Here is a 72,089-nt window from a genome sequence, read left to right as displayed (position 1 = left end):
ACTGTGTAGTTTATATTTGAATATATTCCTTTTTCCACTATTACCCTCTTAGCGCTCCGAATCTCCATTGCATTTTCTACAGAAAGAGTGTTTCAGAACGGCTCAATCAAAACTAAGGTTCAACTCTTTTAGTTGAACAAACAGAACAGAAAGAAGTTTCACACAATTCTTCTGTGTAGTTTTTATTTGTAGACATTCTTTTTCCCAATATAGGCCTCTTAGCGCTCAGAATGTCCAATTGCAGTTTCTACAGAAAGAGTGTTTCAGAACGGCTCAATCAAAAGTAAGGTTCAACTCTGTTAGTTGAATGCACAGAACAGAAAGAAGTTTCATACAATGCTTCTGTGTAGTTTATATTTGAACATATTCTTTTTTCCACTATTACCCACTTAGCGCTACGAATGTCCAGTTGCATTTTCTACAGACAGAGTGTTTCAAAACTGCTCAATCAAAAGTATGGTTTAACTCTGTTAGCTGAATGCTCAGATCAGAAAGAAGTTTCACAGAATGCTTCTATGTAGTTTATATTTGAATATATTCCTTTTTCCACTACTACGCTCTTAGCGCTCCAAATGTCCAGTTGCATTTTCTACAGAAAGAGTGTTCAGATCTGCTCAATCAAAAGCATGGTTTAACTCTGTTAGCTGAATGCACAGATCAGAAAGAAGTTTCACCGAATGATTCTGTGTAGTTTATATTTGAAGACATTCCTTTTTCCACTATTACCCCCTTAGCGCTCCGAATCTCCACTTGCATTTTCTACAAAAAGAGTGTTTCATAACTGCTCAATCAAAAATATGTTTTATCTCTGTTAACTGAATTTACAGATCAGAAATAAGTTTCACAGAATGCATCTGTGTAGTTTTTATTTGAAGATATTCTTTTTCCCAATGTAGGCCTCTTAGCGCTTAGCATGTCCAATTGCAGTTTCTACAGAAAGTGTGTTTCAGAACGGCTCAATCAAAAGTAAGGTTCAACTCTGTTAGTTGAATGCACAGAACAGAAAGAATTTTCACAGAATGCTACTGTGTAGTTTATATTTGAATATATTCCTTTTTCCACTATTACCTTCTTAGCGCTCCGAATGTCCACTTGCATTTTCTACAGAAAGAGTGTTCAGAACTGCGCAATCAAAAGTATGGTTTAACTCTGTTAGCTTAATCAACATATCAGAAATAAGTTTCACACAATGATTCTGTGTAGTTTTTATTTGAAGATATTATTTTTCCCAATATAGGCCTCTTAGCGCTCAGAATGTCCAATTGCAGTTTCTACAGAAAGAGCGTTTCAGAAAGGATCAATCAAAAGTAAGGTTCAACTCTGTTAATTGAATGCACAGAACAGAAAGAAGTTTCATACAATGCTTCTGTGTAGTTTATATTTCAACATATTCTTTTTTCCACTATTACCCACTTAGCGCTACGAATGTCCAGTTGCATTTTCTACAGACAGAGTGTTTCAAAACTGCTCAATCAATAGTATGGTTTAACTCTGTTAGCTGAATGCTCAGATCAGAAAGAAGTTTCACAGAATCCTTCTGTGTAGTTTATATTTGAATATATTCCTTTTTCCACTACTACTCTCTTAGCGCTCCAAATGTCCAGTTGCATTTTCTACATAAAGAGAGTTCAGATCTGCTCAATCAAAAGTATGGTTTAACTCTGTTAGCTGAATGCACAGATCAGAAAGAAGTTTCACAGAATGATTCTGTGCAGTTTATATTTGGAGACATTCCTTTTTCCACTATTACCCTCTTACCGCTCCGAATCTCCACTTGCATTTTCTACAGAAAGAGTGTTTCAGAACGGCTCAATCAAAACTAAGGTTCAACTCTTTTAGTTGAACAAACAGAACAGAAAGAAGTTTCACACAATTCTTCTGTGTAGTTTTTATTTGTAGACATTCTTTTTCCCAATATAGGCCTCTTAGCGCTCAGAATGTCCAATTGCAGTTTCTACAGAAAGAGTGTTTCAGAACGGCTCAATCAAAAGTAAGGTTCAACTCTGTTAGTTGAATGCACAGAACAGAAAGAAGTTTCATACAATGCTTCTGTGTAGTTTATATTTGAACATATTCTTTTTTCCACTATTACCCACTTAGCGCTACGAATGTCCAGTTGCATTTTCTACAGACAGAGTCTTTCAAAACTGCTCAATCAAAAGTATGGTTTAACTCTGTTAGCTGAATTCTCAGATCAGAAAAAAGTTTCACAGAATGCTTCTGTGTAGTTTATATTTGAATATATTCCTTTTTCCACTACTACGCTCTTAGCGCTCCAAATGTCCAGTTGCATTTTCTACAGAAAGAGTGTTCAGATCTGCTCAATCAAAAGTATGGTTTAACTCTGTTAGCTGAATGCACAGATCAGAAAGAAGTTTCACCGAATGATTCTGTGTAGTTTATATTTGAAGACATTCCTTTTTCCACTATTACCCTCTTAGCGCTCCGAATCTCCACTTGCATTTTCTACAAAAAGAGTGTTTCATAACTGCTCAATCAAAAATATGTTTTATCTCTGTTAACTGAATTTACAGATCAGAAATAAGTTTCACAGAATGCATCTGTGTAGTTTTTATTTGAAGATATTCTTTTTCCCAATGTAGGGCTCTTAGCGCTTAGCATGTCCAATTGCAGTTTCTACAGAAAGAGTGTTTCAGAACGGCTCAATCAAAAGTAAGGTTCAACTCTGTTAGTTGAATGCACAGAACAGAAAGAATTTTCACAGAATGCTACTGTGTAGTTTATATTTGAATATATTCCTTTTTCCACTATACCCTCTTAGCGCTCCGAATGTCCACTTGCATTTTCTACAGAAAGAGTGTTCAGAACTGCGCAATCAAAAGTATGGTTTAACTCTGTTAGCTTAATGAACATATCAGAAATAAGTTTCACACAATGCTTCTGTGTAGTTTCTATTTGAAGATATTATTTTTCCCAATAGAGGCCTCTTAGCGCTCAGAATGTCCAATTGCAGTTTCTACAGAAAGAGTGTTTCAGAAAGGCTCAATCAAAAGTAAGGTTCAACTCTGTTAGTTGAATGCACAGAACAGAAAGATGTTTCATACAATGCTTCTCTGTAGTTTATATTTGAACATATTCTTTTTTCCACTATTACCCACTTAGCGCTACGAATGTCCAGTTGCATTTTCTACAGACAGAGTGTTTCAAAACTGCTCAATCAAAAGTATGGTTTAACTCTGTTAGCTGAATGCTCAGATCAGAAAGAAGTTTCACAGAATGCTTCTGTGTAGTTTATATTTGAATATATTCCTTTTTCCACTACTACGCTCTTAGCGCTCCAAATGTCCAGTTGCATTTTCTACAGAAAGAGTGTTCAGATCTGCTCAATCAAAAGTATGGTTTAACTCTGTTAGCTGAATGCACAGATCAGAAAGAAGTTTCACCGAATGATTCTGTGTAGTTTATATTTGAAGACATTCCTTTTTCCACTATTACCCTCTTAGCGCTCCGAATCTCCACTTGCATTTTCTACAAAAAGTGTGTTTCATAACTGCTCAATCAAAAATATGTTTTATCTCTGTTAACTGAATTTACAGATCAGAAATAAGTTTCACAGAATGCATCTGTGTAGTTTTTATTTGAAGATATTCTTTTTCCCAATGTAGGCCTCTTAGCGCTTAGCATGTCCAATTGCAGTTTCTACAGAAAGAGTGTTTCAGAACGGCTCAATCAAAAGTAAGGTTCAACTCTGTTAGTTGAATGCACAGAACAGAAAGAATTTCCACAGAATGCTACTGTGTAGTTTATATTTGAATATATTCCTTTTTCCACTATTACCCTCTTAGCGCTCCGAATCTCCATTGCATTTTCTACAGAAAGAGTGTTTCAGAACGGCTCAATCAAAACTAAGGTTCAAATCTTTTAGTTGAACAAACAGAACAGAAAGAAGTTTCACACAATTCTTCTGTGTAGTTTTTATTTGTAGACATTCTTTTTCCCAATATAGGCCTCTTAGCGCTCAGAATGTCCAATTGCAGTTTCTACAGAAAGAGTGTTTCAGAACGGCTCAATCAAAAGTAAGGTTCAACTCTGTTAGTTGAATGCACAGAACAGAAAGAAGTTTCATACAATGCTTCTGTGTAGTTTATATTTGAACATATTCTTTATTCCACTATTACCCACTTAGCGCTACGAATGTCCAGTTGCATTTTCTACAGACAGAGTGTTTCAAAACTGCTCAATCAAAAGTATGGTTTAACTCTGTTAGCTGAATGCTCAGATCAGAAAGAAGTTTCACAGAATGCTTCCGTGTAGTTTATATTTGAATATATTCCTTTTTCCACTACTACGCTCTTAGCGCTCCAAATGTCCAGTTGCATTTTCTACAGAAAGAGTGTTCAGATCTGCTCAATCAAAAGTATGGTTTAACTCTGTTAGCTGAATGCACAGATCAGAAAGAAGTTTCACCGAATGATTCTGTGTAGTTTATATTTGAAGACATTCCTTTTTCCACTATTACCCCCTTAGCGCTCCGAATCTCCACTTGCATTTTCTACAAAAAGAGTGTTTCATAACTGCTCAATCAAAAATATGGTTTAGCTCTGTTAACTGAATTTACAGATCAGAAATAAGTTTCACAGAATGCATCTGTGTAGTTTTTATTTGAAGATATTCTTTTTCCCAATGTAGGCCTCTTAGCGCTTAGCATGTCCAATTGCAGTTTCTACAGATAGAGTGTTTCAGAACGGCTCAATCAAAAGTAAGGTTCAACTCTGTTAGTTGAATGCACAGAACAGAAAGAATTTTCACAGAATGCTACTGTGTAGTTTATATTTGAATATATTCCTTTTTCCACTATTACCTTCTTAGCGCTCCGAATGTCCACTTGCATTTTCTACAGAAAGAGTGTTCAGAACTGCGCAATCAAAAGTATGGTTTAACTCTGTTAGCTTAATGAACATATCAGAAATAAGTTTCACACAATGCTTCTGTGTAGTTTTTATTTGAAGATATTATTTTTCCCAATATAGGCCTCTTAGCGCTCAGAATGTCCAATTGCAGTTTCTACAGAAAGACCGTTTCAGAAAGGCTCAATCAAAAGTAAGGTTCAACTCTGTTAGTTGAATGCACAGAACAGAAAGAAGTTTCATACAATGCTTCTGTGTAGTTTATATTTGAACATATTCTTTTTTCCACTATTACCCACTTAGCGCTACGAATGTCCAGTTGCATTTTCTACAGACAGAGTGTTTCAAAACTGCTCAATCAAAAGTATGGTTTAACTCTGTTAGCTGAATGCTCAGATCAGAAAGAAGTTTCACAGAATGCTTCTGTGTAGTTTATATTTGAATATATTCCTTTTTCCACTACTACGCTCTTAGCGCTCCAAATGTCCAGTTGCATTTTCTACAGAAAGAGTGTTCAGATCTGCTCAATCAAAGTATGGTTTAACTCTGTTAGCTGAATGCACAGATCAGAAAGAAGTTTCACCGAATGATTCTGTGTAGTTTATATTTGAAGACATTCCTTTTTCCACTATTACCCTCTTAGCGCTCCGAATCTCCACTTGCATTTTCTACAAAAAGAGTGTTTCATAACTGCTCAATCAAAAATATGTTTTATCTCTGTTAACTGAATTTACAGATCAGAAATAAGTTTCACAGAATGCATCTGTGTAGTTTTTATTTGAAGATATTCTTTTTCCTAATGTAGGCCTCCTAGCGCTTAGCATGTCCAATTGTAGTTTCTACAGAAAGAGGGTTTCAGAACGGCTCAATCAAAAGTAAGGTTCAACTCTGTTAGTTGAATGCACAGAACAGAAAGAATTTTCACAGAATGCTACTGTGTAGTTTATATTTGAATATATTCCTTTTTCCACTATTACACTCTTAGCGCTCCGAATGTCCACTTGCATTTTCTACAGAAAGAGTGTTCAGAACTGCGCAATCAAAAGTATGGTTTAACTCTGTTAGCTTAATGAACATATCAGAAATAAGTTTCACACAATGCTTCTGTGTAGTTTTTATTTGAAGATATTATATTTCCCAATATAGGCCTCTTAGCGCTCAGAATGTCCAATTGCAGTTTCTACAGAAAGAGTGTTTCAGAAAGGCTCAATCAAAAGTAAGGTTCCACTCTGTTAGTTGAATGCACAGAACAGAAAGAAGTTTCATACACTGTTTCTGTGTAGTTTATATTTGAACATATGCTTTTTTCCACAATTACCCACTTAGCGCTACGAATGTCCAGTAGCATTTTCTACAGACAGAGTGTTTCAAAACTGCTCAATCAAAAGTATGGTTTAACTCTGTTAGCTGAATGCTCAGATCAGAAAGAAGTTTCACAGAATGCTTCTGCGTAGTTTATATTTGAATATATTCCTTTTTCCACTACTACTCTCTTAGCGCTCCAAATGTCCAGTTGCATTTTCTACAGAAAGAGAGTTCAGATCTGCTCAATCAAAAGTATGATTTAACTCTGTTAGCTGAATGCACAGATCAGAAAGAAGTTTCACAGAATGATTCTGTGTAGTTTATATTTGGAGACATTCCTTTTTCCACTATTACCCACTTAGCGCTCTGAATCTCCACTTGCATTTTCTACAGAAAGAGTATTTCAGAACGGCTCAATCAAAACTAAGGTTCAACTCTTTTAGTTGAACAAACAGAACAGAAAGAAGTTTCACACAATTCTTCTGTGTAGTTTTTATTTGTAGACATTCTTTTTCCCAATATAGGCCTCTTAGCGCTCAGAATGTCCAATTGCAGTTTCTACAGAAAGAGTGTTTCAGAACGGCTCAATCAAAAGTAAGGTTCAACTCTGTTAGTTGAATGCACAGAACAGAAAGAAGTTTCATACAATGCTTCTGTGTAGTTTATATTTGAACATATTCTTTTTTCCACTATTACCCACTTAGCGCTACGAATGTCCAGTTGCATTTCTACAGAGTGTTTCAAAACTGCTCAATCAAAATTATGGTTTAACTCTGTTAGCTGAATGCTCAGATCAGAAAAAAGTTTCACAGAATGCTTCTGTGTAGTTTATATTTGAATATATTCCTTTTTCCACTACTACGCTCTTAGCGCTTCAAATGTCCAGTTGCATTTTCTACAGAAAGAGTGTTCAGATCTGTTCAATCAAAAGTATGGTTTAACTCTGTTAGCTGAATGCACAGATCAGAAAGAAGTTTCACCGAATGATTCTGTGTAGTTTATATTTGAAGACATTCCTTTTTCCACTATTACCCTCTTAGTGCTCCGAATCTCCACTTGCATTTTCTACAAAAAGAGTGTTTCATAACTGCTCAAGCAAAAATATGTTTTATCTCTGTTAACTGAATTTACAGATCAGAAATAAGTTTCACAGAATGCATCTGTGTAGTTTTTATTTGAAGATATTCTTTTTCCCAATGTAGGCCTCTTAGCGCTTAGCATGTCCAATTGCAGTTTCTACAGAAAGAGTGTTTCAGAACGGCTCAATCAAAAGTAAGGTTCCACTCTGTTAGTTGAATGCACAGAACAGAAAGAATTTTCACAGAATGCTACTGTGTAGTTTATATTTGAATATAATCCTTTTTCCACTATTACCCTCTTAGCGCTCCGAATGTCCACTTGCATTTTCTACAGAAAGAGTGTTCAGAACTGCGCAATCAAAAGTATGGTTTAACTCTGTTAGCTTAATGAACATATCAGAAATAAGTTTCACACAATGGTTCTGTGTAGTTTTAATTTGAAGATATTATTTTTCCCAATATAGGCCTCTTAGCGCTCAGAATGTCCAATTGCAGTTTCTACAGAAAGAGTGTTTCAGAAAGGCTCAATCAAAAGTAAGGTTCAACTCTGTTAGTTGAATGCACAGAACAGAAAGTAGTTTTATACACTGCTTCTGTGTAGTTTATATTTGAACATATTCTTTTTTCCACAATTACCCACTTAGCGCTACGAATCTCCAGTTGCATTTTCTACAGACAGAGTGTTTCAAAACTGCTCAATCAATAGTAAGGTTTAACTCTGTTAGCTGAATGCTCAGATCAGAAAGAAGTTTCACAGAATCCTTCTGTGTAGTTTATATTTGAATATATTCCTTTTTCCACTACTACTCTCTTAGCGCTCCAAATGTCCAGTTGCATTTTCTACAGAAAGGGAGTTCAGATCTGCTCAATCAAAAGTATGGTTTAACTCTGTTAGCTGAATGCACAGATCAGAAAGAAGTTTCACAGAATGATTCTGTGTAGTTTATATTTCGAGACATTCCTTTTTCCACTATTACCGTCTTAGCGCTCCGAATCTCCACTTGCATTTTCTACATAAAGAGTGTTTCAGAACGGCTCAATCAAAACTAAGGTTCAACTCTTTTAGTTGAACAAACAGAACAGAAAGAAGTTTCACACAATTCTTCTGTGTAGTTTTTATTTGTAGACATTCTTTTTCCCAATATAGGCCTCTTAGCGCTCAGAATGTCCAATTGCAGTTTCTACAGAAAGAGTGTTTCAGAACGGCTCAATCAAAAGTAAGGTTCAACTCTGTTAGTTGAATGCACAGAACAGAAAGAAGTTTCATACAATGCTTCTGTGTAGTTTATATTTGAACATATTCTTTTTTCCACTATTACCCACTTAGCGCTACGAATGTCCAGTTGCATTTTCTACAGACAGAGTGTTTCAAAACTGCTCAATCAAAAGTATGGTTTAACTCTGTTAGCTGAATGCTCAGATCAGAAAAAAGTTTCACAGAATGCTTCTGTGTAGTTTATATTTGAAGACATTCCTTTTTCCACTATTACCCTCTTAGTGCTCCGAATCTCCACTTGCATTTTCTACAAAAAGAGTGTTTCATAACTGCTCAATCAAAAATATGTTTTATCTCTGTTAACTGAATTTACAGATCAGAAATAAGTTTCACAGAATGCATCTGTGTAGTTTTTATTTGAAGTTATTCTTTTTCCCAATGTAGGGCTCTTAGCGCTTAGCATGTCCAATTGCAGTTTCTACAGAAAGAGTGTTTCAGAACGGCTCAATCAAAAGTAAGGTTCAACTCTGTTATTTGAATGCACAGAACAGAAAGAATTTTCACAGAATGCTACTGTGTAATTTATATTTGAATATATTCCTTTTTCCACTATACCCTCTTAGCGCTCCGAATGTCCACTTGCATTTTCTACAGAAAGAGTGTTCAGAACTGCGCAATCAAAAGTATGGTTTAACTCTGTTAGCTTAATGAACATATCAGAAATAAGTTTCACACAATGCTTCTGTGTAGTTTTTATTTGAAGATATTATTTTTCCCAATAGAGGCCTCTTAGCGCTCAGAATGTCCAATTGCAGTTTCTACAGAAAGAGTGTTTCAGAAAGGCTCAATCAAAAGTAAGGTTCAACTCTGTTAGTTGAATGCACAGAACAGAAAGATGTTTCATACAATGCTTCTGTGTAGTTTATATTTGAACATATTCTTTTTTCCACTATTACACACTTAGCGCTACGAATGTCCAGTTGCATTTTCTACAGACAGAGTGTTTCAAAACTGCTCAATCAAAAGTATGGTTTAACTCTGTTAGCTGAATGCTCAGATCAGAAAGAAGTTTCACAGAATGCTTCTGTGTAGTTTATATTTGAATATATTCCTTTTTCCACTACTACGCTCTTAGCGCTCCAAATGTCCAGTTGCATTTTCTACAGAAAGAGTGTTCAGATCTGCTCAATCAAAAGTATGGTTTAACTCTTTTAGCTGAATGCACAGATCAGAAAGAAGTTTCACCGAATGATTCTGTGTAGTTTATATTTGAAGACATTCCTTTTTCCACTATTACCCTCTTAGCGCTCCGAATCTCCACTTGCATTTTCTACAAAAAGAGTGATTCATAACTGCTCAATCAAAAATATGTTTTATCTCTGTTAACTGAATTTACAGATCAGAAATAAGTTTCACAGAATGCATCTGTGTAGTTTTTATTTGAAGATATTCTTTTTCCCAAAGTAGGCTTCTTAGCGCTTAGCATGTCCAATTGCAGTTTCTACAGAAAGAGTGTTTCAGAACGGCTCAATCAAAAGTAAGGTTCAACACTGTTAGTTGAATGCACAGAACAGAAAGAATTTTCACAGAATGCTACTGTGTAGTTTATATTTGAATATATTCCTTTTTCCACTACTACTCTCTTAGCGCTCCAAATGTCCAGTTGCATTTTCTACAGAAAGGGAGTTCAGATCTGCTCAATCAAAAGTATGGTTTAACTCTGTTAGCTGAATGCACAGATCAGAAAGAAGTTTCACAGAATGATTCTGTGTAGTTTATATTTCGAGACATTCCTTTTTCCACTATTACCCTCTTAGGGCTCCGAATCTCCACTTGCATTTTCTACAGAAAGAGTGTTTCAGAACGGCTCAATCAAAACTAAGGTTCAACTCTTTTAGTTGAACAAACAGAACAGAAAGAAGTTTCACACAATTCTTCTGTGTAGTTTTTATTTGTAGACATTCTTTTTCCCAATATAGGCCTCTTAGCGCTCAGAATGTCCAATTGCAGTTTCTACAGAAAGAGTGTTTCAGAACGGCTCAATCAAAAGTAAGGTTCAACTCTGTTAGTTGAATGCACAGAACAGAAAGAAGTTTCATACAATGCTTCTGTGTAGTTTATATTTGAACATATTCTTTTTTCCACTATTACCCACGTAGCGCTACGAATGTCCAGTTGCATTTTCTACAGACAGAGTGTTTCAAAACTGCTCAATCAAAAGTATGGTTTAACTCTGTTAGCTGAATGCTCAGATCAGAAAAAAGTTTCACAGAATGCTTCTGTGTAGTTTATATTTGAATATATTCCTTTTTCCACTACTACGCTCTTAGCGCTCCAAATGTCCAGTTGCATTTTCTACAGAAAGAGTGTTCAGATCTGCTCAATCAAAAGTATGGTTTAACTCTGTTAGCTGAATGCACAGATCAGAAAGAAGTTTCACCGAATGATTCTGTGTAGTTTATATTTGAAGACATTCCTTTTTCCACTATTACCCTCTTAGTGCTCCGAATCTCCACTTGCATTTTCTACAAAAAGAGTGTTTCATAACTGCTCAATCAAAAATATGTTTTATCTCTGTTAACTGAATTTACAGATCAGAAATAAGTTTCACAGAATGCATCTGTGTAGTTTTTATTTGAAGATATTCTTTTTCCCAATGTAGGGCTCTTAGCGCTTAGCATGTCCAATTGCAGTTTCTACAGAAAGAGTGTTTCAGAACGGCTCAATCAAAAGTAAGGTTCAACTCTGTTAGTTGAATGCACAGAACAGAAAGAATTTTCACAGAATGCTACTGTGTAGTTTATATTTGAATATATTCCTTTTTCCACTATTACCTTCTTAGCGCTCCGAATGTCCACTTGCATTTTCTACAGAAAGGGTGTTCAGAACTGCGCAATCAAAAGTATGGTTTAACTCTGTTAGCTTAATGAACATATCAGAAATAAGTTTCACACAATGCTTCTGTGTAGTTTTTATTTGAAGATATTATTTTTCCCAATAGAGGCCTCTTAGCGCTCAGAATGTCCAATTGCAGTTTCTACAGAAAGAGCGTTTCAGAAAGGCTCAATCAAAAGTAAGGTTCAACTCTGTTAGTTGAATGCACAGAACAGAAAGAAGTTTCATACAATGCTTCTGTGTAGTTTATATTTGAACATATTCTTTTTTCCACTATTACCCACTTAGCGCTACGAATGTCCAGTTGCATTTTCTACAGACAGAGTGTTTCAAAACTGCTCAATCAAAAGTATGGTTTAACTCTGTTAGCTGAATGCTCAGATCAGAAAGAAGTTTCACAGAATGCTTCTGTGTAGTTTATATTTGAATATATTCCTTTTTCCACTACTACGCTCTTAGCGCTCCAAATGTCCAGTTGCATTTTCAACAGAAAGAGTGTTCAGATCTGCTCAATCAAAGTATGGTTTAACTCTGTTAGCTGAATGCACAGATCAGAAAGAAGTTTCACCGAATGATTCTGTGTAGTTTATATTTGAAGACATTCCTTTTTCCACTATTACCCTCTTAGCGCTCCGAATCTCCACTTGCATTTTCTACAAAAAGAGTGTTTCATAACTGCTCAATCAAAAATATGTTTTATCTCTGTTAACTGAATTTACAGATCAGAAATAAGTTTCACAGAATGCATCTGTGTAGTTTTTATTTGAAGATATTCTTTTTCCCAATGTAGGCCTCTTAGCGCTTAGCATGTCCAATTGCAGTTTCTACAGAAAGAGTGTTTCAGAACGGCTCAATCAAAAGTAAGGTTCAACTCTGTTAGTTGAATGCACAGAACAGAAGGAATTTTCACAGAATGCTACTGTGTAGTTTATATTTGAATATATTCCTTTTTCCACTATTACCCTCTTAGCGCTCCGAATGTCCACTTGCATTTTCTACAGAAAGTGTGTTCAGAACTGCGCAATCAAAAGTATGGTTTAACTCTGTTAGCTTAATGAACATATCAGAAATAAGTTTCACACAATGCTTCTGTGTAGTTTTTATTTGAAGATATTATTTTTCCCAATATAGGCCTCTTAGCGCTCAGAATGTCCAATTGCAGTTTCTACAGAAAGAGTGTTTCAGAAAGGCTCAATCAAAAGTAAGGTTCAACTCTGTTAGTTGAATGCACAGAACAGAAAGGAGTTTCATACACTGCTTCTGTGTAGTTTATATTTGAACATATTCTTTTTTCCACAATTACCCACTTAGCGCTACGAATGTCCAGTAGCATTTTCTACAGACAGAGTGTTTCAAAACTGCTCAATGAAAAGTATGGTTTAACTCTGTTAGCTGAATGCTCAGATCAGAAAGAAGTTTCACAGAATGCTTCTGTGTAGTTTATATTTGAATATATTCCTTTTTCCACTACTACTCTCTTAGCGCTCCAAATGTCCAGTTGCATTTTCTACAGAAAGAGAGTTCAGATCTGCTCAATCAAAAGTATGGTTTAACTCTGTTAGCTGAATGCACAGATCAGAAAGATGTTTCACAGAATGATTCTGTGTAGTTTATATTTGGAGACATTCCTTTTTCCACTATTACCCTCTTAGCGCTCTGAATCTCCACTTGCATTTTCTACAGAAAGTGTATTTCAGAACGGCTCAATCAAAACTGAGGTTCAACTCTTTTAGTTTAACAAACAGAACAGAAAGAAATTTCACACAATTCTTCTGTGTAGTTTTTATTTGTAGACATTCTTTTTCCCAATATAGGCCTCTTAGCGCTCAGAATGTCCAATTGCAGTTTCTACAGAAAGAGTGTTTCAGAACGGCTCAATCAAAAGTAAGGTTCAACTCTGATAGTTGAATGCACAGAACAGAAAGAAGTTTCATACAATGCTTCTGTGTAGTTTATATTTGAACATATTCTTTTTTCCACTATTACCCACTTAGCGCTACGAATGTCCAGTTGCATTTTCTACAGACAGAGTGTTTCAAAACTGCTCAATCAAAAGTATGGTTTATCTCTGTTAGCTGAATGCTCAGATCAGAAAGAAGTTTCACAGAATGCTTCTGTGTAGTTTATATTTGAATATATTCCTTTTTCCACTACTACGCTCTTAGCGCTCCAAATGTCCAGTTGCATTTTCTACAGAAAGAGTGTTCAGATCTGCTCAATCAAAAGTATGGTTTAACTATGTTAGCTGAATGCACAGATCAGAAAGAAGTTTCACCGAATGATTCTGTGTAGTTTATATTTGAAGACATTCCTTTTTCCACTATTACCCCCTTAGCGCTCCGAATCTCCACTTGCATTTTCTACAAAAAGAGGGTTTCATAACTGCTCAATCAAAAATATGTTTTATCTCTGTTAACTGAATTTACAGATCAGAAATAAGTTTCACAGAATGCATCTGTGTAGATTTATTTGAAGATATTCTTTTTCCCAATGTAGGCCTCTTAGCGCTTAGCATGTCCAATTGCAGTTTCTACAGAAAGAGTGTTTCAGAACGGCTCAATCAAAAGTAAGGTTCAACTCTGTTAGTTGAATGCACAGAACAGAAAGAATTTTCACAGAATGCTACTGTGTAGTTTATATTTGAATATATTCCTTTTTCCACTATTACCTTCTTAGCGCTCCGAATGTCCACTTGCATTTTCTACAGAAAGAGTGTTCAGAACTGCGCAATCAAAAGTATGGTTTAACTCTGTTAGCTTAATGAACATATCAGAAATAAGTTTCACACAATGCTTCTGTGTAGTTTTTATTTGAAGATATTATTTTTCCCAATATAGGCCTCTTAGCGCTCAGAATGTCCAATTGCAGTTTCTACAGAAAGAGCGTTTCAGAAAGGCTCAATCAAAAGTAAGGTTCAACTCTGTTAGTTGAATGCACAGAACAGAAAGAAGTTTCATACAATGCTTCTGTGTAGTTTATATTTGAACATATTCTTTTTTCCACTATTACCCACTTAGCGCTACGAATGTCCAGTTGCATTTTCTACAGACAGAGTGTTTCAAAACTGCTCAATCAATAGTATGGTTTAACTCTGTTAGCTGAATGCTCAGATCAGAAAGAAGTTTCACAGAATCCTTCTGTGTAGTTTATATTTGAATATATTCCTTTTTCCACTACTACTCTCTTAGCGCTCCAAATGTCCAGTTGCATTTTCTACAGAGAGAGTTCAGATCTGCTCAATCAAAAGTATGGTTTAACTCTGTTAGCTGAATGCACAGATCAGAAAGAAGTTTCACAGAATGATTCTGTGTAGTTTATATTTGGAGACATTCCTTTTTCCACTATTACCCTCTTAGCGCTCCGAATCTCCACTTGCATTTTCTACAGAAAGAGTGTTTCAGAACGGCTCAATCAAAACTAAGGTTCAACTCTTTTAGTTGAACAAACAGAACAGAAAGAAGTTTCACACAATTCTTCTGTGTAGTTTTTATTTGTAGACATTCTTTTTCCCAATATAGGCCTCTTAGCGCTCAGAATGTCCAATTGCAGTTTCTACAGAAAGAGTGTTTCAGAACGGCTCAATCAAAAGTAAGGTTCAACTCTGTTAGTTGAATGCACAGAACAGAAAGAAGTTTCATACAATGCTTCTGTGTAGTTTATATTTGAACATATTCTTTTTTCCACTATTACCCACTTAGCGCTACGAATGTCCAGTTGCATTTTCTACAGACAGAGTCTTTCAAAACTGCTCAATCAAAAGTATGGTTTAACTCTGTTAGCTGAATGCTCAGATCAGAAAAAAGTTTCACAGAATGCTTCTGTGTAGTTTATATTTGAATATATTCCTTTTTCCACTACTACGCTCTTAGCGCTCCAAATGTCCAGTTGCATTTTCTACAGAAAGAGTGTTCAGATCTGCTCAATCAAAAGTATGGTTTAACTCTGTTAGCTGAATGCACAGATCAGAAAGAAGTTTCACCGAATGATTCTGTGTAGTTTATATTTGAAGACATTCCTTTTTCCACTATTACCCTATTAGCGCTCCGAATCTCCACTTGCATTTTCTACAAAAAGAGTGTTTCATAACTGCTCAATCAAAAATATGTTTTATCTCTGTTAACTGAATTTACAGATCAGAAATAAGTTTCACAGAATGAATCTGTGTAGTTTTTATTTGAAGATATTCTTTTTCCCAATGTAGGGCTCTTAGCGCTTAGCATGTCCAATTGCAGTTTCTACAGAAAGAGTGTTTCAGAACGGCTCAATCAAAAGTAAGGTTCAACTCTGTTAGTTGAATGCACAGAACAGAAAGATGTTTCATACAATGCTTCTGTGTAGTTTATATTTGAACATATTCTTTTTTCCACTATTACACACTTAGCGCTACGAATGTCCAGTTGCATTTTCTACAGACAGAGTGTTTCAAAACTGCTCAATCAAAAGTATGGTTTAACTCTGTTAGCTGAATGCTCAGATCAGAAAGAAGTTTCACAGAATGCTTCTGTGTAGTTTATATTTGAATATATTCCTTTTTCCACTACTACGCTCTTAGCGCTCCAAATGTCCAGTTGCATTTTCTACAGAAAGAGTGTTCAGATCTGCTCAATCAAAAGTATGGTTTAACTCTGTTAGCTGAATGCACAGATCAGAAAGAAGTTTCACCGAATGATTCTGTGTAGTTTATATTTGAAGACATTCCTTTTTCCACTATTACCCTCTTAGCGCTCCGAATCTCCACTTGCATTTTCTACAAAAAGAGTGTTTCATAACTGCTCAATCAAAAATATGTTTTATCTCTGTTAACTGAATTTACAGATCAGAAATATGTTTCACAGAATGCATCTGTGTAGTTTTTATTTGAAGATATTCTTTTTCCCAATGTAGGCCTCTTAGCGCTTAGCATGTCCAATTGCAGTTTCTACAGAAAGAGTGTTTCAGAACGGCTCAATCAAAAGTAAGGTTCAACTCTGTTAGTTGAATGCACAGAACAGAAAGAATTTTCACAGAATGCTACTGTGTAGTTTATATTTGAATATATTCCTTTTTCCACTATTACCCTCTTAGCGCTCCGAATCTCCATTGCATTTTCTACAGAAAGAGTGTTTCAGAACGGCTCAATCAAAACTAAGGTTCAACTCTTTTAGTTGAACAAACAGAACAGAAAGAAGTTTCACACAATTCTTCTGTGTAGTTTTTATTTGTAGACATTCTTTTTCCCAATATAGGCCTCTTAGCGCTCAGAATGTCCAATTGCAGTTTCTACAGAAAGAGTGTTTCAGAACGGCTCAATCAAAAGTAAGGTTCAACTCTGTTAGTTGAATGCACAGAACAGAAAGAAGTTTCATACAATGCTTCTGTGTAGTTTATATTTGAACATATTCTTTTTTCCACTATTACCCACTTAGCGCTACGAATGTCCAGTTGCATTTTCTACAGACAGAGTGTTTCAAAACTGCTCAATCAAAAGTATGGTTTAACTCTGTTAGCTGAATGCTCAGATCAGAAAGAAGTTTCACAGAATGCTTCTGTGTAGTTTATATTTGTATATATTCCTTTTTCCACTACTACGCTCTTAGCGCTCCAAATGTCCAGTTGCATTTTCTACAGAAAGAGTGTTCAGAACTGCTCAATCAAAAGTATGGTTTAACTCTGTTAGCTGAATGCACAGATCAGAAAGAAGTTTCACCGAATTATTCTGTGTAGTTTATATTTGAAGACATTCCTTTTTCCACTATTATCCCCTTAGCGCTCCGAATCTCCACTTGCATTTTCTACAAAAAGAGTGTTTCATAACTGCTCAATCAAAAATATGTTTTATCTCTGTTAACTGAATTTACAGATCAGAAATAAGTTTCACAGAATGCATCTGTGTAGTTTTTATTTGAAGATATTCTTTTTCCCAATGTAGGCCTCTTAGCGCTTAGCATGTCCAATTGCAGTTTCTACAGAAAGAGTGTTTCAGAACGGCTCAATCAAAAGTAAGGTTCAACTCTGTTAGTTGAATGCACAGAACAGAAAGAATTTTCACAGAATGCTACTGTGTAGTTTATATTTGAATATATTCCTTTTTCCACTATTACCTTCTTAGCGCTCCGAATGTCCACTTGCATTTTCTACAGAAAGAGTGTTCAGAACTGCGCAATCAAAAGTATGGTTTAACTCTGTTAGCTTAATGAACATATCAGAAATAAGTTTCACACAATGCTTCTGTGTAGTTTTTATTTGAAGATATTATTTTTCCCAATAGAGGCCTCTTAGCGCTCAGAATGTCCAATTGCAGTTTCTACAGAAAGAGCGTTTCAGAAAGGCTCAATCAAAAGTAAGGTTCAACTCTGTTAGTTGAATGCACAGAACAGAAAGAAGTTTCATACAATGCTTCTGTGTAGTTTATATTTGAACATATTCTTTTTTCCACTATTACCCACTTAGCGCTACGAATGTCCAGTTGCATTTTCTACAGACAGAGTGTTTCAAAACTGCTCAATCAAAAGTACGGTTTAACTCTGTTAGCTGAATGCTCAGATCAGAAAGAAGTTTCACAGAATGCTTCTGTGTAGTTTATATTTGAATATATTCCTTTTTCCACTACTACGCTCTTAGCGCTCCAAATGTCCAGTTGCATTTTCTACAGAAAGAGTGTTCAGATCTGCTCAATCAAAGTATGGTTTAACTCTGTTAGCTGAATGCACAGATCAGAAAGAAGTTTCACCGAATGATTCTGTGTAGTTTATATTTGAAGACATTCCTTTTTCCACTATTACCCTCTTAGCGCTCCGAATCTCCACTTGCATTTTCTACAAAAAGAGTGTTTCATAACTGCTCAATCAAAAATATGTTTTATCTCTGTTAACTGAATTTACAGATCAGAAATAAGTTTCACAGAATGCATCTGTGTAGTTTTTATTTGAAGATATTCTTTTTCCCAATGTAGGCCTCTTAGCGCTTAGCATGTCCAATTGCAGTTTCTACAGAAAGAGTGTTTCAGAACGGCTCAATCAAAAGTAAGGTTCAACTCTGTTAGTTGAATGCACAGAACAGAAAGAATTTTCACAGAATGCTACTGTGTAGTTTATATTTGAATATATTCCTTTTTCCACTATTACCCTCTTAGCGCTCCGAATGTCCACTTGCATTTTCTACAGAAAGAGTGTTCAGAACTGCGCAATCAAAAGTATGGTTTAACTCTGTTAGCTTAATGAACATATCAGAAATAAGTTTCACACAATGCTTCTGTGTAGTTTTTATTTGAAGATATTATTTTTCCCAATATAGGCCTCTTAGCGCTCAGAATGTCCAATTGCAATTTCTACAGAAAGAGTGTTTCAGAAAGGCTCAATCAAAAGTAAGGTTCAACTCTGTTAGTTGAATGCACAGAACAGAAAGAAGTTTCATACACTGCTTCTGTGTAGTTTATATTTGAACATATTCTTTTTTCCACAATTACCCACTTAGCGCTACGAATGTCCAGTAGCATTTTCTACAGACAGAGTGTTTCAAAACTGCTCAATCAAAAGTATGGTTTAACTCTGTTAGCTGAATGCTCAGATCAGAAAGAAGTTTCACAGAATGCTTCTGTGTAGTTTATATTTGAATATATTCCTTTTTCCACTACTACTCTCTTAGCGCTCCAAATGTCCAGTTGCATTTTCTACAGAAAGAGAGTTCAGATCTGCTCAATCAAAAGTATGGTTTAACTCTGTTAGCTGAATGCACAGATCAGAAAGAAGTTTCACAGAATGATTCTGTGTAGTTTATATTTGGAGACATTCCTTTTTCCACTATTACCCTCTTAGCGCTCTGAATCTCCACTTGCATTTTCTACAGAAAGAGTATTTCAGAACGGCTCAATCAAAACTAAGGTTCAACTCTTTTAGTTGAACAAACAGAACAGAAAGAAATTTCACACAATTCTTCTGTGTAGTTTTTATTTGTAGACATTCTTTTTCCCAATATAGGCCTCTTAGCGCTCAGAATGTCCAATTGCAGTTTCTACAGAAAGAGTGTTTCAGAACGGCTCAATCAAAAGTAAGGTTCAACTCTGTTAGTTGAATGCACAGAACAGAAAGAAGTTTCATACAATGCTTCTGTGTAGTTTATATTTGAACATATTATTTTTTCCACTATTACCCACTTAGCGCTACGAATGTCCAGTTGCATTTTCTACAGACAGAGTGTTTCAAAACTGCTCAATCAAAATTATGGTTTAACTCTGGTAGCTGAATGCTCAGATCAGAAAAAAGTTTCACAGAATGCTTCTGTGTAGTTTATATTTGAATATATTCCTTTTTCCACTACTACGCTCTTAGCGCTCCAAATGTCCAGTTGCATTTTCTACAGAAAGAGTGTTCAGATCTGCTCAATCAAAAGTATGGTTTAACTCTGTTAGCTGAATGCACAGATCAGAAAGAAGTTTCACCGAATGATTCTGTGTAGTTTATATTTGAAGACATTCCTTTTTCCACTATTACCCTCTTAGTGCTCCGAATCTCCACTTGCATTTTCTACAAAAAGAGTGTTTCATAACTGCTCAATCAAAAATATGTTTTATCTCTGTTAACTGAATTTACAGATCAGAAATAAGTTTCACAGAATGCATCTGTGTAGTTTTTATTTGAAGTTATTCTTTTTCCCAATGTAGGGCTCTTAGCGCTTAGCATGTCCAATTGCAGTTTCTACAGAAAGAGTGTTTCAGAACGGCTCAATCAAAAGTAAGGTTCAACTCTGTTAGTTGAATGCACAGAACAGAAAGAATTTTCACAGAATGCTACTGTGTAGTTTATATTTGAATATATTCCTTTTTCCACTATACCCTCTTAGCGCTCCGAATGTCCACTTGCATTTTCTACAGAAAGAGTGTTCAGAACTGCGCAATCAAAAGTATGGTTTAACTCTGTTAGCTTCATGAACATATCAGAAATAAGTTTCACACAATGCTTCTGTGTAGTTTTTATTTGAAGATATTATTTTTCCCAATAGAGGCCTCTTAGCGCTCAGAATGTCCAATTGCAGTTTCTACAGAAAGAGTGTTTCAGAAAGGCTCAATCAAAAGTAAGGTTCAACTCTGTTAGTTGAATGCACAGAACAGAAAGATGTTTCATACAATGCTTCTGTGTAGTTTATATTTGAACATATTCTTTTTTCCACCATTACCCACTTAGCGCTACGAATGTCCAGTTGCATTTTCTACAGACAGAGTGTTTCAAAACTGCTCAATCAAAAGTATGGTTTAACTCTGTTAGCTGAATGCTCAGATCAGAAAGAAGTTTCACAGAATGCTTCTGTGTAGTTTATATTTGAATATATTCCTTTTTCCACTACTACGCTCTTAGCGCTCCAAATATCCAGTTGCATTTTCTACAGAAAGAGTGTTCAGATCTGCTCAATCAAAAGTATGGTTTAACTCTGTTAGCTGAATGCACAGATCCGAAAGAAGTTTCACCGAATGATTCTGTGTAGTTTATATTTGAAGACATTCCTTTTTCCACTATTACCCACTTAGCGCTCCGAATCTCCACTTGCATTTTCTACAAAAAGAGTGTTTCATAACTGCTCAATCAAAAATATGTTTTATCTCTGTTAACTGAATTTACAGATTAGAAATAAGTTTCACAGAATGCATCTGTGTAGTTTTTATTTGAAGATATTCTTTTTCCCAATGTAGGCCTCTTAGCGCTTAGCATGTCCAATTGCAGTTTCTACAGAAAGAGTGTTTCAGAACGGCTCAATCAAAAGTAAGGTTCAACTCTGTTAGTTGAATGCACAGAACAGGAAGAATTTTCACAGAATGCTACTGTGTAGTTTATATTTGAATATATTCCTTTTTCCACTATTACCCTCTTAGCGCTCCGAATCTCCATTGCATTTTCTACAGAAAGAGTGTTTCAGAACGGCTCAATCAAAACTAAGGTTCAACTCTTTTAGTTGAACAAACAGAACAGAAAGGAGTTTCACACAATTCTTCTGTGTAGTTTTTATTTGTAGACATTCTTTTTCCCAATATAGGCCTCTTAGCGCTCTGAATGTCCAATTGCAGTTTCTACAGAAAGAGTGTTTCAGAACGGCTCAATCAAAAGTAAGGTTCAACTCTGTTAGTTGAATGCACAGAACAGAAAGAAGTTTCATACAATGCTTCTGTGTAGTTTATATTTGAACATATTCTTTTTTCCACTATTACCCACTTAGCGCTACGAATGTCCAGTTGCATTTTCTACAGACAGAGTGTTTCAAAACTGCTCAATCAAAAGTATGGTTTAACTCTGTTAGCTGAATGCTCAGATCAGAAAGAAGTTTCACAGAATGCTTCTGTGTAGTTTATATTTGAATATATTCCTTTTTCCACTACTACGCTCTTAGCGCTCCAAATGTCCAGTTGCATTTTCTACAGAAAGAGTGTTCAGATCTGCTCAATCAAAAGTATGGTTTAACTCTGTTAGCTGAATGCACAGATCAGAAAGAAGTTTCACCGAATGATTCTGTGTAGTTTATATTTGAAGACATTCCTTTTTCCACTATTACCCCCTTAGCGCTCCGAATCTCCACTTGCATTTTCTACAAAAAGAGTGTTTCATAACTGCTCAATCAAAAATATGTTTTATCTCTGTTAACTGAATTTACAGATCAGAAATAAGTTTCACAGAATGCATCTGTGTAGTTTTTATTTGAAGATATTCTTTTTCCCAATGTAGGCCTCTTAGCGCTTAGCATGTCCAATTGCAGTTTCTACAGAAAGAGTGTTTCAGAACGGCTCAATCAAAAGTAAGGTTCAACTCTGTTAGTTGAATGCACAGAACAGAAAGAATTTTCACAGAATGCTACTGTGTAGTTTATATTTGAATATATTCCTTTTTCCACTATTACCCTCTTAGCGCTCCGAATCTCCATTGCATTTTCTACAGAAAGAGTGTTTCAGAACGGCTCAATCAAAACTAAGGTTCAACTCTTTTAGTTGAACAAACAGAACAGAAAGAAGTTTCACACAATTCTTCTGTGTAGTTTTTATTTGTGGACATTCTTTTTCCCAATATAGGCCTCTTAGCGCTCAGAATGTCCAATTGCAGTTTCTACAGAAAGAGTGTTTCAGAACGGCTCAATCAAAAGTAAGGTTCAACTCTGTTAGTTGAATGCACAGAACAGAAAGAAGTTTCATACAATGCTTCTGTGTAGTTTATATTTGAACATATTTTTTTTTCCACTATTACCCACTTAGCGCTACGAATGTCCAGTTGCATTTTCTACAGACAGAGTGTTTCAAAACTGCTCAATCAAAAGTATGGTTTAACTCTGTTAGCTGAATGCTCAGATCAGAAATAAGTTTCACAGAATGCTTCTGTGTAGTTTATATTTGAATATATTCTTTTTCCACTACTACGCTCTTAGCGCTCCAAATGTCCAGTTGCATTTTCTACAGAAAGAGTGTTCAGATCTGCTCAATCAAAAGTATGGTTTAACTCTGTTAGCTGAATGCACAGATCAGAAAGAAGTTTCACCGAATGATTCTGTGTAGTTTATATTTGAAGACATTCCTTTTTCCACTATTACCCCCTTAGCGCTCCGAATCTCCACTTGCATTTTCTACAAAAAGAGTGTTTCATAACTGCTCAAACAAAAATATGTTTTATCTCTGTTAACTGAATTTACAGATCAGAAATAAGTTTCACAGAATGCATCTGTGTAGTTTTCATTTGAAGATATTCTTTTTCCCAATGTAGGCCTCTTAGCGCTTAGCATGTCCAATTGCAGTTTCTACAGAAAGAGTGTTTCAGAACGGCTCAATCAAAAGTAAGGTTCAACTCTGTTAGTTGAATGCACAGAACAGAAAGAATTTTCACAGAATGCTACTGTGTAGTTTATATTTGAATATATTCCTATTTCCACTATTACCTTCTTAGCGATCCGAATGTCCACTTGCATTTTCTACAGAAAGAGTGTTCAGAACTGCGCAATCAAAAGTATGGTTTAACTCTGTTAGCTTAATGAACATATCAGAAATAAGTTTCACAAAATGCTTCTGTGTAGTTTTTATTTGAAGATATTTTTTTTCCCAATATAGGCCTCTTAGCGCTCAGAATGTCCAATTGCATTTTCTACAGAAAGAGCGTTTCAGAAAGGCTCAATCAAAAGTAAGGTTCAACTCTGTTAGTTGAATGCACAGAACAGAAAGAAGTTTCATACAATGCTTCTGTGTAGTTTATATTTGAACATATTCTTTTTTCCACTATTACCCACTTAGCGCTACGAATGTCCAGTTGCATTTTCTACAGACAGAGTGTTTCAACACTGCTCAATCTATAGTATGGTTTAACTCTGTTAGCTGAATGCTCAGATCAGAAAGAAGTTTCACAGAATCCTTCTGTGTAGTTTATATTTGAATATATTCCTTTTTCCACTACTACTCTCTTAGCGCTCCAAATGTCCAGTTGCATTTTCTACAGAAAGAGAGTTCAGATCTGCTCAATCAAAAGTATGGTTTAACTCTGTTAGCTGAATGCACAGATCAGAAAGAAGTTTCACAGAATGATTCTGTGTAGTTTATATTTGGAGACATTCCTTTTTCCACTATTACCCTCTTAGCGCTCCGAATCTCCACTTGCATTTTCTACAGAAAGAGTGTTTCAGAACGGCTCAATCAAAACTAATGTTCAACTCTTTTAGTTGAACAAACAGAACAGAAAGAAGTTTCACACAATTCTTCTGTGTAGTTTTTATTTGTAGACATTTTTTTCCCAATATAGGCCTCTTAGCGCTCAGAATGTCCAATTGCAGTTTCTACAGAAAGAGTGTTTCAGAACGGCTCAATCAAAAGTAAGGTTCAACTCTGTTAGTTGAATGCACAGAACAGAAAGAAGTTTCATACAATGCTTCTGTGTAGTTTATATTTGAACATATTCTTTTTTCCACTATTACCCACTTAGCGCTACGAATGTCCAGTTGCATTTTCTACAGACAGAGTGTTTCAAAACTGCTCAATCAAAAGTATGGTTTAACTCTGTTAGCTGAATGCTCAGATCAGAAAGAAGTTTCACAGAATGCTTCTGTGTAGTTTATATTTGTATATATTCCTTTTTCCACTACTACGCTCTTAGCGCTCCAAATGTCCAGTTGCATTTTCTACAGAAAGAGTGTTCAGAACTGCTCAATCAAAAGTATGGTTTAACTCTGTTAGCTGAATGCACAGATCAGAAAGAAGTTTCACCGAATTATTCTGTGTAGTTTATATTTGAAGACATTCCTTTTTCCACTATTATCCCCTTAGCGCTCCGAATCTCCACTTGCATTTTCTACAAAAAGAGTGTTTCATAACTGCTCAATCAAAAATATGTTTTATCTCTGTTAACTGAATTTACAGATCAGAAATAAGTTTCACAGAATGCATCTGTGTAGTTTTTATTTGAAGATATTCTTTTTCCCAATGTAGGCCTCTTAGCGCTTAGCATGTCCAATTGCAGTTTCTACAGAAAGAGTGTTTCAGAACGGCTCAATCAAAAGTAAGGTTCAACTCTGTTAGTTGAATGCACAGAACAGAAAGAATTTTCACAGAATGCTACTGTGTAGTTTATATTTGAATATATTCCTTTTTCCACTATTACCTTCTTAGCGCTCCGAATGTCCACTTGCATTTTCTACAGAAAGAGTGTTCAGAACTGCGCAATCAAAAGTATGGTTTAACTCTGTTAGCTTAATGAACATATCAGAAATAAGTTTCACACAATGCTTCTGTGTAGTTTTTATTTGAAGATATTATTTTTCCCAATAGAGGCCTCTTAGCGCTCAGAATGTCCAATTGCAGTTTCTACAGAAAGAGCGTTTCAGAAAGGCTCAATCAAAAGTAAGGTTCAACTCTGTTAGTTGAATGCACAGAACAGAAAGAAGTTTCATACAATGCTTCTGTGTAGTTTATATTTGAACATATTCTTTTTTCCACTATTACCCACTTAGCGCTACGAATGTCCAGTTGCATTTTCTACAGACAGAGTGTTTCAAAACTGCTCAATCAAAAGTACGGTTTAACTCTGTTAGCTGAATGCTCAGATCAGAAAGAAGTTTCACAGAATGCTTCTGTGTAGTTTATATTTGAATATATTCCTTTTTCCACTACTACGCTCTTAGCGCTCCAAATGTCCAGTTGCATTTTCTACAGAAAGAGTGTTCAGATCTGCTCAATCAAAGTATGGTTTAACTCTGTTAGCTGAATGCACAGATCAGAAAGAAGTTTCACCGAATGATTCTGTGTAGTTTATATTTGAAGACATTCCTTTTTCCACTATTACCCTCTTAGCGCTCCGAATCTCCACTTGCATTTTCTACAAAAAGAGTGTTTCATAACTGCTCAATCAAAAATATGTTTTATCTCTGTTAACTGAATTTACAGATCAGAAATAAGTTTCACAGAATGCATCTGTGTAGTTTTTATTTGAAGATATTCTTTTTCCCAATGTAGGCCTCTTAGCGCTTAGCATGTCCAATTGCAGTTTCTACAGAAAGAGTGTTTCAGAACGGCTCAATCAAAAGTAAGGTTCAACTCTGTTAGTTGAATGCACAGAACAGAAAGAATTTTCACAGAATGCTACTGTGTAGTTTATATTTGAATATATTCCTTTTTCCACTATTACCCTCTTAGCGCTCCGAATGTCCACTTGCATTTTCTACAGAAAGAGTGTTCAGAACTGCGCAATCAAAAGTATGGTTTAACTCTGTTAGCTTAATGAACATATCAGAAATAAGTTTCACACAATGCTTCTGTGTAGTTTTTATTTGAAGATATTATTTTTCCCAATATAGGCCTCTTAGCGCTCAGAATGTCCAATTGCAATTTCTACAGAAAGAGTGTTTCAGAAAGGCTCAATCAAAAGTAAGGTTCAACTCTGTTAGTTGAATGCACAGAACAGAAAGAAGTTTCATACACTGCTTCTGTGTAGTTTATATTTGAACATATTCTTTTTTCCACAATTACCCACTTAGCGCTACGAATGTCCAGTAGCATTTTCTACAGACAGAGTGTTTCAAAACTGCTCAATCAAAAGTATGGTTTAACTCTGTTAGCTGAATGCTCAGATCAGAAAGAAGTTTCACAGAAGGCTTCTGTGTAGTTTATATTTGAATATATTCCTTTTTCCACTACTACTCTCTTAGCGCTCCAAATGTCCAGTTGCATTTTCTACAGAAAGAGAGTTCAGATCTGCTCAATCAAAAGTATGGTTTAACTCTGTTAGCTGAATGCACAGATCAGAAAGAAGTTTCACAGAATGATTCTGTGTAGTTTATATTTGGAGACATTCCTTTTTCCACTATTACCCTCTTAGCGCTCTGAATCTCCACTTGCATTTTCTACAGAAAGAGTATTTCAGAACGGCTCAATCAAAACTAAGGTTCAACTCTTTTAGTTGAACAAACAGAACAGAAAGAAATTTCACACAATTCTTCTGTGTAGTTTTTATTTGTAGACATTCTTTTTCCCAATATAGGCCTCTTAGCGCTCAGAATGTCCAATTGCAGTTTCTACAGAAAGAGTGTTTCAGAACGGCTCAATCAAAAGTAAGGTTCAACTCTGTTAGTTGAATGCACAGAACAGAAAGAAGTTTCATACAATGCTTCTGTGTAGTTTATATTTGAACATATTATTTTTTCCACTATTACCCACTTAGCGCTACGAATGTCCAGTTGCATTTTCTACAGACAGAGTGTTTCAAAACTGCTCAATCAAAATTATGGTTTAACTCTGGTAGCTGAATGCTCAGATCAGAAAAAAGTTTCACAGAATGCTTCTGTGTAGTTTATATTTGAATATATTCCTTTTTCCACTACTACGCTCTTAGCGCTCCAAATGTCCAGTTGCATTTTCTACAGAAAGAGTGTTCAGATCTGCTCAATCAAAAGTATGGTTTAACTCTGTTAGCTGAATGCACAGATCAGAAAGAAGTTTCACCGAATGATTCTGTGTAGTTTATATTTGAAGACATTCCTTTTTCCACTATTACCCTCTTAGTGCTCCGAATCTCCACTTGCATTTTCTACAAAAAGAGTGTTTCATAACTGCTCAATCAAAAATATGTTTTATCTCTGTTAACTGAATTTACAGATCAGAAATAAGTTTCACAGAATGCATCTGTGTAGTTTTTATTTGAAGTTATTCTTTTTCCCAATGTAGGGCTCTTAGCGCTTAGCATGTCCAATTGCAGTTTCTACAGAAAGAGTGTTTCAGAACGGCTCAATCAAAAGTAAGGTTCAACTCTGTTAGTTGAATGCACAGAACAGAAAGAATTTTCACAGAATGCTACTGTGTAGTTTATATTTGAATATATTCCTTTTTCCACTATACCCTCTTAGCGCTCCGAATGTCCACTTGCATTTTCTACAGAAAGAGTGTTCAGAACTGCGCAATCAAAAGTATGGTTTAACTCTGTTAGCTTCATGAACATATCAGAAATAAGTTTCACACAATGCTTCTGTGTAGTTTTTATTTGAAGATATTATTTTTCCCAATAGAGGCCTCTTAGCGCTCAGAATGTCCAATTGCAGTTTCTACAGAAAGAGTGTTTCAGAAAGGCTCAATCAAAAGTAAGGTTCAACTCTGTTAGTTGAATGCACAGAACAGAAAGATGTTTCATACAATGCTTCTGTGTAGTTTATATTTGAACATATTCTTTTTTCCACCATTACCCACTTAGCGCTACGAATGTCCAGTTGCATTTTCTACAGACAGAGTGTTTCAAAACTGCTCAATCAAAAGTATGGTTTAACTCTGTTAGCTGAATGCTCAGATCAGAAAGAAGTTTCACAGAATGCTTCTGTGTAGTTTATATTTGAATATATTCCTTTTTCCACTACTACGCTCTTAGCGCTCCAAATATCCAGTTGCATTTTCTACAGAAAGAGTGTTCAGATCTGCTCAATCAAAAGTATGGTTTAACTCTGTTAGCTGAATGCACAGATCCGAAAGAAGTTTCACCGAATGATTCTGTGTAGTTTATATTTGAAGACATTCCTTTTTCCACTATTACCCACTTAGCGCTCCGAATCTCCACTTGCATTTTCTACAAAAAGAGTGTTTCATAACTGCTCAATCAAAAATATGTTTTATCTCTGTTAACTGAATTTACAGATTAGAAATAAGTTTCACAGAATGCATCTGTGTAGTTTTTATTTGAAGATATTCTTTTTCCCAATGTAGGCCTCTTAGCGCTTAGCATGTCCAATTGCAGTTTCTACAGAAAGAGTGTTTCAGAACGGCTCAATCAAAAGTAAGGTTCAACTCTGTTAGTTGAATGCACAGAACAGGAAGAATTTTCACAGAATGCTACTGTGTAGTTTATATTTGAATATATTCCTTTTTCCACTATTACCCTCTTAGCGCTCCGAATCTCCATTGCATTTTCTACAGAAAGAGTGTTTCAGAACGGCTCAATCAAAACTAAGGTTCAACTCTTTTAGTTGAACAAACAGAACAGAAAGGAGTTTCACACAATTCTTCTGTGTAGTTTTTATTTGTAGACATTCTTTTTCCCAATATAGGCCTCTTAGCGCTCTGAATGTCCAATTGCAGTTTCTACAGAAAGAGTGTTTCAGAACGGCTCAATCAAAAGTAAGGTTCAACTCTGTTAGTTGAATGCACAGAACAGAAAGAAGTTTCATACAATGCTTCTGTGTAGTTTATATTTGAACATATTCTTTTTTCCACTATTACCCACTTAGCGCTACGAATGTCCAGTTGCATTTTCTACAGACAGAGTGTTTCAAAACTGCTCAATCAAAAGTATGGTTTAACTCTGTTAGCTGAATGCTCAGATCAGAAAGAAGTTTCACAGAATGCTTCTGTGTAGTTTATATTTGAATATATTCCTTTTTCCACTACTACGCTCTTAGCGCTCCAAATGTCCAGTTGCATTTTCTACAGAAAGAGTGTTCAGATCTGCTCAATCAAAAGTATGGTTTAACTCTGTTAGCTGAATGCACAGATCAGAAAGAAGTTTCACCGAATGATTCTGTGTAGTTTATATTTGAAGACATTCCTTTTTCCACTATTACCCCCTTAGCGCTCCGATTCTCCACTTGCATTTTCTACAAAAAGAGTGTTTCATAACTGCTCAATCAAAAATATGTTTTATCTCTGTTAACTGAATTTACAGATCAGAAATAAGTTTCACAGAATGCATCTGTGTAGTTTTTATTTGAAGATATTCTTTTTCCCAATGTAGGCCTCTTAGCGCTTAGCATGTCCAATTGCAGTTTCTACAGAAAGAGTGTTTCAGAACGGCTCAATCAAAAGTAAGGTTCAACTCTGTTAGTTGAATGCACAGAACAGAAAGAATTTTCACAGAATGCTACTGTGTAGTTTATATTTGAATATATTCCTTTTTCCACTATTACCCTCTTAGCGCTCCGAATCTCCATTGCATTTTCTACAGAAAGAGTGTTTCAGAACGGCTCAATCAAAACTAAGGTTCAACTCTTTTAGTTGAACAAACAGAACAGAAAGAAGTTTCACACAATTCTTCTGTGTAGTTTTTATTTGTGGACATTCTTTTTCCCAATATAGGCCTCTTAGCGCTCAGAATGTCCAATTGCAGTTTCTACAGAAAGAGTGTTTCAGAACGGCTCAATCAAAAGTAAGGTTCAACTCTGTTAGTTGAATGCACAGAACAGAAAGAAGTTTCATACAATGCTTCTGTGTAGTTTATATTTGAACATATTTTTTTTTCCACTATTACCCACTTAGCGCTACGAATGTCCAGTTGCATTTTCTACAGACAGAGTGTTTCAAAACTGCTCAATCAAAAGTATGGTTTAACTCTGTTAGCTGAATGCTCAGATCAGAAATAAGTTTCACAGAATGCTTCTGTGTAGTTTATATTTGAATATATTCTTTTTCCACTACTACGCTCTTAGCGCTCCAAATGTCCAGTTGCATTTTCTACAGAAAGAGTGTTCAGATCTGCTCAATCAAAAGTATGGTTTAACTCTGTTAGCTGAATGCACAGATCAGAAAGAAGTTTCACCGAATGATTCTGTGTAGTTTATATTTGAAGACATTCCTTTTTCCACTATTACCCCCTTAGCGCTCCGAATCTCCACTTGCATTTTCTACAAAAAGAGTGTTTCATAACTGCTCAAACAAAAATATGTTTTATCTCTGTTAACTGAATTTACAGATCAGAAATAAGTTTCACAGAATGCATCTGTGTAGTTTTCATTTGAAGATATTCTTTTTCCCAATGTAGGCCTCTTAGCGCTTAGCATGTCCAATTGCAGTTTCTACAGAAAGAGTGTTTCAGAACGGCTCAATCAAAAGTAAGGTTCAACTCTGTTAGTTGAATGCACAGAACAGAAAGAATTTTCACAGAATGCTACTGTGTAGTTTATATTTGAATATATTCCTATTTCCACTATTACCTTCTTAGCGATCCGAATGTCCACTTGCATTTTCTACAGAAAGAGTGTTCAGAACTGCGCAATCAAAAGTATGGTTTAACTCTGTTAGCTTAATGAACATATCAGAAATAAGTTTCACAAAATGCTTCTGTGTAGTTTTTATTTGAAGATATTTTTTTTCCCAATATAGGCCTCTTAGCGCTCAGAATGTCCAATTGCATTTTCTACAGAAAGAGCGTTTCAGAAAGGCTCAATCAAAAGTAAGGTTCAACTCTGTTAGTTGAATGCACAGAACAGAAAGAAGTTTCATACAATGCTTCTGTGTAGTTTATATTTGAACATATTCTTTTTTCCACTATTACCCACTTAGCGCTACGAATGTCCAGTTGCATTTTCTACAGACAGAGTGTTTCAACACTGCTCAATCTATAGTATGGTTTAACTCTGTTAGCTGAATGCTCAGATCAGAAAGAAGTTTCACAGAATCCTTCTGTGTAGTTTATATTTGAATATATTCCTTTTTCCACTACTACTCTCTTAGCGCTCCAAATGTCCAGTTGCATTTTCTACAGAAAGAGAGTTCAGATCTGCTCAATCAAAAGTATGGTTTAACTCTGTTAGCTGAATGCACAGATCAGAAAGAAGTTTCACAGAATGATTCTGTGTAGTTTATATTTGGAGACATTCCTTTTTCCACTATTACCCTCTTAGCGCTCCGAATCTCCACTTGCATTTTCTACAGAAAGAGTGTTTCAGAACGGCTCAATCAAAACTAATGTTCAACTCTTTTAGTTGAACAAACAGAACAGAAAGAAGTTTCACACAATTCTTCTGTGTAGTTTTTATTTGTAGACATTTTTTTCCCAATATAGGCCTCTTAGCGCTCAGAATGTCCAATTGCAGTTTCTACAGAAAGAGTGTTTCAGAACGGCTCAATCAAAAGTAAGGTTCAACTCTGTTAGTTGAATGCACAGAACAGAAAGAAGTTTCATACAATGCTTCTGTGTAGTTTATATTTGAACATATTCTTTTTTCCACTATTACCCACTTAGCGCTACGAATGTCCAGTTGCATTTTCTACAGACAGAGTCTTTCAAAACTGCTCAATCAAAAGTATGGTTTAACTCTGTTAGCTGAATGCTCAGATCAGAAAAAAGTTTAACAGAATGCTTCTGTGTAGTTTATATTTGAATATATTCCTTTTTCCACTACTACGCTCTTAGCGCTCCAAATGTCCAGTTGCATTTTCTACAGAAACAGTGTTCAGATCTGCTCAATCAAAAGTATGGTTTAACTCTGTTAGCTGAATGCACAGATCAGAAAGAAGTTTCACCGAATGATTCTGTGTAGTTTATATTTGAAGACATTCCTTTTTCCACTATTACCCTCTTAGCGCTCCGAATCTCCACTTGCATTTTCTACAAAAAGAGTGTTTCATAACTGCTCAATCAAAAATATGTTTTATCTCTGTTAACTGAATTTACAGATCAGAAATAAGTTTCACAGAATGCATCTGTGTAGTTTTTATTTGAAGATATTCTTTTTCCCAATGTAGGGCTCTTAGCGCTTAGCATGTCCAATTGCAGTTTCTACAGAAAGAGTGTTTCAGAACGGCTCAATCAAAAGTAAGGTTCAACTCTGTTAGTTGAATGCACAGAACAGAAATAATTTTCACAGAATGTTACTGTGTAGTTTATATTTGAATATATTCCTTTTTCCACTATACCCTCTTAGCGCTCCGAATGTCCACTTGCATTTTCTACAGAAAGAGTGTTCAGAACTGCGCAATCAAAAGTATGGTTTAACTCTGTTAGCTTAATGAACATATCAGAAATAAGTTTCACACAATGCTTCTGTGTAGTTTTTATTTGAAGATATTATTTTTCCCAATAGAGGCCTCTTAGCGCTCAGAATGTCCAATTGCAATTTCTACAGAAAGAGTGTTTCAGAAAGGCTCAATCAAAAGTAAGGTTCAACTCTGTTAGTTGAATGCACAGAACAGAAAGATGTTTCATACAATGCTTCTGTGTAGTTTATATTTGAACATATTCTTTTTTCCACTATTACCCACTTAGCGCTACGAATGTCCAGTTGCATTTTATACAGACAGAGTGTTTCAAAACTGCTCAATCAAAAGTATGGTTTAACTCTGTTAGCTGAATGCTCAGATCAGAAAGAAGTTTCACAGAATGCTTCTGTGTAGTTTATATTTGAATATATTCCTTTTTCCACTACTACGCTCTTAGCGCTCCGAATGTCCAGTTGCATTTTCTACAGAAAGAGTGTTCAGATCTGCTCAATCAAAAGTATGGTTTAACTCTGTTAGCTGAATGCACAGATCAGAAAAAAGTTTCACCGAATGATTCTGTGTAGTTTATATTTGAAGACATTCCTTTTTCCACTATTACCCCCTTAGCGCTCCGAATCTCCACTTGCATTTTCTACAAAAAGAGTGTTTCATAACTGCTCAATCAAAAATATGTTTTATCTCTGTTAACTGAATTTACAGATCAGAAATAAGTTTCACAGAATGCATCTGTGTAGTTTTTATTTGAAGATATTCTTTTTCCCAATGTAGGCCTCTTAGCGCTTAGCATGTCCAATTGCAGTTTCTACAGAAAGAGTGTTTCAGAACGGCTCAATCAAAAGTAAGGTTCAACTCTGTTAGTTGAATGCACAGAACAGAAAGAATTTTCACAGAATGCTACTGTGTAGTTTATATTTGAATATATTCCTTTTTCCACTATTACCCTCTTAGCGCTCCGAATCTCCATTGCATTTTCTACAGAAAGAGTGTTTCAGAACGGCTCAATCAAAACTAAGGTTCAACTCTTTTAGTTGAACAAACAGAACAGAAAGAAGTTTCACACAATTCTTCTGTGTAGTTTTTATTTGTGGACATTCTTTTTCCCAATATAGGCCTCTTAGCGCTCAGAATGTCCAATTGCAGTTTCTACAGAAAGAGTGTTTCAGAACGGCTCAATCAAAAGTAAGGTTCAACTCTGTTAGTTGAATGCACAGAACAGAAAGAAGTTTCATACAATGCTTCTGTGTAGTTTATATTTGAACATATTCTTTTTTCCACTATTACCCACTTAGCGCTACGAATGTCCAGTTGCATTTTCTACAGACAGAGTGTTTCAAAACTGCTCAATCAAAAGTATGGTTTAACTCTGTTAGCTGAATGCTCAGATCGGAAAGAAGTTTCACAGAATGCTTCTGTGTAGTTTATATTTGAATATATTCTTTTTCCACTACTACGCTCTTAGCGCTCCAAATGTCCAGTTGCATTTTCTACAGAAAGAGTGTTCAGATCTGCTCAATCAAAAGTATGGTTTAACTCTGTTAGCTGAATGCACAGATCAGAAAGAAGTTTCACCGAATTATTCTGTGTAGTTTATATTTGAAGACATTCCTTTTTCCACTATTATCCCCTTAGCGCTCCGAATCTCCACTTGCATTTTCTACAAAAAGAGTGTTTCATAACTGCTCAATCAAAAATATGTTTTATCTCTGTTAACTGAATTTACAGATCAGAAATAAGTTTCACAGAATGCATCTGTGTAGTTTTTATTTGAAGATATTCTTTTTCCCAATGTAGGCCTCTTAGCGCTTAGCATGTCCAATTGCAGTTTCTACAGAAAGAGTGTTTCAGAACGGCTCAATCAAAAGTAAGGTTCAACTCTGTTAGTTGAATGCACAGAACAGAAAGAATTTTCACAGAATGCTACTGTGTAGTTTATATTTGAATATATTCCTTTTTCCACTATTACCTTCTTAGCGCTCCGAATGTCCACTTGCATTTTCTACAGAAAGAGTGTTCAGAACTGCGCAATCAAAAGTATGGTTTAACTCTGTTAGCTTAATGAACATATCAGAAATAAGTTTCACACAATGCTTCTGTGTAGTTTTTATTTGAAGATATTATTTTTCCCAATAGAGGCCTCTTAGCGCTCAGAATGTCCAATTGCAGTTTCTACAGAAAGAGCGTTTCAGAAAGGCTCAATCAAAAGTAAGGTTCAACTCTGTTAGTTGAATGCACAGAACAGAAAGAAGTTTCATACAATGCTTCTGTGTAGTTTATATTTGAACATATTCTTTTTTCCACTATTACCCACTTAGCGCTACGAATGTCCAGTTGCATTTTCTACAGACAGAGTGTTTCAAAACTGCTCAATCAAAAGTACGGTTTAACTCTGTTAGCTGAATGCTCAGATCAGAAAGAAGTTTCACAGAATGCTTCTGTGTAGTTTATATTTGAATATATTCCTTTTTCCACTACTACGCTCTTAGCGCTCCAAATGTCCAGTTGCATTTTCTACAGAAAGAGTGTTCAGATCTGCTCAATCAAAGTATGGTTTAACTCTGTTAGCTGAATGCACAGATCAGAAAGAAGTTTCACCGAATGATTCTGTGTAGTTTATATTTGAAGACATTCCTTTTTCCACTATTACCCTCTTAGCGCTCCGAATCTCCACTTGCATTTTCTACAAAAAGAGTGTTTCATAACTGCTCAATCAAAAATATGTTTTATCTCTGTTAACTGAATTTACAGATCAGAAATAAGTTTCACAGAATGCATCTGTGTAGTTTTTATTTGAAGATATTCTTTTTCCCAATGTAGGCCTCTTAGCGCTTAGCATGTCCAATTGCAGTTTCTACAGAAAGAGTGTTTCAGAACGGCTCAATCAAAAGTAAGGTTCAACTCTGTTAGTTGAATGCACAGAACAGAAAGAATTTTCACAGAATGCTACTGTGTAGTTTATATTTGAATATATTCCTTTTTCCACTATTACCCTCTTAGCGCTCCGAATGTCCACTTGCATTTTCTACAGAAAGAGTGTTCAGAACTGCGCAATCAAAAGTATGGTTTAACTCTGTTAGCTTAATGAACATATCAGAAATAAGTTTCACACAATGCTTCTGTGTAGTTTTTATTTGAAGATATTATTTTTCCCAATATAGGCCTCTTAGCGCTCAGAATGTCCAATTGCAGTTTCTACAGAAAGAGTGTTTCAGAAAGGCTCAATCAAAAGTAAGGTTCAACTCTGTTAGTTGAATGCACAGAACAGAAAGAAGTTTCATACACTGCTTCTGTGTAGTTTATATTTGAACATATTCTTTTTTCCACAATTACCCACTTAGCGCTACGAATGTCCAGTAGCATTTTCTACAGACAGAGTGTTTCAAAACTGCTCAATCAAAAGTATGGTTTAACTCTGTTAGCTGAATGCTCAGATCAGAAAGAAGTTTCACAGAATGCTTCTGTGTAGTTTATATTTGAATATATTCCTTTTTCCACTACTACTCTCTTAGCGCTCCAAATGTCCAGTTGCATTTTCTACAGAAAGAGAGTTCAGATCTGCTCAATCAAAAGTATGGTTTAACTCTGTTAGCTGAATGCACAGATCAGAAAGAAGTTTCACAGAATGATTCTGTGTAGTTTATATTTGGAGACATTCCTTTTTCCACTATTACCCTCTTAGCGCTCTGAATCTCCACTTGCATTTTCTACAGAAAGAGTATTTCAGAACGGCTCAATCAAAACTAAGGTTCAACTCTTTTAGTTGAACAAACAGAACAGAAAGAAATTTCACACAATTCTTCTGTGTAGTTTTTATTTGTAGACATTCTTTTTCCCAATATAGGCCTCTTAGCGCTCAGAATGTCCAATTGCAGTTTCTACAGAAAGAGTGTTTCAGAACGGCTCAATCAAAAGTAAGGTTCAACTCTGTTAGTTGAATGCACAGAACAGAAAGAAGTTTCATACAATGCTTCTGTGTAGTTTATATTTGAACATATTATTTTTTCCACTATTACCCACTTAGCGCTACGAATGTCCAGTTGCATTTTCTACAGACAGAGTGTTTCAAAACTGCTCAATCAAAATTATGGTTTAACTCTGGTAGCTGAATGCTCAGATCAGAAAAAAGTTTCACAGAATGCTTCTGTGTAGTTTATATTTGAATATATTCCTTTTTCCACTACTACGCTCTTAGCGCTCCAAATGTCCAGTTGCATTTTCTACAGAAAGAGTGTTCAGATCTGCTCAATCAAAAGTATGGTTTAACTCTGTTAGCTGAATGCACAGATCAGAAAGAAGTTTCACCGAATGATTCTGTGTAGTTTATATTTGAAGACATTCCTTTTTCCACTATTACCCTCTTAGTGCTCCGAATCTCCACTTGCATTTTCTACAAAAAGAGTGTTTCATAACTGCTCAATCAAAAATATGTTTTATCTCTGTTAACTGAATTTACAGATCAGAAATAAGTTTCACAGAATGCATCTGTGTAGTTTTTATTTGAAGTTATTCTTTTTCCCAATGTAGGGCTCTTAGCGCTTAGCATGTCCAATTGCAGTTTCTACAGAAAGAGTGTTTCAGAACGGCTCAATCAAAAGTAAGGTTCAACTCTGTTAGTTGAATGCACAGAACAGAAAGAATTTTCACAGAATGCTACTGTGTAGTTTATATTTGAATATATTCCTTTTTCCACTATACCCTCTTAGCGCTCCGAATGTCCACTTGCATTTTCTACAGAAAGAGTGTTCAGAACTGCGCAATCAAAAGTATGGTTTAACTCTGTTAGCTTCATGAACATATCAGAAATAAGTTTCACACAATGCTTCTGTGTAGTTTTTATTTGAAGATATTATTTTTCCCAATAGAGGCCTCTTAGCGCTCAGAATGTCCAATTGCAGTTTCTACAGAAAGAGTGTTTCAGAAAGGCTCAATCAAAAGTAAGGTTCAACTCTGTTAGTTGAATGCACAGAACAGAAAGATGTTTCATACAATGCTTCTGTGTAGTTTATATTTGAACATATTCTTTTTTCCACCATTACCCACTTAGCGCTACGAATGTCCAGTTGCATTTTCTACAGACAGAGTGTTTCAAAACTGCTCAATCAAAAGTATGGTTTAATTCTGTTAGCTGAATGCTCAGATCAGAAAGAAGTTTCACAGAATGCTTCTGTGTAGTTTATATTTGAATATATTCCTTTTTCCACTACTACGCTCTTAGCGCTCCAAATATCCAGTTGCATTTTCTACAGAAAGAGTGTTCAGATCTGCTCAATCAAAAGTATGGTTTAACTCTGTTAGCTGAATGCACAGATCCGAAAGAAGTTTCACCGAATGATTCTGTGTAGTTTATATTTGAAGACATTCCTTTTTCCACTATTACCCACTTAGCGCTCCGAATCTCCACTTGCATTTTCTACAAAAAGAGTGTTTCATAACTGCTCAATCAAAAATATGTTTTATCTCTGTTAACTGAATTTACAGATTAGAAATAAGTTTCACAGAATGCATCTGTGTAGTTTTTATTTGAAGATATTCTTTTTCCCAATGTAGGCCTCTTAGCGCTTAGCATGTCCAATTGCAGTTTCTACAGAAAGAGTGTTTCAGAACGGCTCAATCAAAAGTAAGGTTCAACTCTGTTAGTTGAATGCACAGAACAGAAAGAATTTTCACAGAATGCTACTGTGTAGTTTATATTTGAATATATTCCTTTTTCCACTATTACCCTCTTAGCGCTCCGAATCTCCATTGCATTTTCTACAGAAAGAGTGTTTCAGAACGGCTCAATCAAAACTAAGGTTCAACTCTTTTAGTTGAACAAACAGAACAGAAAGAAGTTTCACACAATTCTTCTGTGTAGTTTTTATTTGTAGACATTCTTTTTCCCAATATAGGCCTCTTAGCGCTCTGAATGTCCAATTGCAGTTTCTACAGAAAGAGTGTTTCAGAACGGCTCAATCAAAAGTAAGGTTCAACTCTGTTAGTTGAATGCACAGAACAGAAAGAAGTTTCATACAATGCTTCTGTGTAGTTTATATTTGAACATATTCTTTTTTCCACTATTACCCACTTAGCGCTACGAATGTCCAGTTGCATTTTCTACAGACAGAGTGTTTCAAAACTGCTCAATCAAAAGTACGGTTTAACTCTGTTAGCTGAATGCTCAGATCAGAAAGAAGTTTCACAGAATGCTTCTGTGTAGTTTATATTTGAATATATTCCTTTTTCCACTACTACGCTCTTAGCGCTCCAAATGTCCAGTTGCATTTTCTACAGAAAGAGTGTTCAGATCTGCTCAATCAAAAGTATGGTTTAACTCTGTTACCTGAATGCACAGATCAGAAAGAAGTTTCACCGAATGATTCTGTGTAGTTTATATTTGAAGACATTCCTTTTTCCACTATTACCCCCTTAGCGCTCCGAATCTCCACTTGCATTTTCTACAAAAAGAGTGTTTCATAACTGCTCAATCAAAAATATGTTTTATCTCTGTTAACTGAATTTACAGATCAGAAATAAGTTTCACAGAATGCATCTGTGTAGTTTTTATTTGAAGATATTCTTTTTCCCAATGTAGGCCTCTTAGCGCTTAGCATGTCCAATTGCAGTTTCTACAGAAAGAGTGTTTCAGAACGGCTCAATCAAAAGTAAGGTTCAACTCTGTTAGTTGAATGCACAGAACAGAAAGAATTTTCACAGAATGCTACTGTGTAGTTTATATTTGAATATATTCCTTTTTCCACTATTACCCTCTTAGCGCTCCGAATCTCCATTGCATTTTCTACAGAAAGAGTGTTTCAGAACGGCTCAATCAAAACTAAGGTTCAACTCTTTTAGTTGAACAAACAGAACAGAAAGAAGTTTCACACAATTCTTCTGTGTAGTTTTTATTTGTGGACATTCTTTTTCCCAATATAGGCCTCTTAGCGCTCAGAATGTCCAATTGCAGTTTCTACAGAAAGAGTGTTTCAGAACGGCTCAATCAAAAGTAAGGTTCAACTCTGTTAGTTGAATGCACAGAACAGAAAGAAGTTTCATACAATGCTTCTGTGTAGTTTATATTTGAACATATTTTTTTTTTCCACTATTACCCACTTAGCGCTACGAATGTCCAGTTGCATTTTCTACAGACAGAGTGTTTCAAAACTGCTCAATCAAAAGTATGGTTTAACTCTGTTAGCTGAATGCTCAGATCAGAAAGAAGTTTCACAGAATGCTTCTGTGTAGTTTATATTTGAATATATTCTTTTTCCACTACTACGCTCTTAGCGCTCCAAATGTCCAGTTGCATTTTCTACAGAAAGAGTGTTCAGATTTGCTCAATCAAAAGTATGGTTTAACTCTGTTAGCTGAATGCACAGATCAGAAAGAAGTTTCACCGAATGATTCTGTGTAGTTTATATTTGAAGACATTCCTTTTTCCACTATTACCCCCTTAGCGCTCCGAATCTCCACTTGCATTTTCTACAAAAAGAGTGTTTCATAACTGCTCAAACAAAAATATGTTTTATCTCTGTTAACTGAATTTACAGATCAGAAATAAGTTTCAAAGAATGCATCTGTGTAGTTTTCATTTGAAGATATTCTTTTTCCCAATGTAGGCCTCTTAGCGCTTAGCATGTCCAATTGCAGTTTCTACAGAAAGAGTGTTTCAGAACGGCTCAATCAAAAGTAAGGTTCAACTCTGTTAGTTGAATGCACAGAACAGAAAGAATTTTCACAGAATGCTACTGTGTAGTTTATATTTGAATATATTCCTATTTCCACTATTACCTTCTTAGCGATCCGAATGTCCACTTGCATTTTCTACAGAAAGAGTGTTCAGAACTGCGCAATCAAAAGTATGGTTTAACTCTGTTAGCTTAATGAACATATCAGAAATAAGTTTCACAAAATGCTTCTGTGTAGTTTTTATTTGAAGATATTTTTTTTCCCAATATAGGCCTCTTAGCGCTCAGAATGTCCAATTGCATTTTCTACAGAAAGAGCGTTTCAGAAAGGCTCAATCAAAAGTAAGGTTCAACTCTGTTAGTTGAATGCACAGAACAGAAAGAAGTTTCATACAATGCTTCTGTGTAGTTTATATTTGAACATATTCTTTTTTCCACTATTACCCACTTAGCGCTACGAATGTCCAGTTGCATTTTCTACAGACAGAGTGTTTCAACACTGCTCAATCTATAGTATGGTTTAACTCTGTTAGCTAAATGCTCAGATCAGAAAGAAGTTTCACAGAATCCTTCTGTGTAGTTTATATTTGAATATATTCCTTTTTCCACTACTACTCTCTTAGCGCTCCAAATGTCCAGTTGCATTTTCTACAGAAAGAGAGTTCAGATCTGCTCAATCAAAAGTATGGTTTAACTCTGTTAGCTGAATGCACAGATCAGAAAGAAGTTTCACAGAATGATTCTGTGTAGTTTATATTTGGAGACATTCCTTTTTCCACTATTACCCTCTTAGCGCTCCGAATCTCCACTTGCATTTTCTACAGAAAGAGTGTTTCAGAACGGCTCAATCAAAACTAATGTTCAACTCTTTTAGTTGAACAAACAGAACAGAAAGAAGTTTCACACAATTCTTCTGTGTAGTTTTTATTTGTAGACATTTTTTTCCCAATATAGGCCTCTTAGCGCTCAGAATGTCCAATTGCAGTTTCTACAGAAAGAGTGTTTCAGAACGGCTCAATCAAAAGTAAGGTTCAACTCTGTTAGTTGAATGCACAGAACAGAAAGAAGTTTCATACAATGCTTCTGTGTAGTTTATATTTGAACATATTCTTTTTTCCACTATTACCCACTTAGCGCTACGAATGTCCAGTTGCATTTTCTACAGACAGAGTCTTTCAAAACTGCTCAATCAAAAGTATGGTTTAACTCTGTTAGCTGAATGCTCAGATCAGAAAAAAGTTTCACAGAATGCTTCTGTGTAGTTTATATTTGAATATATTCCTTTTTCCACTACTACGCTCTTAGCGCTCCAAATGTCCAGTTGCATTTTCTACAGAAACAGTGTTCAGATCTGCTCAATCAAAAGTATGGTTTAACTCTGTTAGCTGAATGCACAGATCAGAAAGAAGTTTCACCGAATGATTCTGTGTAGTTTGTATTTGAAGACATTCCTTTTTCCACTATTACCCTCTTAGCGCTCCGAATCTCCACTTGCATTTTCTACAAAAAGAGTGTTTCATAACTGCTCAATCAAAAATATGTTTTATCTCTGTTAACTGAATTTACAGATCAGAAATAAGTTTCACAGAATGCATCTGTGTAGTTTTTATTTGAAGATATTCTTTTTCCCAATGTAGGGCTCTTAGCGCTTAGCATGTCCAATTGCAGTTTCTACAGAAAGAGTGTTTCAGAACGGCTCAATCAAAAGTAAGGTTCAACTCTGTTAGTTGAATGCACAGAACAGAAATAATTTTCACAGAATGTTACTGTGTAGTTTATATTTGAATATATTCCTTTTTCCACTATACCCTCTTAGCGCTCCGAATGTCCACTTGCATTTTCTACAGAAAGAGTGTTCAGAACTGCGCAATCAAAAGTATGGTTTAACTCTGTTAGCTTAATGAACATATCAGAAATAAGTTTCACACAATGCTTCTGTGTAGTTTTTATTTGAAGATATTATTTTTCCCAATAGAGGCCTCTTAGCGCTCAGAATGTCCAATTGCAATTTCTACAGAAAGAGTGTTTCAGAAAGGCTCAATCAAAAGTAAGGTTCAACTCTGTTAGTTGAATGCACAGAACAGAAAGATGTTTCATACAATGCTTCTGTGTAGTTTATATTTGAACATATTCTTTTTTCCACTATTACCCACTTAGCGCTACGAATGTCCAGTTGCATTTTGTACAGACAGAGTGTTTCAAAACTGCTCAATCAAAAGTATGGTTTAACTCTGTTAGCTGAATGCTCAGATCAGAAAGAAGTTTCACAGAATGCTTCTGTGTAGTTTATATTTGAATATATTCCTTTTTCCACTACTACGCTCTTAGCGCTCCGAATGTCCAGTTGCATTTTCTACAGAAAGAGTGTTCAGATCTGCTCAATCAAAAGTATGGTTTAACTCTGTTAGCTGAATGCACAGATCAGAAAAAAGTTTCACCGAATGATTCTGTGTAGTTTATATTTGAAGACATTCCTTTTTCCACTATTACCCCCTTAGCGCTCCGAATCTCCACTTGCATTTTCTACAAAAAGAGTGTTTCATAACTGCTCAATCAAAAATATGTTTTATCTCTGTTAACTGAATTTACAGATCAGAAATAAGTTTCACAGAATGCATCTGTGTAGTTTTTATTTGAAGATATTCTTTTTCCCAATGTAGGCCTCTTAGCGCTTAGCATGTCCAATTGCAGTTTCTACAGAAAGAGTGTTTCAGATCGGCTCAATCAAAAGTAAGGTTCAACTCTGTTAGTTGAATGCACAGAACAGAAAGAATTTTCACAGAATGCTACTGTGTAGTTTATATTTGAATATATTCCTTTTTCCACTATTACCCTCTTAGCGCTCCGAATCTCCATTGCATTTTCTACAGAAAGAGTGTTTCAGAACGGCTCAATCAAAACTAAGGTTCAACTCTTTTAGTTGAACAAACAGAACAGAAAGAAGTTTCACACAATTCTTCTGTGTAGTTTTTATTTGTGGACATTCTTTTTCCCAATATAGGCCTCTTAGCGCTCAGAATGTCCAATTGCAGTTTCTACAGAAAGAGTGTTTCAGAACGGCTCAATCAAAAGTAAGGTTCAACTCTGTTAGTTGAATGCACAGAACAGAAAGAAGTTTCATACAATGCTTCTGTGTAGTTTATATTTGAACATATTCTTTTTTCCACTATTACCCACTTAGCGCTACGAATGTCCAGTTGCATTTTCTACAGACAGAGTGTTTCAAAACTGCTCAATCAAAAGTATGGTTTAACTCTGTTAGCTGAATGCTCAGATCAGAAAGAAGTTTCACAGAATGCTTCTGTGTAGTTTATATTTGAATATATTCTTTTTCCACTACTACGCTCTTAGCGCTCCAAATGTCCAGTTGCATTTTCTACAGAAAGAGTGTTCAGATCTGCTCAATCAAAAGTATGGTTTAACTCTGTTAGCTGAATGCACAGATCAGAAAGAAGTTTCACCGAATGATTCTGTGTAGTTTATATTTGAAGACATTCCTTTTTCCACTATTACCCCCTTAGCGCTCCGAATCTCCACTTGCATTTTCTACAAAAAGAGTGTTTCATAACTGCTCAAACAAAAATATGTTTTATCTCTGTTAACTGAATTTACAGATCAGAAATAAGTTTCACAGAATGCATCTGTGTAGTTTTCATTTGAAGATATTCTTTTTCCCAATGTAGGCCTCTTAGCGCTTAGCATGTCCAATTGCAGTTTCTACAGAAAGAGTGTTTCAGAACGGCTCAATCAAAAGTAAGGTTCAACTCTGTTAGTTGAATGCACAGAACAGAAAGAATTTTCACAGAATGCTACTGTGTAGTTTATATTTGAATATATTCCTATTTCCACTATTACCTTCTTAGCGATCCGAATGTCCACTTGCATTTTCTACAGAAAGAGTGTTCAGAACTGCGCAATCAAAAGTATGGTTTAACTCTGTTAGCTTAATGAACATATCAGAAATAAGTTTCACACAATGCTTCTGTGTAGTTTTTATTTGAAGATATTTTTTTTCCCAATATAGGCCTCTTAGCGCTCAGAGTGTCCAATTGCATTTTCTACAGAAAGAGCGTTTCAGAAAGGCTGAATCAAAAGTAAGGTTCAACTCTGTTAGTTGAATGCACAGAACAGAAAGAAGTTTCATACAATGCTTCTGTGTAGTTTATATTTGAACATATTCTTTTTTCCACTATTACCCACTTAGCGCTACGAATGTCCAGTTGCATTTTCTACAGACAGAGTGTTTCAAAACTGCTCAATCAATAGTATGGTTTAACTCTGTTAGCTGAATGCTCAGATCAGAAAGAAGTTTCACAGAATCCTTCTGTGTAGTTTATATTTGAATATATTCCTTTTTCCACTACTACTCTCTTAGTGCTCCAAATGTCCAGTTGCATTTTCTACAGAAAGAGAGTTCAGATCTGCTCAATCAAAAGTATGGTTTAACTCTGTTAGCTGAATGCACAGATCAGAAAGAAGTTTCACCGAATGATTCTGTGTAGTTTATATTTGAAGACATTCCTTTTTCCACTATTACCCCCTTAGCGCTCCGAATCTCCACTTGCATTTTCTACAAAAAGAGTGTTTCATAACTGCTCAATCAAAAATATGTTTTATCTCTGTTAACTGAATTTACAGATCAGAAATAAGTTTCACAGAATGCATCTGTGTAGTTTTTATTTGAAGATATTCTTTTTCCCAATGTAGGCCTCTTAGCGCTTAGCATGTCCAATTGCAGTTTCTACAGAAAGAGTGTTTCAGAACGGCTCAATCAAAAGTAAGGTTCAACTCTGTTAGTTGAATGCACAGAACAGAAAGAATTTTCACAGAATGCTACTGTGTAGTTTATATTTGAATATATTCCTTTTTCCACTATTACCTTCTTAGCGCTCCGAATGTCCACTTGCATTTTCTACAGAAAGAGTGTTAAGAACTGCGCAATCAAAAGTATGGTTTAACTCTGTTAGCTTAATGAACATATCAGAAATAAGTTTCACACAATGCTTCTGTGTAGTTTTTATTTGAAGATATTATTTTTCCCAATATAGGCCTCTTAGCGCTCAGAATGTCCAATTGCAGTTTCTACAGAAAGAGCATTTCAGAAAGGCTCAATCAAAAGTAAGGTTCAACTCTGTTAGTTGAATGCACAGAACAGAAAGAAGTTTCATACAATGCTTCTGTGTAGTTTATATTTGAACATATTCTTTTTTCCACTATTACCCACTTAGCGCTACGAATGTCCAGTTGCATTTTCTACAGACAGAGTGTTTCAAAACTGCTCAATCAAAAGTATGGTTTAACTCTGTTAGCTGAATGCTCAGATCAGAAAGAAGTTTCACAGAATGCTTCTGTGTAGTTTATATTTGAATATATTCCTTTTTCCACTACTACGCTCTTAGCGCTCCAAATGTCCAGTTGCATTTTCTACAGAAAGAGTGTTCAGATCTGCTCAATCAAAGTATGGTTTAACTCTGTTAGCTGAATGCACAGATCAGAAAGAAGTTTCACCGAATGATTCTGTGTAGTTTATATTTGAAGACATTCCTTTTTCCACTATTACCCTCTTAGCGCTCCGAATCTCCACTTGCATTTTCTACAAAAAGAGTGTTAAATAACTGCTCAATCAAAAATATGTTTTATCTCTGTTAACTGAATTTACAGATCAGAAATAAGTTTCACAGAATGCATCTGTGTAGTTTTTATTTGAAGATATTCTTTTTCCCAATGTAGGCCTCTTAGCGCTTAGCATGTCCAATTGCAGTTTCTACAGAAAGAGTGTTTCAGAACGGCTCAATCAAAAGTAAGGTTCAACTCTGTTAGTTGAATGCACAGAACAGAAAGAATTTTCACAGAATGCTACTGTGTAGTTTATATTTGAATATATTCCTTTTTCCACTATTACCCTCTTAGCGCTCCGAATGTCCACTTGCATTTTCTACAGAAAGAGTGTTCAGAACTGCGCAATCAAAAGTATGGTTTAACTCTGTTAGCTTAATGAACATATCAGAAATAAGTTTCACACAATGCTTCTGTGTAGTTTTTATTTGAAGATATTATTTTTCCCAATATAGGCCTCTTAGCGCTCAGAATGTCCAATTGCAGTTTCTACAGAAAGAGTGTTTCAGAAAGGCTCAATCAAAAGTAAGGTTCAACTCTGTTAGTTGAATGCACAGAACAGAAAGAAGTTTCATACACTGCTTCTGTGTAGTTTATATTTGAACATATTCTTTTTTCCACTATTACCCACTTAGCGCTACGAATGTCCAGTAGCATTTTCTACAGACAGAGTGTTTCAAAACTGCTCAATCAAAAGTATGGTTTAACTCTGTTAGCTGAATGCTCAGATCAGAAAGAATTTTCACAGAATGCTACTGTGTAGTTTATATTTGAATATATTCCTTTTTCCACTATTAACCTCTTAGCGCTCCGAATGTCCACTTGCATTTTCTACAGAAAGAGTGTTCAGAACTGCGCAATCAAAAGTATGGTTTAACTCTGTTAGCTTAATGAACATATCAGAAATAAGTTTCACACAATGCTTCTGTGTAGTTTTTATTTGAAGATATTTTTTTTCCCAATATAGGCCTCTTAGCGCTCAGAATGTCCAATTGCAGTTTCTACAGAAAGAGCGTTTCAGAAAGGCTCAATCAAAAGTAAGGTTCAACTCTGTTAGTTGAATGCACAGAACAGAAAGAAGTTTCATACAATGCTTCTGTGTAGTTTATATTTGAACATATTCTTTTTTCCACTATTACCCACTTAGCGCTACGAATGTCCAGTTGCATTTTCTACAGACAGAGTGTTTCAAAACTGCTCAATCAATAGTATGGTTTAACTCTGTTAGCTGAATGCTCAGATCAGAAAGAAGTTTCACAGAATCCTTCTGTGTAGTTTATATTTGAAAATATTCCTTTTTCCACTACTACTCTCTTAGCGCTCCAAATGTCCAGTTGCATTTTCTACAGAAAGAGAGTTCAGATCTGCTCAATCAAAAGTATGGTTTAACTCTGTTAGCTGAATGCACAGATCAGAAAGAAGTTTCACAGAATGATTCTGTGTAGTTTATATTTGGAGACATTCCTTTTTCCACTATTACCCTCTTAGCGCTCCGAATCTCCACTTGCATTTTCTACAGAAAGAGTGTTTCAGAACGGCTCAATCAAAACTAATGTTCAACTCTTTTAGTTGAACAAACAGAACAGAAAGAAGTTTCACACAATTCTTCTGTGTAGTTTTTATTTGTAGACATTTTTTTCCCAATATAGGCCTCTTAGCGCTCAGAATGTCCAATTGCAGTTTCTACAGAAAGAGTGTTTCAGAACGGCTCAATCAAAAGTAAGGTTCAACTCTGTTAGTTGAATGCACAGAACAGAAAGAAGTTTCATACAATGCTTCTGTGTAGTTTATATTTGAACATATTCTTTTTTCCACTATTACCCACTTAGCGCTACGAATGTCCAGTTGCATTTTCTACAGACAGAGTCTTTCAAAACTGCTCAATCAAAAGTATGGTTTAACTCTGTTAGCTGAATGCTCAGATCAGAAAAAAGTTTCACAGAATGCTTCTGTGTAGTTTATATTTGAATATATTCCTTTTTCCACTACTACGCTCTTAGCGCTCCAAATGTCCAGTTGCATTTTCTACAGAAACAGTGTTCAGATCTGCTCAATCAAAAGTATGGTTTAACTCTGTTAGCTGAATGCCCAGATCAGAAAGAAGTTTCACCGAATGATTCTGTGTAGTTTATATTTGAAGACATTCCTTTTTCCACTATTACCCTCTTAGCGCTCCGAATCTCCACTTGCATTTTCTACAAAAAGAGTGTTTCATAACTGCTCAATCAAAAATATGTTTTATCTCTGTTAACTGAATTTACAGATCAGAAATAAGTTTCACAGAATGCATCTGTGTAGTTTTTATTTGAAGATATTCTTTTTCCCAATGTAGGGCTCTTAGCGCTTAGCATGTCCAATTACAGTTTCTACAGAAAGAGTGTTTCAGAACGGCTCAATCAAAAGTAAGGTTCAACTCTGTTAGTTGAATGCACAGAACAGAAAGAATTTTCACAGAATGCTACTGTGTAGTTTATATTTGAATATATTCCTTTTTCCACTATACCCTCTTAGCGCTCCGAATGTCCACTTGCATTTTCTACAGAAAGAGTGTTCAGAACTGCGCAATCAAAAGTATGGTTTAACTCTGTTAGCTTAATGAACATATCAGAAATAAGTTTCACACAATGCTTCTGTGTAGTTTTTATTTGAAGATATTATTTTTCCCCATAGAGGCCTCTTAGCGCTCAGAATGTCCAATTGCAATTTCTCCAGAAAGAGTGTTTCAGAAAGGCTCAATCAAAAGTAAGGTTCAACTCTGTTAGTTGAATGCACAGAACAGAAAGATGTTTCATACAATGCTTCTGTGTAGTTTATATTTGAACATATTCTTTTTTCCACTATTACCCACTTAGCGCTACGAATGTCCAGTTGCATTTTCTACAGACAGAGTGTTTCAAAACTGCTCAATCAAAAGTATGGTTTAACTCTGTTAGCTGAATGCTCAGATCAGAAAGAAGTTTCACAGAATGCTTCTGTGTAGTTTATATTTGAATATATTCCTTTTTCCACTACTACGCTCTTAGCGCTCCAAATGTCCAGTTGCATTTTCTACAGAAAGAGTGTTCAGATCTGCTCAATCAAAAGTATGGTTTAACTCTGTTAGCTGAATGCACAGATAAGAAAGAAGTTTCACCGAATGATTCTGTGTAGTTTATATTTGAAGACATTCCTTTTTCCACTATTACCCTCTTAGCGCTCCGAATCTCCACTTGCATTTTCTACAAAAAGAGTGTTTCATAACTGCTCAATCAAAAATATGTTTTATCTCTGTTAACTGAATTTACAGATCAGAAATAAGTTTCACAGAATGCATCTGTGTAGTTTTTATTTGAAGATATTCTTTTTCCCAATGTAGGCCTCTTAGCGCTTAGCATGTCCAATTGCAGTTTCTACAGAAAGAGTGTTTCAGAACGGCTCAATCAAAAGTAAGGTTCAACTCTGTTAGTTGAATGCACAGAACAGAAAGAATTTTCACAGAATGCTACTGTGTAGTTTATATTTGAATATGTTCCTTTTTCCACTATTACCCTCTTAGCGCTCCGAATCTCCATTGCATTTTCTACAGAAAGAGTGTTTCAGAACGGCTCAATCAAAACTAAGGTTCAAATCTTTTAGTTGAACATACAGAACAGAAAGAAGTTTCACACAATTCTTCTGTGTAGTTTTTATTTGTAGATATTCTTTTTCCCAATATAGGCCTCTTAGCACTCAGAATGTCCAATTGCAGTTTCTACAGAAAGAGTGTTTCAGAACGGCTCAATCAAAAGTAAGGTTCAACTCTGTTAGTTGAATGCACAGAACAGAAAGAAGTTTCATACAATGCTTCTGTGTAGTTTATATTTGAACATATTCTTTTTTCCACTATTACCCACTTAGCGCTACGAATGTCCAGTTGCATTTTCTACAGACAGAGTGTTTCAAACTGCTCAATCAAAAGTATGGTTTAACTCTGTTAGCTGAATGCTCAGATCAGAAAGAAGTTTCACAGAATGCTTCTGTGTAGTTTATATTTGAATATATTCCTTTTTCCACTACTACGCTCTTAGCGCTCCAAATGTCCAGTTGCATTTTCTACAGAAAGAGTGTTCAGATCTGCTCAATCAAAAGTATGGTTTAACTCTGTTAGCTGAATGCACAGATCAGAAAGAAGTTTCACCGAATGATTCTGTGTAGTTTATATTTGAAGACATTCCTTTTTCCACTATTACCCCCTTAGCGCTCCGAATCTCCACTTGCATTTTCTACAAAAAGAGTGTTTCATAACTGCTCAATCAAAAATATGTTTTATCTCTGTTAACTGAATTTACAGATCAGAAATAAGTTTCACAGAATGCATCTGTGTAGTTTTTATTTGAAGATATTCTTTTTCCCAATGTAGGCCTCTTAGCGCTTAGCATGTCCAATTGCAGTTTCTACAGAAAGAGTGTTACAGAACGGCTCAATCAAAAGTAAGGTTCAACTCTGTTAGTTGAATGCACAGAACAGAAAGAATTTTCACAGAATGCTACTGTGTAGTTTATATTTGAATATATTCCTTTTTCCACTATTACCTTCTTAGCGCTCCGAATGTCCACTTGCATTTTCTACAGAAAGAGTGTTCAGAACTGCGCAATCAAAAGTATGGTTTAACTCTGTTAGCTTAATGAACATATCAGAAATAAGTTTCACACAATGCTTCTGTGTAGTTTTTATTTGAAGATATTATTTTTCCCAATATAGGCCTCTTAGCGCTCAGAATGTCCAATTGCAGTTTCTACAGAAAGAGCGTTTCAGAAAGGCTCAATCAAAAGTAAGGTTCAACTCTGTTAGTTGAATGCACAGAACAGAAAGAAGTTTCATACAATGCTTCTGTGTAGTTTATATTTGAACATATTCTTTTTTCCACTATTACCCACTTAGCGCTACGAATGTCCAGTTGCATTTTCTACAGACAGAGTGTTTCAAAACTGCTCAATCAAAAGTATGGTTTAACTCTGTTAGCTGAATGCTCAGATCAGAAAGAAGTTTCACAGAATGCTTCTGTGTAGTTTATATTTGAATATATTCCTTTTTCCACTACTACGCTCTTAGCGCTCCAAATGTCCAGTTGCATTTTCTACAGAAAGAGTGTTCAGATCTGCTCAATCAAAGTATGGTTTAACTCTGTTAGCTGAATGCACAGATCAGAAAGAAGTTTCACCGAATGATTCTGTGTAGTTTATACTTGAAGACATTCCTTTTTCCACTATTACCCTCTTAGCGCTCCGAATCTCCACTTGCATTTTCTACAAAAAGAGTGTTTCATAACTGCTCAATCAAAAATATGTTTTATCTCTGTTAACTGAATTTACAGATCAGAAATAAGTTTCACAGAATGCATCTGTGTAGTTTTTATTTGAAGATATTCTTTTTCCCAATGTAGGCCTCTTAGCGCTTAGCATGTCCAATTGCAGTTTCTACAGAAAGAGTGTTTCAGAACGGCTCAATCAAAAGTAAGGTTCAACTCTGTTAGTTGAATGCACAGAACAGAAAGAATTTTCACAGAATGCTACTGTGTAGTTTATATTTGAATATATTCCTTTTTCCACTATTACCCTCTTAGCGCTCCGAATGTCCACTTGCATTTTCTACAGAAAGAGTGTTCAGAACTGCGCAATCAAAAGTATGGTTTAACTCTGTTAGCTTAATGAATATATCAGAAATAAGTTTCACACAATGCTTCTGTGTAGTTTTTATTTGAAGATATTATTTTTCCCAATATAGGCCTCTTAGCGCTCAGAATGTCCAATTGCAGTTTCTACAGAAAGAGTGTTTCAGAAAGGCTCAATCAAAAGTAAGGTTCAACTCTGTTAGTTGAATGCACAGAACAGAAAGAAGTTTCATACACTGCTTCTGTGTAGTTTATATTTGAACATATTCTTTTTTCCACTATTACCCACTTAGCGCTACGAATGTCCAGTAGCATTTTCTACAGACAGAGTGTTTCAAAACTGCTCAATCAAAAGTATGGTTTAACTCTGTTAGCTGAATGCTCAGATCAGAAAGAAGTTTCACAGAATGCTTCTGTGTAGTTTATATTTGAATATATTCCTTTTTCCACTACTACTCTCTTAGCGCTCCAAATGTCCAGTTGCATTTTCTACAGAAAGAGAGTTCAGATCTGCTCAATCAAAAGTATGGTTTAACTCTGTTAGCTGAATGCACAGATCAGAAAGAAGTTTCACAGAATGATTCTGTGTAGTTTATATTTGGAGACATTCCTTTTTCCACTATTACCCTCTTAGCGCTCTGAATCTCCACTTGCATTTTCTACAGAAAGAGTATTTCAGAACGGCTCAATCAAAACTAAGGTTCAACTCTTTTAGTTGAACAAACAGAACAGAAAGAAGTTTCAAAAAATTCTTCTGTGTAGTTTTTATTTGTAGACATTCTTTTTCCCAATATAGGCCTCTTAGCGCTCAGAATGTCCAATTGCAGTTTCTACAGAAAGAGTGTTTCAGAACGGCTCAATCAAAAGTAAGGTTCAACTCTGTTAGTTGAATGCACAGAACAGAAAGAAGTTTCATACAATGATTCTGTGTAGTTTATATTTGAACATATTCTTTTTTCCACTATTACCCACTTAGCGCTACGAGTGTCCAGTTGCATTTTCTACAGACAGAGTGTTTCAAAACTGCTCAAACAAAATTATGGTTTAACTCTGTTAGCTGAATGCTCAGATCAGAAAAAAGTTTCACAGAATGCTTCTGTGTAGTTTATATTTGAATATATTCCTTTTTCCACTACTACGCTCTTAGCGCTCCAAATGTCCAGTTGCATTTTCTACAGAAAGAGTGTTCAGATCTGCTCAATCAAAAGTATGGTTTAACTCTGTTAGCTGAATGCACAGATCAGAAAGAAGTTTCCCCGAATGATTCTGTGTAGTTTATATTTGAAGACATTCCTTTTTCCACTATTACCCTCTTAGCGCTCCGAATCTCCACTTGCATTTTCTACAAAAAGAGTGTTTCATAACTGCTCAATCAAAAATATGTTTTATCTCTGTTAACTGAATTTACAGATCAGAAATAAGTTTCACAGAATGCATCTGTGTAGTTTTTATTTGAAGATATTCTTTTTCCCAATGTAGGCCTCTTAGCGCTTAGAATGTCCAATTGCAGTTTCTACAGAAAGAGTGTTTCAGAACGGCTCAATCAACAGTTACGTTCAACTCTGTTAGTTGAATGCACAGAACAGAAAGGAGTTTCACAGAATGCTACTGTGTAGTTTATATTTGAATATATTACTTTTTCCACTATTACCCTCTTAGCGCTCCTAATGTCCACTTGCATTTTCTACAGAAAGAGTGTTCGGAACTGCACAATCAAAGGTATGGTTTAACTCTGTTAGCTGAATGCACATATCAGAAATAAGTTTCACACCATGCTTCTGTGTAGTTTTTATTTGAAGATATTATTTTTCCCAATATAGGCCTCTTAGCACTCAGAATGTCCAACTGCAGTTTCTACAGAAAGAGTGTTTCAGAACGGCTCAATCAAAAGTAAGGTTCAACTCTGTTAGTTGAATGCACAGAACAGAAAGAAGTTTCATACAATGCTTCTGTGTAGTTTATATTTGAACATATTCTTTTTTCCACTATTACCCACTTAGCGCTACGAATGTCCAGTTGCATTTTCTACAGACAGAGTGTTTCAAAACTGCTCAATCAAAAGTATGGTTTAACTCTGTTAGCTGAATGCTCAGATCAGAAAGAAGTTTCACAGAATGCTTCTGTGTAGTTTATATTTGAATATATTCATTTTTCCACTACTACCCTCTTAGCGCTCCAAATGTCCAGTTGCATTTTCTACAGAAAGAGTGTTCAGATCTGCTCAATCAAAAGTATGCTTTAACCCTGTTAGCTGAATGCACAGATCAGAAAGAAGTTTCACAGAATGATTCTGTGTAGTTTATATTTGGAGACATCCCTTTTTCCACTATTACCCTCTTAGCGCTCCGAATCTCCACTTGCATTTTCTACAGAAAGAGTGTTTCAGAACGGCTCAATCAAAACTAAGGTTCAACTCTTTTAGTTGAACAAACAGAACAGAAAGAAGTTTCACAAAATTCTTCTGTGTAGTTTTTATTTGTAGACATTCTTTTTCCCAATATAGGCCTCTTAGCTCTCAGAATGTCCAATTGCAGTTTCTACAGAAAGAGTGTTTCAGAACGGCTCAATCAAAAGTAAGGTTCAACTCTGTTAGTTGAATGCACAGAACAGAAAGATGTTTCATACAATGCTTCTGTGTAGTTTATATTTGAACATATTCTTTTTTCCACTATTACCCACTTAGCGCTACGAATGTCCAGTTGCATTTTCTACAGACAGAGTGTTTCAAAACTGCTCAATCAAAAGTATGGTTTAACTCTGTTAGCTGAATGCTCAGATCAGAAAGAAGTTTCACAGAATGCTTCTGTGTAGTTTATATTTGAATATATTCCTTTTTCCACTACTACGCTCTTAGCGCTCCAAATGTCCAGTTGCATTTTCTACAGAAAGAGGGTTCAGATCTGCTCAATCAAAGTATGGTTTAACTCTGTTAGCTGAATGCACAGATCAGAAAGAAGTTTCACCGAATGATTCTGTGTAGTTTATACTTGAAGACATTCCTTTTTCCACTATTACCCTCTTAGCGCTCCGAATCTCCACTTGCATTTTCTACAAAAAGAGTGTTTCATAACTGCTCAATCAAAAATATGTTTTATCTCTGTTAACTGAATTTACAGATCAGAAATAAGTTTCACAGAATGCATCTGTGTAGTTTTTATTTGAAGATATTCTTTTTCCCAATGTAGGCCTCTTAGCGCTTAGCATGTCCAATTGCAGTTTCTACAGAAAGAGTGTTTCAGAACGGCTCAATCAAAAGTAAGGTTCAACTCTGTTAGTTGAATGCACAGAACAGAAAGAATTTTCACAGAATGCTACTGTGTAGTTTATATTTGAATATATTCCTTTTTCCACTATTACCCTCTTAGCGCTCCGAATGTCCACTTGCATTTTCTACAGAAAGAGTGTTCAGAACTGCGCAATCAAATGTATGGTTTAACTCTGTTAGCTTAATGAATATATCAGAAATAAGTTTCACACAATGCTTCTGTGTAGTTTTTATTTGAAGATATTATTTTTCCCAATATAGGCCTCTTAGCGCTCAGAATGTCCAATTGCAGTTTCTACAGAAAGAGTGTTTCAGAAAGGCTCAATCAAAAGTAAGGTTCAACTCTGTTAGTTGAATGCACAGAACAGAAAGAAGTTTCATACACTGCTTCTGTGTAGTTTATATTTGAACATATTCTTTTTTCCACTATTACCCACTTAGCGCTACGAATGTCCAGTAGCATTTTCTACAGACAGAGTGTTTCAAAACTTCTCAATCAAAAGTATGGTTTAACTCTGTTAGCTGAATGCTCAGATCAGAAAGAAGTTTCACAGAATGCTTCTGTGTAGTTTATATTTGAATATATTCCTTTTTCCACTACTACTCTCTTAGCGCTCCAAATGTCCAGTTGCATTTTCTACAGAAAGAGAGTTCAGATCTGCCCAATAAAAAGTATGGTTTAACTCTGTTAGCTGAATGCACAGATCAGAAAGAAGTTTCACAGAATGATTCTGTGTAGTTTATATTTGGAGACATTCCTTTTTCCACTATTACCCTCTTAGCGCTCTGAATCTCCACTTGCATTTTCTACAGAAAGAGTATTTCAGAACGGCTCAATCAAAACTAAGGTTCAACTCTTTTAGTTGAACAAACAGAACAGAAAGAAGTTTCAAAAAATTCTTCTGTGTAGTTTTTATTTGTAGACATTCTTTTTCCCAATATAGGCCTCTTAGCGCTCAGAATGTCCAATTGCAGTTTCTACAGAAAGAGTGTTTCAGAACGGCTCAATCAAAAGTAAGGTTCAACTCTGTTAGTTGAATGCACAGAACAGAAAGAAGTTTCATACAATGATTCTGTGTAGTTTATATTTGAACATATTCTTTTTTCCACTATTACCCACTTAGCGCTACGAGTGTCCAGTTGCATTTTCTACAGACAGAGTGTTTCAAAACTGCTCAAACAAAATTATGGTTTAACTCTGTTAGCTGAATGCTCAGATCAGAAAAAAGTTTCACAGAATGCTTCTGTGTAGTTTATATTTGAATATATTCCTTTTTCCACTACTACGCTCTTAGCGCTCCAAATGTCCAGTTGCATTTTCTACAGAAAGAGTGTTCAGATCTGCTCAATCAAAAGTATGGTTTAACTCTGTTAGCTGAATGCACAGATCAGAAAGAAGTTTCCCCGAATGATTCTGTGTAGTTTATATTTGAAGACATTCCTTTTTCCACTATTACCCTCTTAGCGCTCCGAATCTCCACTTGCATTTTCTACAAAAAGAGTGTTTCATAACTGCTCAATCAAAAATATGTTTTATCTCTGTTAACTGAATTTACAGATCAGAAATAAGTTTCACAGAATGCATCTGTGTAGTTTTTATTTGAAGATATTCTTTTTCCCAATGTAGGCCTCTTAGCGCTTAGAATGTCCAATTGCAGTTTCTACAGAAAGAGTGTTTCAGAACGGCTCAATCAACAGTTACGTTCAACTCTGTTAGTTGAATGCACAGAACAGAAAGGAGTTTCACAGAATGCTACTGTGTAGTTTATATTTGAATATATTACTTTTTCCACTATTACCCTCTTAGCGCTCCTAATGTCCACTTGCATTTTCTACAGAAAGAGTGTTCGGAACTGCACAATCAAAGGTATGGTTTAACTCTGTTAGCTGAATGCACATATCAGAAATAAGTTTCACACCATGCTTCTGTGTAGTTTTTATTTGAAGATATTATTTTTCCCAATATAGGCCTCTTAGCACTCAGAATGTCCAACTGCAGTTTCTACAGAAAGAGTGTTTCAGAACGGCTCAATCAAAAGTAAGGTTCAACTCTGTTAGTTGAATGCACAGAACAGAAAGAAGTTTCATACAATGCTTCTGTGTAGTTTATATTTGAACATATTCTTTTTTCCACTATTACCCACTTAGCGCTACGAATGTCCAGTTGCATTTTCTACAGACAGAGTGTTTCAAAACTGCTCAATCAAAAGTATGGTTTAACTCTGTTAGCTGAATGCTCAGATCAGAAAGAAGTTTCACAGAATGCTTCTGTGTAGTTTATATTTGAATATATTCCTTTTTCCACTACTACCCTCTTAGCGCTCCAAATGTCCAGTTGCATTTTCTACAGAAAGAGTGTTCAGATCTGCTCAATCAAAAGTATGCTTTAACTCTGTTAGCTGAATGCACAGATCAGAAAGAAGTTTCACAGAATGATTCTGTGTAGTTTATATTTGGAGACATCCCTTTTTCCACTATTACCCTCTTAGCGCTCCGAATCTCCACTTGCATTTTCTACAGAAAGAGTGTTTCAGAACGGCTCAATCAAAACTAAGGTTCAACTCTTTTAGTTGAACAAACAGAACAGAAAGAAGTTTCACAAAATTCTTCTGTGTAGTTTTTATTTGTAGACATTCTTTTTCCCAATATAGGCCTCTTAGCTCTCAGAATGTCCAATTGCAGTTTCTACAGAAAGAGTGTTTCAGAACGGCTCAATAAAAAGTAAGGTTCAACTCTGTTAGTTGAATGCACAGAACAGAAAGATGTTTCATACAATGCTTCTGTGTAGTTTATATTTGAACATATTCTTTTTTCCACTATTACCCACTTAGCGCTACGAATGTCCAGTTGCATTTTCTACAGACAGAGTGTTTCAAAACTGCTCAATCAAAAGTATGGTTTAACTCTGTTAGCTGAATGCTCAGATCAGAAAAAAGTTTCACAGAATGCTTCTGTGTAGTTTATATTTGAATATATTCCTTTTTCCACTACTACGCTCTTAGCGCTCCAAATGTCCAGTTGCATTTTCTACAGAAAGAGTGTTCAGATCTGCTCAATCAAAAGTATGGTTTAACTCTGTTAGCTGAATGCACAGATCAGAAAGAAGTTTCACCGAATGGTTCTGTGTAGTTTATATTTGAAGACATTCCTTTTTCCACTATTACCCTCTTAGCGCTCCGAATCTCCACTTGCATTTTCTACAAAAAGAGTGTTTCATAACTGCTCAATCAAAAATATGTTTTATCTCTGTTAACTGAATTTACAGATCAGAAATAAGTTTCACAGAATGCATCTGTGTAGTTTTTATTTGAAGATATTCTTTTTCCCAATGTAGGCCTCTTAGCGCTTAGCATGTCCAATTGCAGTTTCTACAGAAAGAGTGTTTCAGAACGGCTCAATCAAAAGTAAGGTTCAACTCTGTTAGTTGAATGCACAGAACAGAAAGAATTTTCACAGAATGCTACTGTGTAGTTTATATTTGAATATATTCCTTTTTCCACTATTACCCTCTTAGCGCTCCGAATGTCCACTTGCATTTTCTACAGAAAGATTGTTCAGAACTGCGCAATCAAAAGTATGGTTTAACTCTGTTAGCTTAATGAACATATCAGAAATAATTTTCACACAATGCTTCTGTGTAGTTTTTATTTGAAGATATTATTTTTCCCAATAGAGGCCTCTTAGCGCTCAGAATGTCCAATTGCAGTTTCTACAGAAAGAGTGTTTCAGAAAGGCTCAATCAAAAGTAAGGTTCAACTCTGTTAGTTGAATGCACAGAACAGAAAGAAGTTTCATACAATGCTTCTGTGTAGTTTATATTTGAACATATTCTTTTTTCCACTATTACCCACTTAGCGCTGCGAATGTCCAGTTGCATTTTCTACAGACAGAGTGTTTCAAAACTGCTCAATCAAAAGTATGGTTTAACTCTGTTAGCTGAATGCTCAGATCAGAAAGTAGTTTCACAGAATGCTTCTGTGTAGTTTATATTTGAATATATTCCTTTTTCCACTACTACTCTCTTAGCGCTCCAAATGTCCAGTTGCATTTTCTACAGAAAGAGTGTTCAGATCTGCTCAATCAAAAGTATGGATTCACTCTGTTAGCTGAATGCACAGATCAGAAAGAAGTTTCACAGAATGATTCTGTGTAGTTTATATTTGGAGACATTCCTTTTTCCACTATTACCCTCTTAGCGCTCCGAATCTCCACTTGCATTTTCTGCAGAAAGAGTGTTTCAGAACGGCTCAATCAAAACTAAGGTTCAACTCTTTTAGTTGAACAAACAGAACAGAAAGAAGTTTCACAAAATTCTTCTGTGTAGTTTTTATTTGTAGACATTCTTTTTCCCAATATAGGCCTCTTAGCGCTCAGAATGTCCAATTGCAGTTTCTACAGAAAGAGTGTTTCAGAACGGCTCAATCAAAAGTAAGGTTCAACTCTGTTAGTTGAATGCACAGAACAGAAAGAAGTTTCATACACTGCTTCTGTGTAGTTTATATTTGAACATATTCTTTTTTCCACAATTACCCACTTAGCGCTACGAATGTCCAGTTGCATTTTCTACAGACAGAGTGTTTCAAAACTGCTCAATCAAAAGTATGGTTTAAATCTGTTAGCTGAATGCTCAGATCAGAAAGAAGTTTCACAGATTCCTTCTGTGTAGTTTATATTTGAATATATTCCTTTTTCCACTACTACTCTCTTAGCGCTCCAAATGTCCAGTTGCATTTTCTACAGAAAGAGAGTTGAGATCTGCTCAATCAAAAGTATGGTTTAACTCTGTTAGCTGAATGCACAGATCAGAAAGAAGTTTCACAGAATGATTCTGTGTAGTTTATATTTGGAGACATTCCTTTTTCCACTATTACCCTCTTAGCGCTCCGAATCTCCACTTGCATTTTCAACAGAAAGAGTGTTTCAGAACGGCTCGATCAAAACTAAGGTTCAACTCTTTTAGTTGAACAAACAGAACAGAAAGGAGTTTCATACAATGCTTCTGTGTAGTTTATATTTGAACATATTTTTTTTCCACTATTACCCACTTAGCGCTACGAATGTCCAGTTGCATTTTCTACAGACAGAGTGTTTCAAAACTGCTCAATCAAAAGTATGGTTTAACTCTGTTAGCTGAATGCTCAGATCAGAAAGAAGTTTCACAGAATGCTTCTGTGTAGTTTATATTTGAATATATTCCTTTTTCCACTACTACGCTCTTAGCGCTCCAAATGTCCAGTTGCATTTTCTACAGAAAGAGTGTTCAGATCTGCTCAATCAAAAGTATGGTTTAACTCTGTTAGCTGAATGCACAGATCAGAAAGAAGTTTCACCGAATGATTCTGTGTAGTTTATATTTGAAGACATTCCTTTTTCCACTATTACCCCCTTAGCGCTCCGAATCTCCACTTGCATTTTCTACAAAAAGAGTGTTTCATAACTGCTCAATCAAAAATATGTTTTATCTCTGTTAACTGAATTTACAGATCAGAAATAAGTTTCACAGAATGCATCTGTGTAGTTTTTATTTGAAGATATTCTTTTTCCCAATGTAGGCCTCTTAGCGCTTAGCATGTCCAATTGCAGTTTCTACAGAAAGAGTGTTTCAGAACGGCTCAATCAAAAGTAAGGTTCAACTCTGTTAGTTGAATGCACAGAACAGAAAGAATTTTCACAGAATGGTACTGTGTAGTTTATATTTGAATATATTCCTTTTTCCACTATTACCTTCTTAGCGCTCCGAATGTCCACTTGCATTTTCTACAGAAAGAGTGTTCAGAACTGCGCAATCAAAAGTATGGTTTAATTCTGTTAGCTTAATGAACATATCAGAAATAAGTTTCACACAATGCTTCTGTGTAGTTTTTATTTGAAGATATTATTTTTCCCAATATAGGCCTCTTAGCGCTCAGAATGTCCAATTGCAGTTTCTACAGAAAGAGCGTTTCAGAAAGGCTCAATCAAAAGCAAGGTTCAACTCTGTTAGTTGAATGCACAGAACAGAAAGAAGTTTCATACAATGCTTCTGTGTAGTTTATATTTGAAGATATTCTTTTTTCCACGATTACCCACTTAGCGCTACGAATGTCCAGTTGCATTTTCTACAGACAGAGTGTTTCAAAACTGCTCAATCAAAAGTATGGTTTAACTCTGTTAGCTGAATGCTCAGATCAGAAAGAAGTTTCACAGAATGCTTCTGTGTAGTTTATATTTGAATATATTCCTTTTTCCACTACTACGCTCTTAGCGCTCCAAATGTCCGGTTGCATTTTCTACAGAAAGAGTGTTCAGATCTGCTCAATCAAAGTATGGTTTAACTCTGTTAGCTGAATGCACAGATCAGAAAGAAGTTTCACCGAATGATTCTGTGTAGTTTATATTTGAACACATTCCTTTTTCCACTATTACCCTCTTAGCGCTCCGAATCTCCACTTGCATTTTCTACAAAAAGTGTGTTTCATAACTGCTCAATCAAAAATATGTTTTATCTCTGTTAACTGAATTTACAGATCAGAAATAAGTTTCACAGAATGCATCTGTGTAGTTTTTATTTGAAGATATTCTTTTTCCCAATGTAGGCCTCTTAGCGCTTAGCATGTCCAATTGCAGTTTCTACAGAAAGAGTGTTTCAGAACGGCTCAATCAAAAGTAAGGTTCAACTCTGTTAGTTGAATGCACAGAACAGAAAGAATTTTCACAGAATGCTACTGTGTAGTTTATATTTGAATATATTCCTTTTTCCACTATTACCCTCTTAGCGCTCCGAATGTCCACTTGCATTTTCTACAGAAAGAATGTTCAGAACTGCGCAATCAAAAGTATGGTTTAACTCTGTTAGCTTAATGAACATATCAGAAATAAGTTTCACACAATGCTTCTGTGTAGTTTTTATTTGAAGATATTATTTTTCCCAATATAGGCCTCTTAGCGCTCAGAATGTCCAATTGCAGTTTCTACAGATAGAGTGTTTCAGAAAGGCTCAATCAAAAGTAAGGTTCAACTCTGTTAGTTGAATGCACAGAACAGAAAGAAGTTTCATACACTGCTTCTGTGTAGTTTATATTTGAACATATTCTTTTTTCCACAATTACCCACTTAGCGCTACGAATGTCCAGTAGCATTTTCTACAGACAGAGTGTTTCAAAACTGCTCAATCAAAAGTATGGTTTAACTCTGTTAGCTGAATGCTCAGATCAGAAAGCAGTTTCACAGAATGCTTCTGTGTAGTTTATATTTGAATATATTCCTTTTTCCACTACTACTCTCTTAGCGCTCCAAATGTCCAGTTGCATTTTCTACAGAAAGAGAGTTAAGATCTGCTCAATCAAAAGTATGGTTTAACTCTGTTAGCTGAATGCACAGATTAGAAAGAAGTTTCACAGAATGATTCTGTGTAGTTTATATTTGGAGACATTCCTTTTTCCACTATTACCCTCTTAGCGCTCTGAATCTCCACTTGCATTTTCTACAGAAAGAGTATTTCAGAACGGCTCAATCAAAACTAAGGTTCAACTCTTTTAGTTGAACAAACAGAACAGAAAGAAGTTTCACACAATTCTTCTGTGTAGTTTTTATTTGTAGACATTCTTTTTCCCAATATAGGCCTCTTAGCGCTCAGAATGTCCAATTGCAGTTTCTACAGAAAGAGTGTTTCAGAACGGCTCAATCAAAAGTAAGGTTCAACTCTGTTAGTTGAATGCACAGAACAGAAAGAAGTTTCATACAATGCTTCTGTGTAGTTTATATTTGAACATATTCTTTTTTCCACTATTACCCACTTAGCGCTACGAATGTCTAGTTGCATTTTCTACAGACAGAGTGTTTCAAAACTGCTCAATCAAAATTATGGTTTAACTCTGTTAGCTGAATGCTCAGATCAGAAAAAAGTTTCACAGAATGCTTCTGTGTAGTTTATATTTGAATATATTCCTTTTTCCACTACTACGCTCTTAGCGCTCCAAATGTCCAGTTGCATTTTCTACAGAAAGAGTGTTCAGATCTGCTCAATCAAAAGTATGGTTTAACTCTGTTAGCTGAATGCACAGAACAGAAAGAATTTTCACAGAATGCTACTGTGTAGTTTATATTTGAATATATTCCTTTTTCCACTATTACCCTCTTAGCGCTCCGAATGTCCACTTGCATTTTCTACAGAAAGAGTGTTCAGAACTGCGCAATCAAAAGTATGGTTTAACTCTGTTAGCTTAATGAACATATCAGAAATAAGTTTCACACAATGCTTCTGTGTAGTTTTTATTTGAAGATATTGTTTTTCCCAATATAGGCCTCTTAGCGCTCAGAATGTCCAATTGCAGTTTCTACAGAAAGAGTGTTTCAGAAAGGCTCAATCAAAAGTAAGGTTCAACTCTGTTAGTTGAATGCACAGAACAGAAAGAAGTTTCATACAATGCTTCTGTGTAGTTTATATTTGAACATATTCTTTTTTCCACTATTTCCCACTTAGCGCTACGAATGTCCAGTTGCATTTTCTACAGACAGAGTGTTTCAAAACTGCTCAATCAAAAGTATGGTTTAACTCTGTTAGCTGAATGCTCAGATGAGAAAGAAGTTTCACAGAATGCTTCTGTGTAGTTTACATTTGAATATATTCCTTTTTCCACTACTACTCTCTTAGCGCTCCAAATGTCCAGTTGCATTTTCTACAGAAAGAGAGTTCAGATCTGCTCAATCAAAAGTATGGTTTCACTCTGTTAGCTGAATGCACAGATCAGAAAGAAGTTTCACCGAATGGTTCTGTGTAGTTTATATTTGAAGACATTCCTTTTTCCACTATTACCCTCTTAGCGCTCCGAATCTCCACTTGCATTTTCTACAAAAAGAGTGTTTCATAACTGCTCAATCAAAAATATGTTTTATCTCTGTTAATTGAATTTACAGATCAGAAATAAGTTTCACAGAATGCATCTGTGTAGTTTTTATTTGAAGATATTCTTTTTCCCAATGTAGGCCTCTTAGCGCTTAGCATGTCCAATTGCAGTTTCTACAGAAAGAGTGTTTCAGAACGGCTCAATCAAAAGTAAGGTTCAACTCTGTTAGTTGAATGCACAGAACAGAAAGAATTTTCACAGAATGCTACTGTGTAGTTTATATTTGAATATATTCCTTTTTCCACTATTACCCTCTTAGCGCTCCGAATGTCCACTTGCATTATCTACAGAAAGAGTGTTCAGAACTGAGCAATCAAAAGTATGGTTTAACTCTGTTAGCTTAATGAACATATCAGAAATAAGTTTCACACAATGCTTCTGTGTAGTTTTTATTTGAAGATATTGTTTTTCCCAATATAGGCCTCTTAGCGCTCAGAATGTCCAATTGCAGTTTCTACAGAAAGAGTGTTTCAGAAAGGCTCAATCAAAAGTAAGGTTCAACTCTGTTAGTTGAATGCACAGAACAGAAAGAAGTTTCATACAATGCTTCTGTGTAGTTTATATTTGAACATATTCTTTTTTCCACTATTACCCACTTAGTGCTACGAATGTCCAGTTGCGTTTTCTACAGACAGAGTGTTTCAAAACTGCTCAATCAAAAGTATGGTTTAACTCTGTTAGCTGAATGCTCAGATGAGAAAGAAGTTTCACAGAATGCTTCTGTGTAGTTTACATTTGAATATATTCCTTTTTCCACTACTACTCTCTTAGCGCTCCAAATGTCCAGTTGCATTTTCTACAGAAAGAGAGTTCAGATCTGCTCAATCAAAAGTATGGTTTCACTCTGTTAGCTGAATGCACAGATCAGAAAGAAGTTTCACAGAATGATTCTGTGTAGTTTATATTTGGAGACATTCCTTTTTCCACTATTACCCTCTTAGCGCTCCGAATCTCCACTTGCATTTTCTACAGAAAGAGTGTTTCAGAACTGCTCAATCAAAACTAAGGTTCAACTCTTTTAGTTGAACAAACAGAACAGAAAGAAGTTTCACACAATTCTTCTGTGTAGTTTTTATTTGTAGACATTCTTTTTCCCAATATAGGCCTCTTAGCGCTCAGAATGTCCAATTGCAGTTTCTACAGAAAGAGTGTTTCAGAACGGCTCAATCAAAAGTAAGGTTCAACTCTGTTAGTTGAATGCACAGAACAGAAAGATGTTTCATACAATGATTCTGTGTAGTTTATATTTGAACATATTCTTTTTTCCACTATTACCCACTTAGCGCTACGAATGTCCAGTTGCATTTTCTACAGACAGAGTGTTTCAAAACTGCTCAATCAAAAGTATGGTTTAACTCTGTTAGCTGAATGCTCAGATCAGAAAAAAGTTTCACAGAATGCTTCTGTGTAGTTTATATTTGAATATATTCCTTTTTCCACTACTACGCTCTTAGCACTCCAAATGTCCAGTTGCATTTTCTACAGAAAGAGTGTTCAGATCTGCTCAATCAAAAGTATGTTTTAATTCTGTTAGCTGAATGCACAGATCAGAAAGAAGTTTCACCGAATGGTTCTGTGTAGTTTATATTTGAAGACATTCCTTTTTCCACTATTACACTCTTAGCGCTCCGAATCTCCACTTGCATTTTCTACAAAAGGGTGTTTCATAACTGCTCAATCAAAAATATGTTTTATCTCTGTTAACTGAATTTACAGATCAGAAATAAGTTTCACAGAATGCATCTGTGTAGTTTTTATTTGAAGATATTCTTTTTCCCAATGTAGGCCTCTTAGCGCTTAGCATGTCCAATTACAGTTTCTACAGAAAGAGTGTTTCAGAACGGCTCAATCAAAAGTAAGGTTCAACTCTGTTAGTTGAATGCACAGAACAGAAAGAATTTTCACAGAATGCTACTGTGTAGTTTATATTTGAATATATTCCTTTTTCCACTATTACCCTCTTAGCGCTCCGAATGTCCACTTGCATTTTCTACAGAAAGAGTGTTCAGAACAGCGCAATCAAAAGTATGGTTTAACTCTGTTAGCTTAATGAACATATCAGAAATAAGTTTCACACAATGCTTCTGTGTAGTTTTTATTTGAAGATATTATTTTTCCCAATAGAGGCCTCTTAGCGCTCAGAATGTCCAATTGCAGTTTCTACAGAAAGAGTGTTTCAGAAAGGCTCAATCAAAAGTAAGGTTCAACTCTGTTAGTTGAATGCACAGAACAGAAAGAAGTTTCATACAATGCTTCTGTGTAGTTTATATTTGAACATATTCTTTTTTCCACTATTACCCACTTAGCGCTACGAATGTCCAGTTGCATTTTCTACAGACAGAGTGTTTCAAAACTGCTCAATCAAAAGTATGGTTTAACTCTGTTAGCTGAATGCTCAGATCAGAAAGAAGTTTCACAGAATGCTTCTGTGTAGTTTATATTTGAATATATTCCTTTTTCCACTACTACTCTCTTAGCGCTCCAAATGTCCAGTTGCATTTTCTACAGAAAGAGAGTTCAGATCTGCTCAATCAAAAGTATGGTTTCACTCTGTTAGCTGAATGCACAGATCAGAAAGAAGTTTCACAGAATGATTCTGTGTAGTTTATATTTGGAGACATTCCTTTTTCCACTATTACCCTCTTAGCGCTCCGAATCTCCACTTGCATTTTCTACAGAAAGAGTGTTTCAGAACGGCTCAATCAAAACTAAGGTTCAACTCTTTTAGTTGAACAAACAGAACAGAAAGAAGTTTCACAAAATTCTTCTGTGTAGTTTTTATTTGTAGACATTCTTTTTCCCAATATAGGCCTCTTAGCGCTCAGAATGTCCAATTGCAGTTTCTACAGAAAGAGTGTTTCAGAACGGCTCAATCAAAAGTAAGGTTCAACTCTGTTAGTTGAATGCACAGAACAGAAAGATGTTTCATACAATGCTTCTGTGTAGTTTATATTTGAACATATTCTTTTTTCCACTATTACCCACTTAGCGCTACGAATGTCCAGTTGCATTTTCTACAGACAGAGTGTTTCAAAACTGCTCAATCAAAAGTATGGTTTAACTCTGTTAGCTGAATGCTCAGATCAGAAAAAAGTTTCACAGAATGCTTCTGTGTAGTTTATATTTGAATATATTCCTTTTTCCACTACTACGCTCTTAGCGCTCCAAATGTCCGGTTGCATTTTCTACAGAAAGAGTGTTCAGATCTGCTCAATCAAAAGTATGGTTTAATTCTGTTAGCTGAATGCACAGATAAGAAAGAAGTTTCACCGAATGGTTCTGTGTAGTTTATATTTGAAGACATTCCTTTTTCCACTATTACCCTCTTAGCGCTCCGAATCTCCACTTGCATTTTCTACAAAAAGAGTGTTTCATAACTGCTCAATCAAAAATATGTTTTATCTCTGTTAACTGAATTTACAGATCAGAAATAAGTTTCACAGAATGCATCTGTGTAGTTTTTATTTGAAGATATACTTTTTCCCAATGTAGGCCTCTTAGCGCTTAGCATGTCCAATTGCAGTTTCTACAGAAAGAGTGTTTCAGAACGGCTCAATCAAAAGTAAGGTTCAACTCTGTTAGTTGAATGCACAGAACAGAAAGAATTTTCACAGAATGCTACTGTGTAGTTTATATTTGAATATATTCCTTTTTCCACTATTACCCTCTTAGCGCTCCGAATGTCCACTTGCATTTTCTACAGAAAGAGTGTTCAGAACTGCGCAATCAAAAGTATGGTTTAACTCTGTTAGCTTAATGAACATATCAGAAATAAGTTTCACACAATGCTTCTGTGTAGTTTTTATTTGAAGATATTATTTTTCCCAATATATGCCTCTTAGCGCTCAGAATGTCCAATTGCAGTTTCTACAGAAAGAGTGTTTCAGAAAGGCTCAATCAAAAGTAAGGTTCAACTCTGTTAGTTGAATGCACAGAACAGAAAGAAGTTTCATACACTGCTTCTGTGTAGTTTATATTTGAACATATTCTTTTTTCACAATTACCCACTTAGCGCTACGAATGTCCAGTAGCATTTTCTACAGACAGAGTGTTTCAAAACTGCTCAATCAAAGTATGGTTTAACTCTGTTAGCTGAATGCTCAGATCAGAAAGAAGTTTCACAGAATGCTTCTGTGTAGTTTATATTTGAATATATTCCTTTTTCCACTACTACTCTCTTAGCGCTCCAAATGTAAAGTTGCATTTTCTACAGAAAGAGAGTTCAGATTTGCTCAATCAAAAGTATGGTTTAACTCTGTTAGCTGAATGCACAGATCAAAAAGAAGTTTCACAGAATGATTCTGTGTAGTTTATATTTGGAGACATTCCTATTTCCACTATTACCCTCTTAGCGCTCTGAATCTCCACTTGCATTTTCTACAGAAAGAGTATTTCAGAACGGCTCAATCAAAACTAAGGTTCAACTCTTTTAGTTGAACAAACAGAACAGAAAGAAGTTTCACACAATTCTTCTGTGTAGTTTTTATTTGTAGACATTCTTTTTGCCAATATAGGCCTCTTAGCGCTCAGAATGTCCAATTGCAGTTTCTACAGAAAGAGTGTTTCAGAACGGCTCAATCAAAAGTAAGGTTCAACTCTGTTAGTTGAATGCACAGAACAGAAAGAAGTTTCATACAATGCTTCTGTGTAGTTTATATTTGAACATATTCTTTTTTCCACTATTACCCACTTAGCGCTACGAATGTCCAGTTGCATTTTCTACAGACAGAGTGTTTCAAAACTGCTCAATCAAAATTATGGTTTAACTCTGTTAGCTGAATACTCAGATCAGAAAAAAGTTTCACAGAATGCTTCTGTGTAGTTTATATTTGAATATATTCCTTTTTCCACTACTACGCTCTTAGCGCTCCAAATGTCCAGTTGCATTTTCTACAGAAAGAGTGTTCAGATCTGCTCAATCAAAAGTATTGTTTAACTCTGTTAGCTGAATGCACAGATCAGAAAGAAGTTTCACCGAATGATTCTGTGTAGTTTATATTTGAAGACATTCCTTTTTCCACTATTACCCCCTTAGCGCTCTGAATCTCCACTTGCATTTTCTACAAAAAGAGTGTTTCATAACTGCTCAATCAAAAATATGTTTTATCTCTGTTAACTGAATTTACAGATCAGAAATAAGTTTCACAGAATGCATCTGTGTAGTTTTTATTTGAAGATATTCTTTTTCCCAATGTAGGCCTCTTAGCGCTTAGCATGTCCAATTGCAGTTTCTACAGAAAGAGTGTTTCAGAACGGCTCAATCAAAAGTAAGGTTCAACTCTGTTAGTTGAATGCACAGAACAGAAAGAATTTTCACAGAATGCTACTGTGTAGTTTATATTTGAATATATTCCTTTTTCCACTATTACCCTCTTAGCAATCCGAATGTCCACTTGCATTTTCTACAGAAAGAGTGTTCAGAACTGAGCAATCAAAAGTATGGTTTAACTCTGTTAGCTTAATGAACATATCAGAAATAAGTTTCACACAATGCTTCTGTGTAGTTTTTATTTGAAGATATTGTTTTTCCCAATATAGGCCTCTTAGCGCTCAGAATGTCCAATTGCAGTTTCTACAGAAAGAGTGTTTCAGAAAGGCTCAATCAAAAGTAAGGTTCAACTCTGTTAGTTGAATGCACAGAACAGAAAGAAGTTTCATACAATGCTTCTGTGTAGTTTATATTTGAACATATTCTTTTTTCCACTATTACCCACTTAGTGCTACGAATGTCCAGTTGCGTTTTCTACAGACAGAGTGTTTCAAAACTGCTCAATCAAAAGTATGGTTTAACTCTGTTAGCTGAATGCTCAGATGAGAAAGAAGTTTCACAGAATGCTTCTGTGTAGTTTACATTTGAATATATTCCTTTTTCCACTACTACTCTCTTAGCGCTCCAAATGTCCAGTTGCATTTTCTACAGAAAGAGAGTTCAGATCTGCTCAATCAAAAGTATGGTTTCACTCTGTTAGCTGAATGCACAGATCAGAAAGAAGTTTCACAGAATGATTCTGTGTAGTTTATATTTGGAGACATTCCTTTTTCCACTATTACCCTCTTAGCGCTCCGAATCTCCACTTGCATTTTCTACAGAAAGAGTGTTTCAGAACGGCTCAATCAAAACTAAGGTTCAACTCTTTTAGTTGAACAAACAGAACAGAAAGAAGTTTCACAAAATTCTTCTGTGTAGTTTTTATTTGTAGACATTCTTTTTCCCAATATAGGCCTCTTAGCGCTCAGAATGTCCAATTGCAGTTTCTACAGAAAGAGTGTTTCAGAACGGCTCAATCAAAAGTAAGGTTCAACTCTGTTAGTTGAATGCACAGAACAGAAAGATGTTTCATACAATGATTCTGTGTAGTTTATATTTGAACATATTCTTTTTTCCACTATTACCCACTTAGCGCTACGAATGTACAGTTGCATTTTCTACAGACAGAGTGTTTCAAAACTGCTCAATCAAAAGTATGGTTTAACTCTGTTAGCTGAATGCTCAGATCAGAAAAAAGTTTCACAGAATGCTTCTGTGTAGTTTATATTTGAATATATTCCTTTTTCCACTACTACGCTCTTAGCACTCCAAATGTCCAGTTGCATTTTCTACAGAAAGAGTGTTCAGATCTGCTCAATCAAAAGTATGTTTTAATTCTGTTAGCTGAATGCACAGATCAGAAAGAAGTTTCACCGAATGGTTCTGTGTAGTTTATATTTGAAGACATTCCTTTTTCCACTATTACACTCTTAGCGCTCCGAATCTCCACTTGCATTTTCTACAAAAGGGTGTTTCATAACTGCTCAATCAAAAATATGTTTTATCTCTGTTAACTGAATTTACAGATCAGAAATAAGTTTCACAGAATGCATCTGTGTAGTTTTTATTTGAAGATATTCTTTTTCCCAATGTAGGCCTCTTAGCGCTTAGCATGTCCAATTACAGTTTCTACAGAAAGAGTGTTTCAGAACGGCTCAATCAAAAGTAAGGTTCAACTCTGTTAGTTGAATGCACAGAACAGAAAGAATTTTCACAGAATGCTACTGTGTAGTTTATATTTGAATATATTCCTTTTTCCACTATTACCCTCTTAGCGCTCCGAATGTCCACTTGCATTTTCTACAGAAAGAGTGTTCAGAACAGCGCAATCAAAAGTATGGTTTAACTCTGTTAGCTTAATGAACATATCAGAAATAAGTTTCACACAATGCTTCTGTGTAGTTTTTATTTGAAGATATTATTTTTCCCAATAGAGGCCTCTTAGCGCTCAGAATGTCCAATTGCAGTTTCTACAGAAAGAGTGTTTCAGAAAGGCTCAATCAAAAGTAAGGTTCAACTCTGTTAGTTGAATGCAGAGAACAGAAAGAAGTTTCATACAATGCTTCTGTGTAGTTTATATTTGAACATATTCTTTTTTCCACTATTACCCACTTAGCGCTACGAATGTCCAGTTGCATTTTCTACAGACAGAGTGTTTCAAAACTGCTCAATCAAAAGAATGGTTTAACTCTGTTAGCTGAATGCTCAGATCAGAAAGAAGTTTCACAGAATGCTTCTGTGTAGTTTATATTTGAATATATTCCTTTTTCCACTACTACTCTCTTAGCGCTCCAAATGTCCAGTTGCATTTTCTACAGAAAGAGAGTTCAGATCTGCTCAATCAAAAGTATGGTTTCACTCTGTTAGCTGAATGCACAGATCAGAAAGAAGTTTCACAGAATGTTTCTGTGTAGTTTATATTTGGAGACATTCCTTTTTCCACTATTACCCTCTTAGCGCTCCGAATCTCCACTTGCATTTTCTACAGAAAGAGTGTTTCAGAACGGCTCAATCAAAACTAAGGTTCAACTCTTTTAGTTGAACAAACAGAACAGAAAGAAGTTTCACAAAATTCTTCTGTGTAGTTTTTATTTGTAGACATTCTTTTTCCCAATATAGGCCTCTTAGCGCTCAGAATGTCCAATTGCAGTTTCTACAGAAAGAGTGTTTCAGAACGGCTCAATCAAAAGTAAGGTTCAACTCTGTTAGTTGAATGCACAGAACAGAAAGATGTTTCATACAATGCTTCTGTGTAGTTTATATTTGAACATATTCTTTTTTCCACTATTACCCACTTAGCGCTACGAATGTCCAGTTGCATTTTCTACAGACAGAGTGTTTCAAAACTGCTCAATCAAAAGTATGGTTTAACTCTGTTAGCTGAATGCTCAGATCAGAAAAAAGTTTCACAGAATGCTTCTGTGTAGTTTATATTTGAATATATTCCTTTTTCCACTACTACGCTCTTAGCGCTCCAAATGTCCGGTTGCATTTTCTACAGAAAGAGTGTTCAGATCTGCTCAATCAAAAGTATGGTTTAATTCTGTTAGCTGAATGCACAGATAAGAAAGAAGTTTCATCGAATGGTTCTGTGTAGTTTATATTTGAAGACATTCCTTTTTCCACTATTACCCTCTTAGCGCTCCGAATCTCCACTTGCATTTTCTACAAAAAGAGTGTTTCATAA

Source organism: Symphalangus syndactylus, chromosome 9 (assembly GCF_028878055.3).
Source record: "Symphalangus syndactylus isolate Jambi chromosome 9, NHGRI_mSymSyn1-v2.1_pri, whole genome shotgun sequence".
Lineage (NCBI taxonomy): Eukaryota > Metazoa > Chordata > Mammalia > Primates > Hylobatidae > Symphalangus > Symphalangus syndactylus.
This window is presented reverse-complemented; position numbering follows the sequence as displayed.